The 61,969-nt window shown below is 38.2% G+C and overlaps 3 protein-coding genes across 5 annotated transcripts in view; 1 reads left to right on the forward strand and 2 right to left on the reverse strand.

The window, feature by feature from the left end:
• Positions 1-5,405, forward strand: part of PGRMC2 (progesterone receptor membrane component 2) — an 11,852-nt gene extending 6,447 nt beyond the window's left edge. Inside the window, exons 2-3 of the mRNA XM_088527660.1 lie at positions 3,311-3,466; positions 4,180-5,405. Of these exons, the coding sequence (XP_088383786.1) occupies positions 3,311-3,466; positions 4,180-4,277 (254 nt within the window). The 3' untranslated portion in view covers positions 4,278-5,405. The remainder of the gene's footprint in view (positions 1-3,310; positions 3,467-4,179) is intronic.
• A 5,531-nt stretch (positions 5,406-10,936) lies between these two features.
• On the reverse strand, positions 10,937-39,234 carry LARP1B (La ribonucleoprotein 1B). The gene is made up of 19 exons (XM_088527661.1): positions 38,926-39,234; positions 31,351-31,412; positions 30,801-30,860; positions 29,857-30,025; positions 28,190-28,336; positions 26,578-26,721; positions 26,243-26,411; positions 22,307-22,451; positions 20,191-20,365; positions 19,377-19,549; positions 18,564-18,935; positions 17,017-17,140; positions 16,243-16,454; positions 15,235-15,341; positions 14,535-14,695; positions 13,969-14,113; positions 13,480-13,589; positions 13,122-13,249; positions 10,937-12,324 (listed from the first exon to the last, which is right to left on the reverse strand). Exons 1-19 carry the CDS (start codon positions 39,203-39,205, stop codon positions 12,076-12,078), a joined length of 3,132 nt encoding a protein of 1,043 aa, XP_088383787.1. The 5' UTR covers positions 39,206-39,234; the 3' UTR covers positions 10,937-12,075.
• Positions 39,235-44,733: 5,499 nt separating this feature from the next.
• Positions 44,734-59,658, reverse strand: ABHD18 (abhydrolase domain containing 18). Of its 3 annotated transcripts, XM_088527673.1 has the most exons (13): positions 59,549-59,658; positions 58,651-58,759; positions 56,199-56,283; positions 55,227-55,327; positions 53,321-53,399; positions 53,158-53,244; positions 52,411-52,436; positions 50,454-50,592; positions 48,580-48,669; positions 47,806-47,907; positions 46,922-47,300; positions 45,913-46,075; positions 44,734-45,012 (listed from the first exon to the last, which is right to left on the reverse strand). In XM_088527673.1, exons 2-13 carry the CDS (start codon positions 58,740-58,742, stop codon positions 44,961-44,963), a joined length of 1,395 nt encoding a protein of 464 aa, XP_088383799.1. In that variant the 5' UTR covers positions 58,743-58,759; positions 59,549-59,658; the 3' UTR covers positions 44,734-44,960. The 3 variants fall into 3 exon arrangements, with proteins under 3 accessions (XP_088383799.1, XP_088383797.1, XP_088383800.1); XM_088527671.1 differs by lacking the exon at positions 59,549-59,658 and having other exon boundaries at positions 58,651-58,778; XM_088527674.1 differs by lacking the exons at positions 50,454-50,592; positions 52,411-52,436; positions 53,158-53,244; positions 59,549-59,658 and having other exon boundaries at positions 58,651-58,778.
• Between the last annotated feature and the right edge of the window lie 2,311 nt (positions 59,659-61,969).

A 61,969-nucleotide genomic window follows, 5' to 3' on the forward strand; every position in this document is an offset into this window, starting at 1 on the left:
TTTAAGCTAAAACAAAGGTTCAATAACAGACTTTTAGTATGCAAAATTAGTGATGGATTCTTCACAGAACAAAGTTTTCCTTGATATAAGCACCCAGTAAGGCTCATAACGAATTGTACCCAAGTAACATCTGGCGTAAATGTGTTTTAATATATTTGATGCCTCCCTGACTTCCCTTTTGTTGCTATAAGATGTGAAATAGGAGTAGGAAGACCATTCTCTCCCTCCTCTCCCCCCCCTAATAAATAAGTACCTATCAAATAGCTCATTTGGGAGCATAGCAAAGCCCACTGCAATTTTGTGCTGGAGTCTTGATTCCAGCTGGATTAAAAATGGATTTAATATATATACATACCTGTGGTACTGACATCTCTTTTGACAGTGTCTTTGGTATGTATGCCAGGAGCGTGATCAATTATTTATAACAGGAGTCAGTCTAAAAAGGTAGGTAGACAAAAGGAAATAAAAGAAGGATGAAAGGTGGGACTTTCAGACTAAATTGCATCTGGTTATAAAGTTATAAATGACATTCATGGGAGAGTACTTTAGGATTTTACTGGCATTTGCATGACAGGATAAGTGCAAGAAAATGACACCTGCAAAATATCTTTTAATTAAGACTGTGGCACCACTGTTTATATAAATGCCAGCTTAGTAAACAAGAAATTGGGCTCACAGGAGAAACTGGCCCTGTAAAAACTGACCCTCTAAAACTGAACTGTATGTTCTGTATAAATGCAGAATACTGTATGTAATTTCTGACTAAGTATGGGATCTTTAAATCTTGAAGAAGTGGATTGTTCCTAGAGATCTATGCTGAATTCTGAATTGAATGCCAATCTCAGACTTTATTTCCATTTTAGTAATCCTGTAGCTGAGGTAAAGACAGGTTTGTGTTTTCTTGTTTTCATAATCCTAAATCATGATCTTTCTTTATAGCAAAGGATGAAAGTATGTGTGGCATATCCTTAAATTATGTTTGCAGAGCTGGAGCTTTAGGATGATCATTGCCAAGTCTGAAGGCAGTTTTTCACTAGTTAGAATTCTGTTAAATACCTGGACTTGTCTTGATGGTTTCTCTGTAACTCCTGCATACTTTGGTACTAAGCATGTTAGAATAGTAATATTTAAAATCAATTTTAGAAAAGCCCCAAAATGTTCCAATATATTTGCAGAAATTTTGCATTGTTAATGCAAACTAATAAATTCTAAAGGCAATAATTTATTCTTTCAACTAGGTATGTTATTAAAATGAAAGGGTTTTCAGGGTTTGATACCGATATTGTAATTCTCTTTTTAATAGAAATAATTGGAATCAAGCTGGTGGAACAGAAGGTGGCGTCTCAGCAGTTGCTGTAGAACTACTTGCTAAGTGCAGAGTTGTTGGGGTGGGGGACAATAATGTGATCCACTAGCTCAGATTAGCCAGAAGCTTGAAAGCTCTTTTACTCAAAGAGCTAGTAATGTTTGAGGAAGGAGAAACCTGGGGCAAAACACTATTGGTGTGAAGGGGTAGGTAGCAATTTATTGTTAGGGATTTATTGGTTAATTAAGTGTGGTCTTGGTAAGAAGCGCTCAGGGCTTCCTGATGCTGTGTTCAGGATTCAGACAGGCAGAAGAAGCTGATTTAAATGGGAGTGAGGCTTTGTTTGAAGAAGTGGCACATTTTGATGCAAATGATGGCCACCTCTGTCCCTTACCTGGTTTTAGGAGTGAATGAGCAGGGTAAATGAATAGATTCGGTATCTTGGTAAAAAATCTATCTCAGTCTCTGAATACCCTTTTTTTTTTTCCCCACATAGAAATCCAATTGAGGATACAAATGGGAAAAAGGGCTGTTTGACCTTGATTCTGTTGAGTGCAAGGACATAGCCCCTGACCACTGAGGTAGTTACTGTGCATGTCCTTCCTGGAGCTGAATGTCTGGAAGAATAAGCATGGAGAAGTTGTTAATCACTGCTCTTGTCTCTCCTATGGCCAGATTCATTTGTGTAGTGCAAGCTTGCAGGTGAAAGCTATCTCTCAGATGTGTACTCATGTTAAGTTTTGCCTTTAAATCAGTTGGTTTATTTCCAGAGAGCCATGGGAATTGTTTTTGGCACACAGGACGCCCTTCTGCGCCCAGCTTCGATCGTAGACAGTGCCCAGTGCCAAACGCTTGGGTGGAGGGACAACCTGAGCGCTGGGGAGGACGTAGCGGCTCCTTGTAATCCCTGCGGTGCCCAGGTTCCTTGCCCCAGGAGTGCGGCCGGCTGCCCTTGGCCTCTCGCAGCCCTCACGGTGGGTTCTTCCTTGCCCATGGGTGCTGCCTTATCACCAGGCTCCCAACCACGCTGTCCTAGGAGAGGTAAGAGCCAGAGCCGCATCCCGGACTGTCTGCCTTCATAGCGAAGCCCTTTTGCAAAGCCTTGGGTGCACCTGGCCACTGCAGTTAGTGCAGGCCTTTCTTTTTAATCAAGGTATTTGCTTTTAGGTCAAGAAAATTTAAAATAACAGTACGCTTGGAGCTCTTTAGCTAACAAAATTTGGGAAAGCCAGTTAACAACCTCATCCTGAAATCATTGGTTTGCAAATCATGCTGCTGTCTTTGTAGCAATATTTCTTTGACAGGCATTGCTTAAGATTTCATTAGCACAGTTGTGCTGCTCTGGGCCAGTCTAAGGGCATGAAGTCATTGCTTTGAATTTCTAAACAAACAGATTTGCAGAGTTTTCCAAGAGCAGTGCAGGACAGGTGTATGGGTGAGCTGCTACCCTAAAAAAGTGTGGAAAATCGTTCAGAAGGTAACTCCACAGAAGTAAGAATGAATCAAAGACTTATTGGCTGTCACTTATGTAGAAAGTTATGGTTGCTCTGTAAGTAAAAAGATTTTAACTAATAGTAATGGATAAAATGTAAAGGTTTTCTGATTAAGATACCTATACAATCTGGTTCTATTTGTGCCTGACTTACTTACAAACATTTTATATTTTGTTTAATAGAAGCGGGTTTCTTTTGAACTCCAGCCTCCTCCTGTCTCTTTGGAATTTACTTCAATTGACTTGCATCAAATGACAGGGGTTTTCCAGATACCCCCTTGGGACTATTTCCCTGGTTCTGCTCTCCTCTGCAGACTTGCCTCCTAGTGATATTTAAGATGTAATTGCACTGTTGTTGAATGTTGAACAGCCATGCTTTCGAAACTACTGCTGTTCCTATCACTGCAGATGTGTGGGATTTTTAATGTATGGCTTCCTCAGACGATAAAGAAGTGAGATCAGTCGCCATAAACAAAGACCTGAAGGTATCAATTTTGTCTTTTTGTTTTCAGAGGGTCCATATGGAATATTTGCTGGCAGAGATGCCTCCAGGGGACTAGCAACTTTCTGTCTAGATAAAGATGCACTCAGAGATGAATATGATGACCTATCGGACTTAAATGCTGTACAGATGGAAAGTGTTAGAGAGTGGGAAATGCAATTTAAAGGTAACTTCTTAAATTAGCAGATCATCTGTAGTTTAAGGAAATACTGTTCACAAAAATGACCAATTTGGGTTTGGGGCTTCTTTTAATAGAACATTAACTTTGCTGTGCAATAACTTTAGGAAAAAGCCTGAGATTTGAGACCTTTCTTCTTTGGAAAGGATTTCATTATACTTCACTATGGCTTTTCCATTCTTTCCATGCTCTTCTCAGCCATTTCAGTGCCAATTCCCTACGGCATCTCAGTGTAGTTTAGTCTCTGGAATTCCTGCTCAGCAGTGGTTGGCTTTGGATTCCACTGAAGTAAATTAGGACTCAGAGTTGTTTTGGTGTTAGGTGCTGAATGGGTTCCTCTTGAAGTCATGCCTGGCAGGCACCAAAGTGCCTCTGGAGGGAGGGGGAAAGCTTTTAATTGAAACCAAAACAGGTGAGGGAATTGGTGCTGGGTTTATTAGGAGACGTTTCAGCCTTTGGGTAATAAAGCTTCACTGACTAGCTGTGGGAGAGCTGAAGCAAAGTGGAGAGAGTAGACAAGGTAGTGAGCAGAATGAGGTAGTGAGGGTTGATTTAGGAGGCTGAGCTTGCTGAAAAAAGTTGCCACTGATTTCAGTGATTCAGAACTGTGGTGTGTAGGGAAAGGGCGATTCTCAGCAGTGCAGACTAACTAGCAAATGCAGCTCTATTTGATTGTAATGGAATCGTAAAATCTCTTTCAGAAAAATACGACTACGTAGGTAGACTCCTAAAGCCAGGGGAAGAACCATCAGAATATACAGATGAGGAAGATACCAAGGATCACACTAAACAGGAATGAACTTTGTAAACAACCAAAGTCAGGGGCCTTCGGAACTGCAACCTCTTATTCCCCATCACAGAATGTCCTGCATCTTTGGGTACAGTTCATCTGCTGCGAAAAACATTCAACAGGTTTTGTACAAGAAAATAACATACTCACAAGTGAAGATTTGAATACTAGACATTATTTGTGCTGCCAAACTTTTTTTTGCAGTTTATTTGTAATGTCTGGTAAGGCTTCATTGAAGAAGAGGGGCCAGGGCTTAAAGGCAAAAACGCTATTCCTTTTTATCAGTAACCTGAAGCCTTCAAATAGCATAAACTAAAAGCTCTCTGAAGACATGAGCCTTCCAGCTCAATGAAAGATTTGAATCTGTTTTCATGGGTGTCTTCTCCTTCAGCAGTAAAGAAAGATGTGCTCGCGTGCATCAATATCAGTAGGTTGGGCTACTGAAACTGATGTTAAAATGTGAATTTCTAATATTGTTTTGTATGTGGGCCTTACTAGCCCTATCAGAATACTTCAGTTCTCCAAGAGAGGTCCACGTAGATTAGGATGGGGTTAAAATCCTTTTCTCAAAAGGATTGGATAAAAACATTTTCTCTGCGACAACTATTGTCTGAAGCCTGCCTCCTGCCCCTGCCCCCTCCCGTCCTCTAAATCAAATCAAATATTAATTGTGCCTTATTTCACTTGCATAGACTTGAATTGTTTTAAGGGAAAGCCCCCAAAATGCGGCTTCGCAGTCACTACAAGCAGCATTGAGACTGAAGCTAGAATGTTCTGTTGACTGGAAAACCTTGATATCATTCTGTGTATAGAATGTAAAAGAGGAATACTCAGTGTTACTGCCATATGTTAATACTACATATACTTAAATTAGCATTGTGATGGCCAAACACATACTCCCATGCTTCTTTTTAAGTAATAAAAAAGAAAAAAAAAAACAATAAAAAGGTCACCCTTCCTCCTCTTCCAGAAGCTGCCTAACTTTTGGGAGCACCGCCTCCACAGCCCTGTAGAGCGAAGGGGTGTTCGTGTGTGGGTATGTGTGCGTGTCTGTCTGAATGCAAGACTTGGGAGGGATTGTTTCTGCAGATATTGTAAATATGAATACCATTTTAATAAAGCATGTACAATACCAAATGTGCTGTCAGACTTTATCTAGAAGCTGTTGAGCAGACCTAGAGTATCATGGAATACTAGGTAAAGGAAAAAAAAATTGGATATGAAACGCCCACTGGTTTTTATACACAACTCTCCTGTTAGTGTTTCCTTGAAGTCCCACCTTTTAAGGAACTTTGAAGACATGCTCAGGTAAGCTCTCATTAAAAGAATAAACCTATGCCAGTGTATTTATGGTGAAAAAAATAGAGTGATTGTACCTATGGCAGAAGGTTTTTAGGAGATGATGTAAAGTACAGTAAAAGGAATTTGTGCTGTGTTATCTATGATATTGGAAGTAGTTATTAGGTATTACGTTGCTTAATACTAACTGCATAAGAACTTTGTTCTACAGTCTCTGGCAGTGTGCTGCAGAATTGCAGTCTAGGATAATGACTGCTTTTAACTCTTTTTGACTTACAGATTAAAGCTGTAGCTCCAATACAGTCTCTGCAGAAATGTGTAAGTACAGAAAAGCACTCAGTAATGAAGTACAAATGATTCAGAAAATGGAAAGAGCAGGTAAATACCATTCGTTATAAGGGACTGCCACCATCTCCCACTTCAGTAGGGGTCTTTTCTTTAAAATGCCAGGCCAGCTGAGTGGGAAGGTAAGAGTGAAGAATATTGGCAGAGTTTGTCTGATTGGATATTAAATTCAAATTTCCATTCTTGTGAAAGTACTTATCCCCCTTCATAGATACTAGAAATATGTGAAATTTCCAAATGTGCAAACGCAACTGCCCCAGTTAAAATAACAGGGTCTTATTTGAGAGCTACAAGCAATCTGTGTGGCCTTTTTTGTTTTCTTTTAAAATGGGTTCTGTAGATGGATTTTGACTTCTGTAAGATATTTTGATAGCTTTGCTTTTTTTTAAAAAAAAAGGCTGTTAGGTCTGTAGGGCCATGAGCATATAATAACAAACATTCCTCTTAAAATACATCTGTTGACACAAGAACATCATAGATATATATATATGTCACTAACACTGTAGAAATGTCAGTGCCTAAGTACATGACTCTACCATGAAGTTCCTGGCTTACAGCTTTATGGTTATATTTGTACCTCTGTTTGCAGGTTTCACCTGTGATAAGTCCACAGTAACAGATTTTGGAACATACTTTTGAACTGTAAAATTCCAGGAATCACTTCCTTTTTATTTCTATTTGACTGACACAGCTTTACATCCATACATATGAAACACTTCAAATAATATTCTGAGTGACCTGTGGATCCCCTGCCCTGCCTGTCTGAGCTGGAGCGGAGCTGCTCAAGCAGCAGGAGCAGCTGGCCGGGAGCCCCTTCGGCAGGAGCTCCTTGCATTGGCAGCGTCTTCCAGAGCGAGCGGTGCCGTTAGGTACGGCCGGGGCTTGTGGCTTCCTTGCTGCCGGGACAGCACTCGTTCCTGCTGAGGCCACGTCCTTATTAACTGAGCGCTGACTCAGTGCCCGCACTTCTTCCTGCGCCTCAGTACTGCAATAAGCCCTGGCCAGAAATAGTGGGCATGGCAGCAAAACTGAAGCACAAAGAAGATGGTGTCTTAGATGGGACAGCAAGAGGGACCCTGAGCTACTGAGCAGCTCTCCTACAGGGGTAGGAGCTAGCAGTGCCTAGGCACTACCTCTGTACTTGCACGTTTCACTGGGGCTTTCGTTTTGACAACAACTTTACAAGTTGCTTAAAGGCACCTTTCATTTTTAGCTTTTGATCCAGTTCATCGGGGCCCCAAGATGGGTGCAGCTGTGAGGCAGGAAAAGACGGCTTATGTACCAATCAAATAGGACATCCAGAGAAGTGGGGTTTTTTTTTTCCCCCCCACCTTTCCACCTAAATATATATACATATTTTATATATTTACACACACACAGTTGTGCTCCTAGCGCAGCTGTGCCTGGCACAGGGGTGGGTTTAGCTGTGTGTCTTGCTTCTGTCTCTTCTGTGTAGAAATTTCCTACCCAAGAAAGAAGAGTTTTGCATTCCCTAGCACCCGTTAGTCTAGGGGTTGCTTCTTCCTCCCCCTTGCTGTGAACAATACAGCCAGTTCAATCACAAGTTGTGTAGATTTTTGGTGGATTTTTTTGTACTTTTTTTTTAAAAAAGCAATGCTGAAATATTTATCTTTACCATTTAAGAGGAGTAGAGCATAAAAGCGATCAAAGATGGGTAAAGGTTGATTTTTGCTTTAAAGCAACAGTTAATGGTAACTGTGAAGAATACTGAAGAAAATAAAACTGAGTAGTAGTATGTTGCAAAGTTCATCTTGTTCATCTACTTACCATCTCACCAATGATTTAAGAGATGGCAGTCTAAAACACCCTTTAAAGCACAATGGATGTTTCTTTTTATAAAAAGTGAACCCAAATAATATGGAATACCATGAGACTCATGCATACTTCAGTGCAAGGAATAGAATCAATGGATTAATCTGAAAAGACTCATCCTTTTAACACTTCTGTCAGTCACTTTGTCAAAAATCAGTATTAAATATAATTAAAATGACAGGCTTATACTGACAACGTGTTAAAATTGATCTTTTATGAACACACTTTGCTCAACCAACACACAGGACTTGGGAGTATTTCTCATCTGCATTAGAAGCAGTAAGATGTATTTCCAGTTTCATATACTACATGTTCTCTAGAGCCAGACTCTGTGAGATCAGCTAAGAGTAGCTACTTGTTTTAACACTTCTGCCTAATTTGAATATTGCTTCCAAAAAGGTTTATGGCAGAAAACCTGGTTTTAATCCTTCATTAGAGAAAAAAACAAAAAACAAACAAAAAAACCCCACTGCTTTAATCTGACCCTACTGAATATCTACTAAGGATTACAGACCTTCCCCTGCTTGTGGGTGTACGTATCCTTTCAGCAAGGTACGTCCACTTTCCTTGGTTAAGATTTGCATCGACTCTGCAAGGTCTGACACAGCACATAACAGCAGTTGTTTCTTGGTGCTTGTGTCTTTTCATTTTTAAATAGCTTTTCTTAGTATTTTCTCCTCCTGCCCCCCAAAAAAGTCCTTTTGATTGCAGTATCCTCACTGAAAAGGTCCAGAAGGTCAAAGCTTTTTTATGGTTAGTGCTCGAGTCTCATCTTCTCACCGCTTAGAGTTTTTTTTTTCCAGGAAATAGATGCATTATGAAATGCCAAGAACTAGTGCTTTGAATATAATGGTCTTCCTGGCTCTGTTTTGTTAGGGAAAATTCTTTTCACTTTTTCAAAAAGGTGTGGCTCACAGTCTAAACCTACAACAAAGTACTAAAGTGTTTCTGACTTCAGCTCACACTCTATTTGTGCAGAAGTCCTGTGGCCTTACCTTTCTCCAGGCACTATTAGATCTCTCTGGTTGTAGTGTTATAGATGAGGTGTGTGGGCAGGGGACAGCGAAGTCACCATCCCTGTCATTTTCAGACATGAAACATAACGCCCTAGTAATAATGGAACTCAGCCCTTAAAGGCTTATTTAAATATGGAAACCAAATAATTAATGCATAAATATTCCTAGCAAATCCTTCCACTCACTTCTAATTTATGGTTTAAGGTGAATGTTTACTAATAGGTGTTTACAGATTGGTTTTAAAAGTTGCCATGTTAGTTCACATATAGGTAAGGTTTGTTTGTCTGAAAAGCTATAAACAAAACCACCAAAACAACAAACAGCACAGTCCAGAAAAGCAGCACGAAGGAAGCCCTGCATGTCCCTGCCTGCCCCTTTCCCTTTTGAAATCTTGTACATTTGTGTATTTTTCTGTAACAGAAGGCAGCAATGTTTTACTGACTTGACACATTTTCAAGGTAGCTGGGCAAAATTTATCATGCAAGCAGCTAAGACCAAAGCCCTTGGGAGGGCTAAAGGTCTGGGGGCAAGTCGGCGTCTGTCACGCTTGACCACCAGCCCTCAATTAGCGTTTGAATCAAAATTCATTTCTCTTGACTGACCGTGGCACCAAATTGAAAAACCCAGAAGTGAAATCACTGTTCTCTGGTTTTAGGTGTTTGAAGGCATAATGCCTTCCCCCTCACCCCCCTACCTTTTTCTTTAAATAAAGGGAATAAACAAAGCAAAACACCACTCCCCATCATCAGCTTGGACAATGCAAACCCAAGATGTTCCCTTCAAAGTGGTAACAGGGCTAGGATGCTTAGATTTCTTTTAAGGTGTTAATGGCAGTGCTATTTAACCCGCCCTCTGAAGTTTCTTATTACTTAGGTCATATAGCAATAAGAAGAACAACCCAGGACAATTTCGAGGGATGCCAAAGGGCTGAAGCTTGCTAAATATTTAGTGATAGACTACTCTTAAGAGTGGTGGTACTCTTAAGGGCAACAAAATGAAGGTTGGATTAACAGGACATAAAAGACACCAGAAAGGCTGCTGGAACTTCAATGCACCTTCAAATCAAAGGCAAGAGGTAGGCCAGACCCTGGGAGGGGTGTAGCCGCTTGGAGCTGTGGGCTGAAACCAGCCCATTGCTCAGCAAAACCTCTTTATTTTATTCTAAAATTGCATGTTCTCCTTCTCAGCTCAGTAGCGAAGAGCAGCAAATAACGGTGCCCTCAACCGCCTGCAAGGGCGGCCGGGGGGAGCAGCACCTGGCCCTGGGGAAGCTGCAGGGGATCCTCCTAAGCTAGAGAGACAGCAGGAAAGGTCTTCACTGCCTTTTGCCTACAGCCACATTCATTTGTAGGTTTTGCTTTGAAAATTACAGTCCCCTGTGAAAATCAGTATCCAGCAGAAAGCTGCCCCCCAAACCAAGAACGCACCGCAGCCTTCCAAGCGCCAGCTGCCCGAGGTGCCCAGGGAGCAGGAGTTGCGCGCGGCTCCGACCCGCTATTCCTCTTCACACAGCAAAGGAATTAAGTTCATAACAGAACACTTAGGGTTTGTTTTTGTATTTTTATAAAATTTGTAAAGATATCACAAAATTTCACACACATAAAGCTAAATATGCACGTTTCATTGAAAAAGTGAAAGGAAATATTTTAGATCTATTACTTGTATATACAATTTCAATCCAAATTTACACTTGCATCATTTTCTTGGATAGTAAGAGCATGGATCAAATACAGAATTGAGATGCATGACTTCAGGACCTTTAAAAGATGCTACTTAAAGCATTTGAAGCATTTGTGTGTGTTAGCTCATTTTCTGTTTGAAGAGGCCATTCCTAAAAGGCTTTTTTTTTAAATTGACTCCACACTAACAACAGGGAAGGCCATTGCTAATATATGTTCATTCACAATGCAAACATTCATAATTTGTTCCATTGAGATTCACAAGACAATGAGTGAAAAAAATAATGGACTTGATTTATAACAGCTTCTGAAATGCGATACAAATTTAGAACTCAGAATCTGGACATTCGGTCAGCTAGGACACCTTTGAGGATTAAGGCGTTGGTATTAGAGAGAACTTTAGCAAGTTAACTTCACAGTTAACTGAAGGCCTTTCTGCACACAAAGCTGAAGTTGTTATTCTTACCTACCTTTGGAAGAGATAATTTATGCACTCAGCTCTTTTGAGTTTTCTAAATCAAAGTAGATACAAGATACAAAAATCCCTGTCTTTCAGCTACAGAAATAAATTTGTATTCAAATAACTTACATTCACTGAAATTATTGTTCAGACTTATTTGAAATTGTTTACTCTTAGCTAGAGCAATTTTTAATTAGAACATCATCCAAATATTGCAAAATGAAGCAAAAATACAAGTTTAAAAGGAATAGTTTGTTTCCCTCCAAACTAAATTTTATTAGTTGAAATGGGGAAAAAAATCTTTTAAATTATACCTCTCCTGTTAGAGTACTTACAACCATAAGGAAATTCAAATCAAGAAACCTCTCAAACTGAAATTACTTTAAATATTGTTTGCTGTTTTAATAACCTGCATGAATTGCAGATACTGTATGCTAATTTAAGTGCACACAATTAACAGATCCATTTTCCCCTGTATTTTACTATTGCTTATGGTCATATTAGCCAGTACTGAAGGAAATATCTGTAAAACTATCCCAGTTATATCCATTCAAGCTCCACACTTAATAAAATATTGACTATGGAGGTACTGGAAAAAAAATAGAAATTAGTCTTTAAATAGAATCCAGAAGTGCAGTTTTATGTAGCTGCGCATTCTTGTGTACTTTTACACAGGAGATACAGTCTCTTTAAGGTTACTTATTCAGAAGCAAACCAACACATAAAGCCTTCCTTTACATTTAAAATTATATTTTATATATATATATATCTTTTTGGCTTTGATAAAATACAAATAATGGGAAAATCCGGGTAAAGAAAGCACAGTAAATAACATGGATGTATCCTACCTTTTTTTTAAGAAACATGAGCTGAAATGTAAGGCATCCCCAAGTATTTTTTGCATATGTAAGGAATGCAGTTTTTGTAAACAGAAGCTTGAGGAAAGCAATACTGAAGCCAAAGAATCTTCCCTAGGATCTTTCTGATGATCCCCAAACCAAGAACGACCCTCCCAAGGTAAGCGTTTTGGAATTCAAGCTTGTGAAAGAGGAAAATGCAATCCTTCGTCTTCCCAGATATTTTTAATTGCATATGATATTGGTGCTCCTTGAAGATCTCCACATTAAAATAGTGATGTAAAAGTTGATTTGCAAGGGCACCAGCTCATGTTAAGTCTATTTTTCTGGTATGTCCCTTTCTATTGATTTTCTGGCAAGGTTGTTCTGGCCTAGGCTGGCAATGGGCTCTTGTACAGCATTCCCACAGGTAACATTTCCCAGCGTGTGGGACTGATGGGCAGCCATGGGTTTAGCTGCAAGAAGCATTTTGGAAGAAGAAGAATTAGACTGATGTCTGCGCCGACCCACATCCTCACCTGTTGCAGCAGAGGGTCTCTTTCTACCACATTCTTCACTAATAGGAGGCTGAAAATAAACATTGGCAGCTGGTTAAGATATTTTTGAAAGACTGGGTATTTGCCTTTTCACCTATTTAAACCATCAAAAAAGGTGTTTGTGAATTAGGCCCTTTATCTGGCATGCAGCAAGTAAAGCCTCTGTGAGGACATCAACTGCCACAGTTTAGCAGAAAACAGTCAGCTGAACATTAACTATCTGCCAAGGTCATAAGCAGAGTAGTAGAGAAAGCATCTGTCTCACTAGGTGACAAAGCTGTGTTGTGAATAGAAAAATCCTCCCAAATCCACTTTTATTAGCATTTCATATTATTAAAAAACAAAGACTTTCCTGATTTTTTTTGCCAATTACTGTATTTCATTAGACGATGAAAACGGATCAACATGTTTTATGTTCTTACCACCATACCTCAGTGCCATACTTCAGTTTGCAAAATAATGTCTAGAATAAAACAACACATTTTGATCTGAATTTTTGTTTTGGATTGAGAACTGGCTGAATGGCAGAGCTTAGATGGTGTGATCAGTGGTGCAGGGCCTAGTTGCAGGCCCGTAGCTAGTGGTGAACACCAGGGTCAATGGCGGGTCCAGTGCAGTTCAACTTATTTGAGTATCAGGGACCTCATGAAGTTCAACAGAGGCAAGAATAGACTCCTGCACCTAGGGAGGAATCACACCAAGCACCAGGACTAGACCATCTCCAGAGGTCCTTTCCTTGACCATTCTGTGATCCTGTGGCATACCTGGCCTTGCTGCAATAATATTCACACAGCAAACGGTTCCTTTAAAATAGGCCTTGAAACTTACATCAACTCTGAAGTCCTCCAGTTTCTTGAACTTATTAAGGTATTCTTGTAGTTTGGGGTCAATGGCTGGAATATTGTATTGAGAGTATTTTAAGTAAGCCCAAAATTTTTCCAGTCCATATAGCTGACCTAATAACAGGAAAAAAAAAAAAAAGATTTTTCAAAATTATGAAGTTGGGTTTAATTAAATATGTTACTGTTCTCTGGTAACTACATATTTCAGAGAATTATAAGCTAAAAGAAATGTGAGGATAAAAAAGGCAAACTGACCTTGGGTGATCTTATATAACAAGCCAGTGCCAAAGACCTGTCAACTAAAATTACTATGATGCCAGCAATGACTGGCCTATGATAATTACCAGCTTCATAGTCCTTCTTTGTTTCTTCTTGGAAATCTTTGAAGATTTCTTGCCTGAATTTCTTCTCCAAGCCATAGCTGTAAAATCTAAACAAACATTCCAATCCATACCTGTAGGAACAAATAAGTACGGAAATGTTATGCACACACTTGTAATTCCTCTAGAGCATGCAAATTTTCAGCCTTACTCCTTGCATTTACTGAATGGCACAGTCTCATTCTTCCCCACCCACCCTGCTGTTGCCAGAGCCCCCGCTGGCACCCAACAGCCAAGAGCTTCACAGCTCCAGCACTTCAGCCAGAACAACCACATCTGTCTTGTCCTGCCATCGCCTGGCTCCCGTCAGCTCTCGTAACAGGTAGTAAATGCTTGATTTCAATATATGCTGCTTTCCAGGCTGAGCTATATATGTACATATGTATATATATCAACTGCACAGTCATTAGTAAGAACTCAAATGGTTCTTAGCTCCCAGTAAAAAGTTAATACCTGTAGTGTTCTTTTGCATCATCCAGAGCAAGTTGTCTGAATTCTTCATACATCTTCTTGTTAAAGTGATCTCTGAGAAAAAAGGACCAGAAACGAAAAAGTGTGTTCATTTCTTGGGACTGGCCAATTCCCAACCGTTTCCTCTCTGGAGAAAAAGAAAAAAAAAGGCAAAACAAAACATAAACTAATTTTATAAATAGATTTTTTTAATGCTTTTTCATTAGTAGTACACACACAAAATCTTCAAGTATTGCAAGTTTACAAAAATATTGTAAGAATAATTTCAGGTTTGAAATTAAGATTGATTCTTAATAAAGTAGCTCCTCTTAAGTACACTATTTGTCTAACCACAAATATTAATGAAGAAAAAGTTGTGCAAAGTGTTGAAGATTTTACTGTCAGGGCATTTCAAGTTAAATGGAAAGCAGTATTTGTAAAATATAAATATAAAATAAGTTTTATTAATCTCTCTTAAGAAAAATTAAAAATGAGGACCAATATAGAGAACACTAGTATCAGGTGATAACTTCCAGGTAAAATTTTAGAGAATGCATCTCATGTCTTACCCATTAGACATCTTCGATGATATTTGTGGTACACCTGCTGCGTAAAGCCATTTTCCTTTAACAGTTCATGGGAAGGATGCTGAAACTTTGGAAGAGAATTTGGAGTACACTCATAACCTCCTGCTAATGGAGCTGCTTCAGAAGGTGAAGCACTGGAACTGCTGAAGAGAAAAAAAAAAACATTTCTGTCTTTAAAACACTGGGTTTCTTCAGAATCAGTATTTTCAATAATTCTGCTCTACACAGGAGCTATGAGAAGATATGTGCTTGAGTTCCCAGTTATCCTTTTAAGAATGCACCTTAAGAAAATTGATCTCTACCGTTTGTGTTTCAAAAAAAAGGGCAGTTTGGGCTGTTAAACATTACTGCAATGCATGATTTTAAATGACTACTTAGAAGCAAATGAAGTTGCTAAAGTAAAACAGTAGTAACTCAATATTAATGCTGTTACATCACAGATCAAACAAAGAACGCCCCTGAGTGTCAAGTTAATTTACTTTAAATGGCCTTGTATTCTTTTCATTCTCTTGATATTGTCAGCTTCCTTCTTTGGACAGTTTTTATTTCTTCCATGGCTGTTTCTTGCTTCTGTTGTATTTACAAAACACTCACTTATTATAGTCAATTTCTCCATTAACAGTAAGAACTAACGGCCTTGCCAAAAAAAAAAAAAAACCTCTCAAAAACATTACAACATTACCTCACAGAGGAAGTTCTTGGCCTGTGGTCTCTGGAGTCCATCACCCAACCAACATGACATTCTAATGGGGGGTTTGTACTGTGTCGTGTTTTTCTTTTTCTTGGAGTCTAAGAAAAAGAAAGAAAATTATTTTCCTATCTTGACTTCACTCAATTCTCTCTCTAAAAACAAAGGTCTATATAACACTCCATGAAGTCACAAAACTCCAGCTTCATAACCTAAAGATTAATCTTATCTAACAAACTGAAAAGCTTTAGATATTACACTTTTCATCATGGACTTTTGAGAAATGTTACAGAAAAAACCCAGATACCATTTTGTAGAAATAAACAATAAGAAAGAAAAAACATGGAAAACTGAAGATAAAAAAAAACAGTTTTAAGAAATCAGAGTCATAGAATGCTTAAGGTTGGAAGGGACCTCTAGAGGTCATCTAGTCCAACCCCCCTGCACACGCAGGGTCACCTAGAGCACATGGCACAGGACTGCGTCCAAGCGGGTTTGGAAGATCTCCAGAGAAGGAGACTCCACAACCTCTCTGGGCAGCCTGTTCCAGTGCTCTGTCACCCTCACTGTTAAGAAATTTTTCCTTAAGTTCCTGTGGAACTTTTGGTGCTTCAGTTTCCAGCCGTTTCCTCTAGTTCTGTCGGTGGCCACCAGTGAAAAGAGGCCAGCACCATCCACCTCGCTGCCTCCCTTGAGGTACTTATAGACACTGATTAGATCCCCTCTCAGCCTTCTCTTCTCCAGGCTGAACAGGCCCAGCTCCCTCAGCCTCTCCTCATAGGGCAGATGTTCCAGGCCCCGGATCATCCTTGTGGCCCTGCGCTGGACTCTCTCCAGCAGTTCCACATCCCTCTTGTACCGTGGGGCCCAGAACTGGACACAATACTCCAGAAGGTGTGTTTCTTTTTTGCCTTTCCATGCCTGTCATGTTATCTGAACAGAAGAATTTTACAGGCTTACAATTTCACCCTTTGAAAACAGTTCTTAAGTCTTTTTGTTTACCTTTACATCAATGGATCTTGCCTCTTTAACAACAGGATAGAACCTAGGTGTCTTGGTGGGATCCTGCAGGCGCGGGGTGCGTGGTGTCCGTGGGGTGAATGCAGGGCGGGCACGGGGGGAAGCTGGAACTGCTGTTGGCAGCGACCGAGCCAGGGAGGCTGTGGAGGCTACTTCAACACCTCCTGCTTCGCAAGCCGGCTCAGCCATCAAATCTGTAAGCAGGAAAGGACAAAAAAGCAAGCTGTGGGAATACATAAACACAGCTGAGCCACGCCACGCATCCCCCAGAGCCTTGTCTCACTTTCAATTAATGTTTGTGAAACGCTACATCTCTCAAAGGGATTTGCTGACATTGATAATCTGGTCTATATGTATGAATCAGTATGAATTTGAAAACTTCTCCCTTTCTCTTCTTCCCATTCTTCACAGATAATACTGGTTTCTAGAAAACCATTCCCAAATACTATTTTACACACTGCAATGGCTGCTTACACACAAGACACCTGGTACTGATGCCCAGGAAGGACAAAAGGGAGGACACGCTGCCTACTGAGGCTCAGGCACAGCCTGCGAGCTGCTCAAGGGAACTTGCATCCCCTTTCTTCCAGGGCAGGGGGAACTACTGCACTGACAGAGAAACAATTTTGCAAAGAAAAAGCTCCTCAGCTGGTGACAGAACCTAAATTAAAATGCTATGAAAGGCAAAAAAGTTCAAAGATTTATAAAAGGTTTACTTATTTCTGAGATTCTGGAGATCAAATACACATTATTTACCTTTCTGTAACTTTGAGGGCACTGGAGGAACTTCTTGGTTTGGATCAGCAATTGGCTCAGGTGCAAGATTATCAAATTCTTCCTTACTAATGAGATTTAGTTTCTTAAAGTTTTCAATCTCTTGCTGAATTAGAGAAGACAAATTGTAAACACAAAGCATGATAATATCATCCATCCCGAGGAAAGGCTAATTTTGTGAGAAAGAGAAAAAGCAAGCTAGTATTCACACACAACTAACCAGATACATGGCCAAGATGGATTTCTTTCAACTTTTAAAGAAAATAGGAGGAGATCTTAGCACACAACTTTAAAAAGCTGGCATAAACAATATATTATACAACACTCTAATACAATTATACCATCAAATGGCAAAGTGGAAGCAGATGAGGCCATCTATATGTGGTTTTTTCATAGAAGACTGAGATCATGCCCCTTGCCAAGCCTCAAAACACCTTCCTTCTGCAGTGAGCATGCCACAGAAGATGCTACCAATTTCAGAGAACAGAAGGACATGGCTCATTTCATTCCTCAGCCAACATCAGCAGAAAAGACAGTACATGTAAATAAAGTCCTCTTCCCGCATGCTGTTTTTCTTGGGAAACTTCCTTTGTAGCAAAAACTCCATGTTGTGGATTGTACCTTTACGTTTCTTGTCCCTATTCTCATCATTCCTCTGTTTGCTCCTTTGTGCACTCACACATTCCATTATCCTTCAAGCGACTTTCCCTTTTTTCCCTACAACCTACTGTTGTCCTTGGGCACAAAGTCCCTTCCCCAGAGCACTCGCTGCTTAGTGTTGTGCTTGTATACGCGTAGTACATTCAAGTGATGGAGCTGCTGTCCAAAAAAAATGCCACTCTGAGTTCACTTGCACCGCAGACATTATTTTTACTAAACCAAGAGCACTAAGTGACAGGACTTTAGAATTTGCAGCCCCATACCTACAAAGTGCTGAAGTTTACCAATCTGCTGCCAATTTTACAGCTGCTTGGTATAAAGATCACATAAAGGTGTTAATCTCTTAGAGGCTCGAGAGCCTTAAAGTTACAGGTCTATATACAGTCTAGGAATGAAAAGGATTTCTATAATAAAACAAGATGTGCAATCTGAAATTTCATATACTCACAGAGCTATAATTCTGACAAACTACAAGGTGAACAAAACCTGAAAATAACACAGTGTTTTTAAAGAAATTTATCTTCCTCTCTTTGAATCTTATTCCCAAAATATGGCCCCTTTCTGATGTCAGGGATTTACTGGGATGCCTGACAGGGATGTCAGGCAAACACTATTAAACAAGCTATTCATAGAACATAAATATTCACTAGTTTTGGCCCAAGTCCGTACAGGATGAAATCTTGCTAGTTCTACTTTCAACTGCCTACAATATCAACAATAAAGAAAACTCAACAGACATGTAAATTCAACTACTGCCAACTTTCTTTCAAAAATTTGTAGCAAACAAATACATACAAGATAACTGAAGTTAATTTTAGAATACTTTTGGACATCGTTTTAAAGCATGGTTTAAGGTCAGAAATAATTACCTTCATAGTAGTGTCACTTTCATTTTGCTCCATCCACAGATCCTGTTCATAATAGTATAAACCATCATTAATAACTTTAGCAAGTTCTGATGTAATTTTTGCACGGGATACGTGGTTGCCAGTTCGATCACCACCAGGATGTTTTCTCATATATGGTGGTGTCTGTGTTACAATCAAAATCTTGTTTATGTCCTGATCATCAATTTCATAATCTGAATCACTGTCTGACCAATCAGTAAACTTATTCTTACGACCTTGAATTTGTTCCATCTCTTCGTCAAACAAAAAATCAAGTTCCTCTTGTTCTTGTTCTTCTAAAGGCGGGGGTGGCTGTTGTTGATTTGGTGTTTGACTAGGTACAGGAGCAGATTCCTACATAAGACAAATGGGGATGCATTTTACATTTGATTTGGATAGTGGAATTACCCAAACGGGAGACAAAGAGAATTTTATAGGACATTCCCAATAAATGAAGGTATCATTAAAAATCATATAACCACTTTCAAATGCTTACTTAGCTTATAAAGGAGTAAATTATGGTTCTAAGTAATATGGTTCTAAGAAAAAAGATGTAGTTCCCTTTTCACTTTAGAGAGTCTTGGATCAGGACTTTAAATACACTTAGTTTTCCTAAAACAGGATAGAATGAGGACTGAACTTACATAACATACATGATATTGCATTATCAAGCACTAGAGATATTACGGCGTGAAAGACATTTTACAGTATATCCCAAAAGCAGGCACGCAATAAAAAAAAGCATTTTTTAAAAATTTAAACACGAACACATAATGGAAAGCTGTTTGATTTTACCTTGGTTTTGACCATGGATGGACGATGTCTCTTTTTCACTTCTATCCAAGGTTCAGAGTCCAAATCGGGCAAACTTGCAGACAATCCTTTAGATATTGTCTGAAAATTACTTGTGTCAGTGTTTTCCTTTGGATTTAGCGGGCTTCCCATCCTTGGAGAACTTGGTGCAGACTCTAACATCGGGAAACAGCAGATCAGTTCCTCTTTCTACTGCCCCATTTTTTTCCTATAGGTGAAACTACCATTCTCCTACCTCCATGGTTCAGTGTAACTTTGATCAGCAGATTTTCTTTCTCCACATCATCCTCCAACTCTATGGAAGGAGCCTAAGTAAACCTACATTCTTCCCATCTATTTCTATTTCACACAGATTTTTATTTATTTATTTATTAAGATTCGCTTGCTAAGGATCATCAGCAGGCAAATCCATCTCCCTATTAATAACGTGAATGAAATCCCCATCCAAAACCAGGATGCAGCAAATAGAGGGTTAACTTTCAGCTGCCATCAAAATGAACACAATTTTATGACTAACTTAAACACAACTAACGATATTAACAATAATAATAAAGGATTGTAATCTGTCATATCTTATTCTGGAAAATGCTCACAGCCGTGACACATAAAAGATATTTTTATCTACTGTCATATCAGCCACATGAAACTGGCAATTGCAAGGCTGGCAAGCACTAGAAGGTGCTATCAACTGAATAAACCATAACCAAGTGTACAGCGTGTGCTAGGAAATATGTATCATGAACATAATTTCCTAAGTTAGATACACAGCCTTAAACTTATAAAATAAACCCTTTACCGGTATGTGAACCAAAAATTTGGCCTGGTATGAATTCTGGACAATTGATGAGCTGAGAAAAGTCAGTCCGTGGCAGATTACGTGGAGGAGGACCTGGAATAGGCCACTTTTCTGGATCAACCCTTCTCCTTATCTTCTGATCCACAATTTCAACCTCTGTACTGTCCTGTAGGGCCTGCATGATAAGCAGATTGTAACTTTAAAAGGATACCTATCCAGCACCATTCTTTCCACAGACACAAGATAATAATCTCTTTACACAGTAATTCAGAAAGGAATTTGAATCTCTGTGCTTGTTTCCCCAAATCATTCCCTGTTCTTAATACTACAGGTATAGTATGAAGACATCATCCCAGGACATCACCCATTCAAAAATTCTTCACCGGATCAAGTATCACCTCCCCCTCTCAATTATCAATCTCTTCCTTGTGTCAGGGAACCAAACCCCCTTTCCTTGCCTTCCTATCCATATTGCTGCCTCTCAAATCAAACATCAACCCCTCCTTTTCCTAACTCTGCTTTCTTCTAAAGCAGGCTAGCAGCCTCAGCGTGAGGATTCATCCTGTCTGATCGATACAGAAAGATCCTCAGACACTCCACATTGGGACATGCCAAAGATCATAGGGACAAAGAAGAGTTCATCCTTCCTTGGAGCAAAGCTTTGCTAACTAGACAGCATGCGAGGACTTTTAGTCTAGTAAGGATACCCGCATTTCTGAAGTAGCAAGTGAAGCATTATTTCAAAAAGAAAGATATTTTAGGCTCTTAGATAAGGAGGAAACAATAAGTTTCACTGTCAAAAATGAAAATTGTTTGGCCTTTCTGGAAGACTTCATAGGGATAATTGGGCATAAAACCTAACATGCACTCAGATGTGTCTTAAACATGCACTTATGCCTAGGAGCGGTCCAAGACTTGGGTTTCTCAGAAAGGTGTTTTGGGGGGAGTAGCTCCCCCTTGCCAGGGTGCCACTGCTGACAGAAGCTGCTGCTTCCACTAAGCACAACCTGGGGTACAAGTCCAAAGGGTGGTTACTGCCCTCAGGAGGAACATGACTTCAGCTGAACAACAGAGATTTTTTCTTACAGAACATTAGTGCAAATGCATACAAACATATACTTTTTTTTTTTCTTTCGTTGTCTCATCTAGGCTGCTATAAACAGCTAACTGTATTGCCTATTCCGGGTATTGTTAATCAGTGCTTCCAGTGTTCCTTAACCCAGCATAACTGGGTAACAACAAGGCATCTTAATGAGTCCCTGGTTCCCCCAAATATCTTCAGCTGTATCCAAACGTAACAAATTGTGACCCTATTGTGCCCAAATAGGCCACATACAAAACCAACAGTAAAGGATCAGGGGAGCACACATTAAGTAAGTGAGAAAGCTTTACTGTTTTACAATAGGATATTGCACAGTCATAGAATGCTTAAGGTTGGAAGGGACCTCTAGAGGTCATCTAGTCCAACCCCCCTGCACACACAGGGTCACCTAGAGCACGTGGCACAGGACTGCGTCCAAGCGGACCTTGAAGATCTCCAGAGAAGGAGACTCCACAACCTCTCTGGGCAGCCTGTTCCAGGGCTCTGTCACCCTCACTGTTAAGAAATTTTTCCTTAAGTTCCTGTGGAACTTTTGATGCTTCAGTTTCCAGCCATTTCCTCTAGTTCTGTCAGTGGCCACCACTGAAGAGAGGCCAGCACCATGCACCTCGCTGCCTCCCTTGAGGTACTTATAGACACAGATCAGTTCTCCTCTCAGCCTTCTCTTCTCCAGGCTGAACAGGCCCAGCTCTCTCAGTCTCTCCTCAGTCAAAAACCAGTCAAAGACAGAAAAAAAGCCTAACTGTCTCCCACCCACCACATCAGCCCTCGAGCTCCCTTTTGCAGCCTCAATTGCCAAATGTTTAGGAAAAGTGCTTCCTGTAACGTTCTGCCCACAGCTCCAGTAAAATGGGCAGAAATCCATCAGAAAAAGAAAAAGAAAAACTTCTCAATTTATAATCTATTTACTGGGTTCTTGTCATTGCAAATCTATTTTCTTGACTCATCGATTGAAGTGACAGCACAAAATTATACTAAGCAAATTTCTACCAACATGCTTTTGAATTATTTTACCTCCAAAATGAGTGTAGCATTTGTAGTCAAAGCTTGCACCCGATGGAATCCAGCAATCAATGAAACGGGCAAAAATCCTTGATGGTCCATCTTTCTCCTCAGAAAGAAGTCTCTTTCCAGATTTTCTATGCTGAAATAGTACTCACTGGAGAGAGAAATACACAAACATGAGCCTACTAAAAGTTGGAGAAGATCCTAAAATAGTAATCTACATATTCCTTGTTAAAGCTTTCCATTTAAACTGAACATATTTTGTTATCAACAAACATGTTCTTTCAACAGGTTTGTTATTGCAGAAAAGAGTTACAGAACAGCATGCATGCTCAGCATGTTCTGAGTCATTTATGATCCAGTATCAACATTTGTATATATGAACAAAGAAAATCCACGCTCAGTTTTTCTTTCACCTCTCACCAATTTTCTACTTACATGAGCAGAAGGAAACAATATTCTCTGAGCCTCCATATAAATGGAGGACAACTATTGCTGGCAGTCAGGGTATAAGTTATTTCACACGTAATAGTATCAGTGTATCTTCATCTTCAGCTAAATCCTTCCTTTTCCCAGTTTTCAGTACATTAGAAGGACTGAACATCCTACCTGAGCTTGGCAGCTCGTATGCATTTTGAATCATACTTAAAACATACTTAAGAGAAAATGAGAAAACAAAAATACCTAATTTTATAATCTTCATAAAACTCATCCAAAACAGACAATAGTTCATGGAGAAAGGTAAAGAATAAAAATAAAACAGAACAAAAAAAACAAGATATCTAGCAGTTAAAGAGAAGATGCACAAGGATCACTTCAAGAATGTGAAAATACCACAGAATGACAGAGATGAGGGATAAAGAAGAAACAGCAACTCCAGTCTTCTTAAACAATGAAATTGAAGTTACAGGAAGGCAAATCTCAAACAATGAAGTTGCTGTATGAAATGATTCTGGTGTCAAAATGTTTTGTACTAACTCAAGCAAAACAGAAAGAAATTCAAATCCAGATCTGTCATAAAAAGCAACAAAACCAGAAGACATCCTATGAAAAGGAATGGAAAAACAATTTGATTATGATGACTAAAAATTAGGCCTTTCAAAGTTTGTACATTGTACCATAAGTCTGCATATTAAATCTACGTAATATTACTCCTTGTCAGGTTCAGAGAAACATAGGCAGTAAGGAATTTAATGAAGGTTAATTAAAGTTCCATGGCAAAGAAATAGATGCAGTGCATAAGAGAGCATTTAAATGCTGAGGAAATAAAGACATGCAAATATAAATGAAGTTAAATATAAATTTTAAAGTATAAAAAGCTAAGAGTCTCCACCGAAATTAAGCTCAAGGACAAAGCTATCAAAAGGTGAGCACTGGGATGTCATCATGACCCAAGGGAAAAGCTTGATACTTTTTGTCTCTAAAACTTTCAGTAGCTAAACAAATTTGAAGCAAAAACTCTCTACAAGAAATACTCAGCCCCAAAACAGAACTATTACAAAAGCCTCCAAGCTGGACAATAAGATGTATAACAAATGAAACCGCTCCCTGTAAATTGGAGCAACCAGAGAAGAGAATAAGCCTTTCAGAAAGTTAAATTCCTATTCAGAGCTAAGTAAACTGATCAGTGAAGCGACCATGCACAAAGAGGAGACGGGTTTCTTTCCGGAATACTCTACACACTATTCTGGAATGCTACGTGTCTCTTCCTCTCCCCATCTAGACGACAAACAAGCACAAACGCCACGTACCAGCACTTCACTAATGTGACCTCTACAGTTATTCAGTAAAGGTAAAATCTTGTAATAATTCACTTATTTAAACACTCCACAAACGGGAATGGATAATGACTGAGCTTGACTCAAACAGCCTCACCTGATGTCTGTCACTCTAGAAAAAGGAATTTGAAAGACAATTTATGAAAAATTAAGACAATGCACAAGTTTGTTCCACTTAAAGGGACAGAATGGAAGCCTCTCTGGTTTATTTTCTTTCCCATTTTTCCTTTTTTTTTTTTTAAATAAAATTTTTTTTTTTTAATACTAATTTTTTTTAATACTAATTGATGCAAACTTGAATGCACAACTAGAGTTTTTCTTTGTTTTTTTTTTAAGAAGATGAGTTCCACCGAGTTCTATAGTGTATCTTAGAAACTGCAGAGTTCCTAAGCACTGACACACTTTTCAGGCAACTATTTCAAACTTTAATTAACAGCACTGAAAATATTTTTAAGTGTAATACAAATATTCCTTTTTCCTCACACATCAAGCATGTTCTTGGGACAGTTTGACAGTATCTTGCTTACTGTAATTACAGATCGACTCTGTTGGATGCAGTTTCTGAGATTTTCCCTATTAAGCTGGCAAACAGTTCTAAAATCCATCAATACACCAGGACTCAGCATGATCTTACTCCTCTAACATACCCTCATTTATCTTGAGCTCCGTAAAGAACTCCAAGAGCTAGTAGTGCAGCTTTATTTGGTATATACTTTCTTCTTTGGCGTACTCACTTCAAAAATTCATAACTAAATTATGAAAGACAGACCATGTCCTTCAAAAGCTAGTAATAGACAACTGATGAAAAAAATGGTTTCCCATCACTTTCTAATGTGATAAAAAAAATTAATAGATAACAGAACCATATACTTCTTAAAAGATATCTATAAAAATTTCAAAGTTAGGCCCTAAACCTCCTCAAGAATCTCTCTCATGAAAACCAAACTCCACAATCCAAGTGGTCTTAGGAGTCTCCAGCAGATAAGCAACCAATGACTCTGGTTAACCAGCCATACCAAGTCTTTTATTGACACCTGCCAGCCTCTTGTTGCTAAAATAAAATACAAATATAATGACAAGTCAGATGTGACCAAAGCTGTAACTGACATTTTCTCAGCAGAGGGGGACATCATCATGTCCTACCTTAGAAGCTCTGGATTCTACACTGCATGCCCAGAAATCTGGCCAACAGTGGAGTGGCTGTGCTCCTCCCTCACTTGTCTGAGGACAGTGCAGGCCGAATATCCTGACATGGGAGTACATGTCCACTGTCAGGTCTCATAGGGGCCTGGCAGTAAGAGTAACAAAAAAGACTGCAATAGAAGTTTTGAAGTTGATAGCCACATGCCAGATACTTTCTGCCCTTAAAGAGGCTTTTTTCTTCCTTTTGCGTCAACTGTAACAAAAGAAGCAAGAATAAAATAATCAAGTTGCTTTATGGAATACAAGGGCAATAAAACACCACCACAAAGGCATCACAGAAATGCCACTGCAAGTACAGAAGATGAAACATCTGCCTGTGGTGGAAACTGTCTTTTTAAAATGAGCTAATGGGTTCCAGGACCTTTTTGACATGCCTTGTGGTGACAATCAGTCTTCTAGGTGTTTTCTCATTCCTTAATGGTGTACAAAAGAAAGTAAATATTTCAGATTATTGAAAAAAATCAAGTATCATTGCAAAACTTTTATCTTTCAGTTAGATGTTTCAGGTGAAGCACTCTGAAAACATAAACTAACAAGACTTCTCAAAGTGAAATTGAGATCAAATAAGGGAAGCCTCTAGCTACATTACCATGAGAAGAGCCTTACAGGCAAACAGACTAACAGTACTGAAAAACACAAGCATATGCAAATCTCAGCCACATGACAACAAAAAAAGAGGGCTAGGCACCATAAATAAAGCAGGTATATGAATTAGAGCCGGACTACAGTACAAGATGCAGAACACCCTCCTTAAAATGTCTGCTTCCCAAATATCCAGTTTTTCCATGTCCATAGTGAATAAATTCAAACAGATGTATACTGGTAATGGCTGAATCAAAAAGTTAAATTGAAGTGTCTTAATCTTCATCAGTATATGGGTGATAAGGATTAAACACTCTTTGAAATAAGTTATTTTACCTTAAATGGATCTGTAACATGTACGTACATTAAGCAACCTACTTACATTTGACGTTTAATATATTCTTTGAGAAGTGCTTCATCCACAGAATACATCTGCACTCCTGTCCCATCATCATAGTAATACATCATACTAGTGTTAAGCTCAGGTTGAAATGGTCGGTCAGTTCTTTCACCATATAGTTCCTGATAACCAACTGAATATTCAAAGTTTACTTCAAAATAGAGAAGAAAATAGAAAAAGAATGATGAAACACCTTGAAGTTCAGCATACAAATATTTTAGATACAAAGTACACACTGCTACTAGTGTTGGAGACAACTGTAAACCTTAATATTGAACAGTTGCAAATTTTTGCTAAACATCTACTTCTTTGCATACTTCTAGGGTTTCCTCTGCCTCGTCCTCTTCCTCTTCCTCGACCTCTTCCCCTTCCTCTGGAGGATCCACGCACACTGCCACCCTCACTTCTTACGCTGCACACTTCATCATGATCATCTCTCTTGTCTCTATCACGACGCCAATCTTTTAAGACAAAAAAGCATAATACTTGCAATCATAATTAAATATCACAGTATAACTCATCTCGCATTTATTCCTAGGTATTAACCATAAAACACTGTATAGAAAAGCATACATCTCTACTTTTTTGGATTCTCATAAAGGCTGAAAGAAATTACACTACAGAATATACTATTAGCCTCAAAGAACCCCTCATGGGGAATTCTGCTGTATTTAAGCCTGAAACAAGTTTCTTATTTAAACTATCCATGTTTCCAAGAGGCAGTAGAGGTTTTAGACTCTCTCATGCTGGAACTCATCTTGAAGCAAAACAGCCTTGAGGCAAAGTTCATTCTATGTATTTGCATCCGTTTGACCATGGAGTTCCTGAGAAATATATTCTGGAGAAAAGTGATATACTAGTAAAACACTCAAATTTCCTTTCTCTTTTTCATATGTCCAGATCAAATCCCTGTATGAATATTCCCCAAATAGTATCAAAACAAATCTGATTTCAATAGTGTCTAGCACCAATTCTGCTGAGCAAACACTTAAAATTGTTAATGCATATTATGATGAAATGAAACTGAAATGAAACTGAAACGCAAATATATAAACCAAAGAGTTACACTAAGACTTCTGCCTTCTAACAAACATAATTCGGAACATGCAAGGATGTTATTTTATCATACAGAATTATTCAGTTATTAAGCAGAACCGGCTGTTGCCCATTTCCCCCTCAGCTGTGCTAGTGATTATTTTGGTAGGGCCACACTGGGAAACAAGACCCACAACTGACAGAGTTGGTCTGATTTAGAAGAAAAAACAATCTGTAGAATTTGCCAAAGCAAAATTCTAAGTGAAGTTCCAAAAGCAATTGTGCTGGTAGCAACAAGCTGTGGGAAAAGGTGTAGAGCAGAACAAGACTGACATGTTACAAAGGCTTTACCAGACTTTCTGCACTGCGTAACTGTGGCCCAGGACTCAGTGGGTAGCTATGAGGAGAAAAATACAAAGCTCCAGTTCAGAGCAAGGGCACACACTGTCAAGACAGACCATTCCTGAGCTCAGTTACTCAGCAGAATCAAAGATCAAGATGTTCCAACTCTGATGAATTTGCTAAGAGGTTCAAAAAACTCTAAGCATATAAACAAAGCTTTCTAATGGAACGTTTATTTATTAAATTACAAATCAATTTATTTATTTTAATATGTTGGTCATTGGCAAATCCTGACACCAGCTCTTCTAGTGCTGGCAAAGTCAAGTTCCATCATGAACAGCCAAACTACTGCCTACTCATGTGATACTATCCATGGGGGTGGTGGAACAAGGAGGGAAGAGCATCCTAGCACTTCAAACACATCTGGCCCCTACTGTTGCTTTGTTTGAGCTGATGCTAACGTTCAACCAACAAGTTACCATAAGTAAGAATATTCAACCAACAAGTTGACATTTGCCATAAGAAGAACCAAAGAGACTGGAAGCTACTTACTTCTCACGTCATTACGTCTGTTGTTATGAGATATTATTAATTTGTTTGATTCCAGCTGAGATCGCGAATTAGTTCGAGAGCCTGGTCTTTCTTGACTATCTGGCTTTACATCATCCAAATGAAGCGGCACCCATTTCTGCTTGTTACCTTAAAACATTAGAATATTGTTTTCAACTGTAGTGTTAATTAAGGATTCAACTGCTTACAAGATTCTACAAAATTTACCTTCTAAAACTAGTAAGTTTATATGCAAAAGTTTGGAAACATCAAAAAACCCAAAGTCTTAAAATACCATAATAAACTAAACAATAAATGCAGCAACCAAGAACTTCTCAAAATGAAAGAAACTTTACCTGATCTTTATAGCTTTACACACAATGAACATAAGCTTTTCTTTTTTAATGCATTTTCAAATGCAAGCTCCACTACTTGGCATTTACAGCCAACGTAAGTTTTATACATACATAAATATATGTTTTACATATATATGTTTTATTTATATATTATTGTGTGTATAAACAATACACATATATATCACAGTTTTATATGTATATAGAGTAGCTATATATATATATATATATAGTGAATTGGTTCCTTAAATAATCTCACGTCTTGTATATGAAATGAAAAGGTGAAAACCAATATACCAGGTTAGCCGCTAAAATAAAGATTTCAATCACAGACCATTAATACCATTTAGTGGTACAATATTTTTATCACAGAATAAAATTATTCATGTAATAAATTCATAAATTCAAGGAGTAAATTCATTCACATGTAACTTTTTTTTTCTGCTGTAGGCTTACTAGAAGCTTAATGATACAGCTTGCTGTTCTATACTTGATAACTTGATAATTTTTTGGGGGGGGGTGTCACACTTTTGTAGTAATTGAATATATTTTTAAAAAATGCATAAAATGTGTTAGCAACAGTGTGTAGGAAAAAAAAACATCTTATACTCCTGAACTGTTTTACTTGGAAATTTCAAATCTGATGGAAAAAAAAAAAGTTACATTAAGCAATAAAAGATTTTTCTTAAAAAAGAATATATAAAATAATAATAAATGTAAACAATGAAGATCTTTAGTACCCAAAGAGACATGGGCAGAGAAACATGAACCAAACAGCTAATGACAGCTGTATCTTAAACTATCCAGCCTCAAGTTCACTGATCAAGTAATATATGAAGTTTGAATCTTATTTTTATGACAGATTAAATAAGGAGGAAATGAAAAAAAGTTTAGTTTAAGAGATTTCTTTGATGTGCAAGATATCAGTAAAATATTAAAATAAAAATGATAAAGTAACAAAAATATGCTTAAAAAAAACCAACTTGAATGCAGTGCAATTTCTTCAGCAGAATAGAGAGGCATGAGGCAGTAATGGTTTGAATTATAATGCTAAAATTTTCCCAAGTTTGTCCATCAGAACTCTGCATCATATCAGTATGATGTGGGCTGCTCTTTCCCCTAACTTCCTATTTGAGTAAACAACACTCAAAACCTGAGAAATGAAGCTGGTTTTAAGCTTTCTAATACAGAATAAAATATCCTGTTATCACGTACATAAAAAAAAGGGACCAAAAAGTTCCATCAAGTCTTTCAACTGAAATCACTGCAGCTGGATGGCAACCACAGCACAGCACTGTACACAGCCTCCCAACTCACCTTTTTTCCTTTGGTTATTAGTTTGAGTTTCATCTTCACTAATACTGTCTCCTGGACCATCTGGTTTTGTCTCCAGGTTCTCCTGGATTTCATTATTGCTTTTTTTATCAGATTTCTCCTCCTTTTCTTTTCTGTTTATTGGCTTCTTACTGTGGTTTATGGTCTTACTCTGCAAAAGATGCTGATAATTACTTCTGATTGTATTGCTGATGATGGCAAAAGTTACAAAGTTCCTCTACCTATTAATATGCTTTGCCTTTATTATTGGCTCTGCTCAGAATCTTCAAGAGGCTGAGGTTTCAAAATGGTGCTGCTTTTAAAGTCTCATTTTAAATACCTCTACTTTCTATTTTCTATTGTTCTGCAAGAGTTTGAAAATAATTCTTCAGGTATTGCCTTTATTAAAAAAAAAATAGCATAGAAGAGGTAAAAGATATATTAAGGACTGATCACTTGAGATAAGGTGAAAGAAGAGAATTTGAAGGAGATAAAGATCCAGACGGGGGGAAAGAGGAATTGGGCTGGGGTAAGGATAACTCCTAACATAGCTTTGCACTAAGCACTCCAAACCACAGGAGTGCAGCCTGTTCACAATCCCAAAGGTTCCTGGCCCTGTAGTCTATGCATAAAGTCCCCAAAGAGTGGAAATTGGAAGCACAAGTTCTACAATACTGGAATAAAAACTCCACATTTTTATCTACACATCTGTAAACACCAGTTCTGGTAAACATGTGTGTGTTTGGGGAAAAGAAGAGAGGAGTGTAGAATATTCTCAAATCAATACATAGACCTATATTTTGAGTTACCAGCAGTGTTTCTGCAGAAATCCTAGAGTACCCAGAGTGCACTCCTGGGAGAACTGGACTAAGCAAAAAAGCCAGTGTGATTGGGGGAGATACACACATATATATACTTACGTATATATATGAAGTAAGTATACTTACTTCATTGTTTGCTATTTCACTTGGTGTTGGCCAGTTTGTGATATCATTGAAATCGCCAGCCTGCAAAGATGATTAATAGTGTACATCAGTTACTATATTTAATTATTTTTCAAGTATAGATCATGTCTGTCATGACTTATGGCAAAACTCTGCTTCTTAACAGAACTGCTAGAAATAGCAGTTTAAAAAACTGACAAATACAAGAGAAATCAGATACAGCATCATTCTAAAAAGAAAGTTATCTGTAGAAACAACTATTCATCGTATTTATATCCAAAGTAAGGTCCAATGCAACAATAATAGGTCTGAACACAGACTTACTTCAACTCTCATTAACTTCAAAACAACTTCCTAACTTTTAAAAAATGTCACCTGCTTACCACAGTCAATGTTTACAACCAGAAATATTCCTTTGAAACTCTTTTGTTTTCCTACCACATTATCAGCATAGTTATACAGCCATTCAGATTAACATCTTAGATTAATTTGGGTCTCTAACACAACAGTCTGGTAATTCAGAGCTAGACATCCTTTTCTGGCAAATACAAACCTTGCTGCATTTCCTTGTCTGAGGTTTCCCCGCTTTTATAATGTTAGTAGAATTCTCTAGTTCTGAAAAGGAAGAAAAATATTTTCAGAAAAAAATAATGCCATTGCATTAAAAAAAAAAAAAAAGGAAAGCAGACTAACAGTTCTGTTCAACTAACACATAATACAATGGCACTTTTGTGATCTCTGTATTGAAGCCATTGAACATTAATTAACACTGAAGTCAATTACTGCAAGAATATTTCAACATAATAACTTTATACTACATAAAGTTGAAAACTTCATATTCAACATATGCATGTATCTTCAAAAACAGATATCTAAGACACACTGTATTTAAGTATTTGTTCTGCTGAAAGTGAAAACTATCTCAAAATGCTGGTATTTTAACCTAAAAATTAACAAAAATAATGAGGACCTAAAACATGTACGAAGGAGTTGCCCTATAAAAAACTACATATAGAATTCAGCATTAATTTAGGAAACCTATCAATAAACAACCTGACCTGAACTCTTTATGATCTAGTGTGACCTTCTGAATAACAGACACCATTGCATTTCAACTAGTAATATTTTCAAGGAATTAAAGAAATACTTGAAGAGAACTGCTTCTCTCATATTTAACAATGTTATTTGGTTCAAGCATCTTGGGTCAACTATCCTTATCTTTATAGGGGGAAGAAAAGAGGGAGGAGAAAAAAAAAAAAAAAAAAAAAAAAAAAAAACACCACAACTATTTCAAGTTACTCTTTTCAAGCCATGGGCAATTACTCTTTTGTACAGGAAGCTGAATCCACCTTTTTTTTTTATTTTGTATATTTGTCTAATAGTATTTTAGGTTTTGTAGCAGGACTTCTCCCCAGAAGGCAAACAAACAACTACAACAACAAAGCAAAATACAAGAAAACTACCTAATATCAAGCCTTTTTTTTTTTTCTTCTTCTCTTGAAGACATTAATTTAGATTTGAGAGAGGTTAATCCACCTTTCAATTTCCCCTGGTTGTTCCCCAACTCCTGGAGTTCCCCTGGAGTTTCCCCAATTCCTAGAGCAGCTGTCTTAGTTGTGTTTTGTTAGTGTTGTGTTTTCCATAATGCAGATTTTCACATGGAGAAACAGCCAGAGCTCTTCCTGGAAAACCTCTTATTCCATATCTTATTGAAAGATTAAAATGGTGGACATGACTAAAATCGCTAGTGAATCATTATTATTATTATTTCACACAGGGATAACATCACCTCCTTATCTCCTCCGCATCCAGTGCCTTCAGGATGTCCTTATCACAGCTTCACACTGGGAGCTCCACCCTGGTGCCCTCGAGCCACCCCTGCTGCTTCCCGAATGGCCTGGGCCACGAGCATGAGCTGGTGCACAGATCACATTTTACTGGAAGCTCTGTTAATACAGCTGACACAATCTATGTACAAAATGCGTGCATTCAGTTCACCCGGGTGCCCGGATCTACCTGCCACCTTTGCCGCACCATCAGCCAGCATTATAGGGTTTTTTTCTCCAAATGGATCCCCATAGAATCCTTAAAAAACAAAACTCTTCTTCCTTATTATTCATTCTTCATTGATTTTAGATTGAGAGTTTTCAGTGTGCTTATTTGAATACATATTGACTCTACAATACTGATTTTGGTGTTATTCATTCAACGGTTATCTGTCTTAAGAGAGAAACAGGTGCAGACATGAGGTATCAAACTACTTTTTACCTTTTCCCAACAACAAAAGTGTGCACTGTCTGTTAGGATAAACTACCTATACAATTGGTCTTCCGATATCCTGCAAACAGACATCTCTATTAAGCTATTATTGAGAGCCCCATTTCCATTTCCCAGCAATGGCACTGAAATCGCTACTGAAGGGCTGCTTTACCAAAGCTCCCACGCCACATGGTACTAGGGCACCACAGGGGATGAAAAAATTAACCAACAAAAATCTTAGTCACAGGATATTATTCAAGACAGCAGTACACATTATCTGAATCAAGTGGAATGAAACCTAACGTGTTTTAAAGAATCTCTCCTACCTGTTTACAAATGTCACATGCACTTCTCTAAGCTTAACAGATGCATTTGTATCCTGACATAAAGGAAAACTGTCTGGCTGATGCTGCCCTTTCTCAACTGAAAAGTGAGCGATCTCTTCGTTCTCCGTATTTCGCTAACTGAAACAACTCCACAAAGTTTCTAGTCTTCAGAAAAGCTCTGTTCAAAGCTACATTTACTGGATCTTTCCCAAGTGGCTCTTTGGGGCTTATTATGTAGGAGTTGGATTTTAGTGTCAAGCATGAAAGAGAAGATAAAGGGAAAACTAAAGAGGCTGGGAGAGTGAAAGAACAGCACATCAGAAAACTTAAAGGTTTGACCCATATCAAGTGCGTTACATTGTTATAAACGAAACGGAAGCTAATTGCACACAAACCTTAAGCCAGAGTGCATGTAAAAACCACTTAGTATCATTCCAGGGTTCAGTTCTGGCATCACCATGCAGAATACCTGGAAATGGCATCCCTAGTTTATTGCTACAAAGAATCCAACAATCCACCAAAAATCTGTTCCAACCAAACTACAGTAAAATGACGCAACCTGATTTATCAGGTTACACACTGCTAGATGACCTATTTACTAGCAGCATAATACATTCACGTAAGAACTTAGGTTATCTTCATTTACTTTACTTGCTGAGTTTTGGCTGAGTTTTGAGAGGGTAGAAAAACAGAAAACAAGTTTAAATGCCAAAGCTTGTCTTTCATCACTGAGCTACAGTGAAGATGCTGCTCATATGAAAACGGAAAGCCATAATAATAAAGTTATTCCAAACCTAGCCAAAGACACTTTCTGCAGAAGGATATGGATGTGCGAACATGCCAAGCACAGTATTTCATCCATATGGGACAACAATTCTTAAAAGTGCAAGGTGAATTTTGGAGCAATTAAAACAGCAGCAACCCTCAGGGACAAGGACACCAGAAAAGGGACCACAGGACAGGATGCTGTACCAAGATAGAGAAGGAAAATTTGTATATAAAGGTATATCACAAACGTTTGTATATAAAGGTATATCACAAACATATCACCAAATACCAGCCTAGTAACATTTTCAGTAATCACAGAATATACTATTCAATATTCAATTCAGAAAACATTATTTTAAGTTATGAAAACATCGAGTCAGCAAATCAGTACTTCAAATTTCCTCTGGAAACAATGTCTTTTAATAAAAGAGAGCATATTTTCATTCTGATATGCATGTTTTATGATGCAATAATTTCTTGACAACATTTAAGTTCTATTTTTTACTTAGACAGCACAATTATTTGCTTTGGTAAATAACATGCCACAAACACAATAATACCTCCATGAGGGGAGGGTTGGAGGCATGAAATCAAGGTCAGTGTTCAAAAAAAAAAAAATCCTGGCTACTGGCAAAACATCTTTTCAGATTTTAAGTGGAAAGTGTTTGTTATAGTTGTGGAACTACTTCCACAGTAGTTCCCTTCCACTCCTTAATCCTTAAATTTCATAATATAATCCATTTTTAAACAAGGGGATTGTTTAAAAAAATGTAAAAGTCTCATAAATATGAGAAAATAACCCCTTGGAATATATTAGAATTTAAATGCAGATCAGTTTTATAGCCCAAGCATTCTGGGACACAAAGAGAACAGTAATCTATGCTGACATTACTGGCTATAATGGTTGCAGCAACTTATTGGAAAACTGCACTAAATTGGCCAACTTCTTCACAGCAGCTGAATAACTCAGACAAGGTACTGAGTTATTTCACCTGTAACCTTCCACATGTTTCCATTCTGAAACAGGCAGTTGTTCAATGTTTGAAGCATTGAACAGTAAATAGGACTACATATATATATATATATATATATATATATATATATATATATGATTGATTTATCTTATATATATTTATACTTAATGGAAAGCTGCAACCAGTGACTCAATTTCTGTTGAAGTTTTCATGGCTAAATGGGAGCATGTGCTGGAAAGAGCCAGCAATGTATCTTAGGACACTGAACAGCAGGATGAATTTCTTTCTCGTAACAGATCTTCCATCCAGAAACTATGGGAAAGTACAAAGTGATATATGCTGTAAGGTGATTCGTAAAGTGTGTGTTTTTAAAGCATTCGGGGTTCAGATAACTGTCCATGGTTTTTTTTTTGGTAATTTTTACAAATAAAGCTGCTATTTAAACATTCACCAAATTCATGAGAACCCATTACAACATCTGCATTAAATTCAATGAAGTCAGACAAACTGAACACAATATAAAAGACTGAAGTGAGCTGTAACCTTAATTAACTACATCATTCAAGCACGCTAGGAAACAAACTCATTTTAACCACTTGAGAAGCATCGATATTTTACCTAATTGAATACTTTCATATATTTCATAAACTATTTTTGAATAATAAACTAATGAATCATTAGAGACCAACGTCAGCTATACAAATCACATGAAGATCATGAAAAGGGCAGCATCTTAGATTTCATTAAAGAGGTATGGAGAACTTTTGTCATAAAATTATTTCAATAATTTAATACTGGGCAATTTATTTATATGGGGAGAGAACAACTAACTTGGACTGAGAGTCCAGCAACGACAGCCAGCTAAGGAAAAACAGATTCAAAGGAAGGGGAAGGAACAGAGCAATAACACTGGGAGTCATCATACAGCTTCTGAACGTACGCATCTTGTTGGCTCAGCTAAAAAGAAAAGCTTGCCCTTTACCATACGAAAAGTGATTAGATAGAAGATTATACAGGACACCTTCTTGGCACTCACACCTCTCTGAATTATACAATTTCAACTTGAAAAACTAAAAAATTACTTAATAGATTATGTTAGACACCACTGGGAAAAAGCTGGAAGAGAAACACAAGAACTACCTCTAATCAGCTTTAGCTTCCTGTGTTAACCACTACTGTGATTACAAGAAAAGCCATTAATTTCACGTGCAATTCCACACTACTACAAGTCTTTCTTCAAGGACTAACTGCATATCGGGATGTAAAAGTAGCTGCGTAATTCTAGAGTTACAATATCCTATGTAAAAGAAAGAATTTCTTACTTCAAAATATTAAACTACGTTAACAAACACAAAGCTATATTAACAAATTCATCGTAAACAAATCAGGTGTGTTTACATTACGTGCTTGGTTTACTGTGACATTATCGATGCCTGCTAAGGTAAAAGACAAAAAAAAGTAATATTAACAATGCTAGTGATGGATTTCTTTCTCTAGGAGCAAATGCTGAGCTTTTGATAGTACTTTTTTTCCTTTTGGTGTGACCATTTTCTTTCAAAAACAAGAGTCAGCTTTGACTCAAACACAGATGAAAGTCACATTTAATTAAGAGTCAAAAGATGAGCGAGAGGAAGCAACTTCTCAAGTGCGTTAACTATCACTGAACATACCATGTGTGCATGTGTCAGGAAAGTTTCAACAAGTTAAGCCAAGATCAACAAGTAAAACAGGATTAAGTTACTACTTTGATGTGAGGTTCTTTACATTCTCCCTTCTCCTCTATGGACAATTTTACATTCCACTCCAGCACTATTACTGCTCACCTACTCGTTACTTCATATGACTCATTTTCACACTGCTGCACTGATTTCGCTTTGCCAGTCTGCAATCGCGTCCTTGCAAGTACATCTCTTGTTGCACATGGAGGCACGTGGAAATTCCTTCCTTCAAACAGCCAGGTAAGGTTACCTGCTTTCATTTCACAAGAGCAGGAGTGGTGGCTCATCCCTGATGCTTTCAGTGGTGGACAAAGCAAAATATATCCCTTGAAGACCTTTCTTCACCTTCAGTGAAGAGCACACCATCAGTATCTTTACAGAAAAAAAAAGTATCTTTCATTTGCTCTACTGGACACTTGCCACCAACACTTGCAACTCAACTGGTGCTAACTTGACCAGCAGTACGAACAAACACTATAAATGTGAAAAACCACTTAAGGTTCTCTGAAAACATCAAATTAAGCATATAGCATAGGCAGTGTATGAACTCACTGTTTTTTCCTTCTTTCAAATGCTATTTTCGTGCTTTAGATGTTTTCTCTTAGGTCAGGATTTTTAGCTGGGCCTGACTAGGACCCTTCAATATCCTCATGTATTAAAGCAACAAAACCAAGTTTTCCCGATCCTTCTGACGTAGCAGTATTGTTAGTGCCAAAGCAAGGAAGCAACCCAAATGAACAAAAAGTTTTCTTCTGGGCATGGACAAGATGACAAGCTGCTGCCCAGCAAGCCAGGTTGTAGCAGCCCCGCACTAATTAATAAATACGAGAGTGCACCCGAACAAAACAGACAAAGCTACTCATAGCACATTGCAAACGAAATCTGATCTTCAGCTTAGTCTCTTCTTGAGTCAGTTTTCTGCTTTTTCTGCTTGCAAAATCCTTTTACTTGAAACTATAAATATGCATAACTTGCTTTGTAAGGAAGTGCACATTTAACTCAAGGATAAAAGTAACTGCCAGATCACAAGTAGGTCTGTCAGTGCTTTCAGGAGCAAGCACTGAATTTGAAGTCCTCAGAAAACACAGCTGAACTATATATTCTGAGGGCAGCAGTTTGCTTCTAGCAAAGAACAATATGCTGAACATTTGCTAACTTCTAGGAAATCTTTATTAGTCTAAATTACATGGTTTGGTAGCTACAAGCACGGTCTTCAACGACCCCTTTTGCAAAGCAATCTACGCAGGCACACTGCGTGCATCCACAAAGATGAAGGACCAGAAAACTCCACTGTGGTGTCCACCCCTCACAGCACCCACTTCCATGGGGCCTGCGACACGAGGGATTTCATAAATGCCAAAACCATCTGACACGTGAATTTTTTGAGGAGCAAAGTCAAAGCAAGCAGCAGATTTTACAGCAGGCTTATCATGGGACAACAGAGAAAAAGAAAAAGAAAAAGAAAAAGAAAAAGAAAAAGAAAAAGAAAAAGAAAAAGAAAAAGAAAAAGAAAAAGAAAAAGAAAAAGAAAAAGAAAATCAGTGGTGTTGCTAAACTGAAAGAAAGAAATAATTAAAAAAGCTGCTTAGCAGCCTTATTTCGGCAGTACCTCCGAGTGGAGCGGGCCGCGCTGGCAACCAGTGGCCAAGAGCCGCTCCCGGGGTACCGCAGCCCGGCGACCCCCCTAATTAACGGCTGCCCCGCTCATTACGTAACGGCCGCACACGCGGCGAGGCCGAAGCCCAGCGGCCTCCGGCGCCCGTTAGTCGCCCCTCGGCAGCGGCCGAACCAGGCCAGGCCCCACCTCCCGCGCTCCTCTTCCTCCTCTGCCCATGTATGTGGAAAAGCCGGCGTGCTCCCGGCGCGCCTGCCGGGAATAAACGCGGCGCCCCGGACGGGCACCCTCCTCCTCCTCCTCCTCTTTGCACGGGCAACGGCAGCGCCGCGTGTGTGCGCGCGCGCGTGTGTGTGTGTGTGGGAGGGGGGGGGGAGAGAATAACGGGAGCGCTCTCCCCCAGACACGCGCTTCGAAATTAAATAATAAACAAAACGGGAGCCCGCCCGCCTCGCTGCGCGCCCGCACCTGGCTCCTGCGGGATGAGCTCGCCGTCGGCCGCGGGCGGGGAGGGCTCGTCGCGAGCGGCTCTGCGCCGCGTCCAAGGGTTTTCCTTGGGCGGCGGCGCCTCCAGCACCAGCCACCGCCGCCTCTCGTCCGCCGCCGCCTCCGCGCCGCGGGGCGAGCCGGCCTCTCGCCGCCGGGGACCCTCCGCGTCACGGGGCCGCGCGGGGGCCGCGCCGCCGCCGCTTTGCGCGCCCCAGCCTCGCTGCTCGGCGGGCGCCGCCGACACCTGCGCGGCGGACATGCCGCGGCGCCCCCGGGCCGGCGCTGCGGGGACGGCGCGGGACCAGCAGCGCGGAGGCCAAGGCGGGGCGGGTAGGACGGGGGACGAGCCGCCTCCGCCCTTCGCCGCCGCCCCGCCTCCCGAGGTGCCCAAGGATCCCCTGGCAGCTGCCCCGGCGGCCGCCGCACCGCCCTCCTCCTCTGCCTCCCTCAGCCGCTCATCCACCGAGCGCCTCCCTCCCCCGGGGGCGCCCGCTGCCCCGAGCGGCCGCGGCGCAGAGGCTGCAGCGGGGAGAAGCGAGCGAACCGCTCCCGCCGCCGGCGGCAGCGAGGCAGGACGGAGGCGCTGCCCTCCCCGCGCCGCCCCGGCCCGGCCCGCGGGGACGGAGGGAGGGGGCGCGGGCGGCGGCGGCGGCCCGAGGAGCGAGGCGGAGGAAGCGGCGGGGCGGGGCCGCCGCGCGCTCCTGCGTTATGACCTCACAGCGGCGCGGCCGCCGCGCGAGACGTTCCTTGGCGCCCGCCCGCCCGCCGGCCGTTAGAGCCCCCCGTGAACGGTCCCCGCGCGGCCCCGGGCAACGGCCGCGCGCGCAGGGAGCGACGGGCGGCAGCGAGGCAGGGCCGCGGCTGGAGAAGTCGTGGTGGTTTATGGCTTCCTCGAGAGGGGAAGCATGCTTGCTCTTCCCACCCCCACCTGCCAAGTCATTTTATTCTTTTTCTAGCGTCATTCATTTCATAAGGTAGTCACAGGAAAAAAAAAAAAAAAGAACACACACACACACATGCCAGGACATGCCAGTAACATAGATTCATCACTGCACTACTTAAAATGGAGGAAAGTTCTCAATGGATAGCTTTGATGAGGAAAAGGGCTAGTGTAAATGCATACAAATGTTAAACCATCCCCACTCCTGAAAACAAACGCAAGTATCACACTTACATGTTCAAAACAACTTTCATATCCTTTTGCTCACTTTCCCAAGGAAGCCAAGGCTTCAAAAAACACATATGCATGCATGCAATGGCAGCATCTTAATGCCATTAACTAATTTTATTTAGTAAATCTGAAAGGGGAACAAGGCTTCAAAAACGAGTGCATTCATACAAGTTGTCTGAAGATAGGCAAATTACAGTGGCTAAATAAGGAAAAATCAGTTCCTAAACAAGGAAACTAGTGAGAGCTATTTTACTAGAAACAAGAGACTCCAGAATGCAAAAGGGCTTCCTGTTGAGGCACTTCCAACACGAGAGAGTTAAAAAAAAAAAAAAAAAAAAAAAAAAAAAAAAAAAAACACCAAAACACTGGCCCAAAAGCACTGCAGTCTCACTGTTGTGGGGCCGAAGGGAGGGATAAGCTCAGCAAATAAAGCTCGGGAGACTCAGAGCTCAGAGGCTAAGTCAAGAGCAGCATAAAGGACAGTGGAGAGGCCCCACCTAGCCCCTGGTAAGAAGGGGATTAACCTGTTTCCTCCAGAACCGTTTGAAGATAAGGAAAGCTGCTGCAGCCAGCCAGAGTTTTAGAAATGCTGCAATACAAGATCCCAGAAGAGACCAGAGAAAGAGCTGGAAACCAAGGAAAGGTTAACTACACAGGACCACAGCGATTAAAGGTGACCAATAACACAGCAGCCCAGAAGTTTTTGTTACTTTTGCTAACTTTGCAGCAACAGCACTGCAAGGCAGACTGTACCATTTGGAACTCATAGTGCTCATTTCTCTTCTAGGAGCACAACATTTAAAATCGACTCAATATTTGAAAGAGCGGCCAGTTTACACTGCGCAAAAGCAGGAGAATACCATTAGTTGTTACTTAGCTTTTAAACAGTTTCATCTTGTGTTGAAGTGTCCAATGCTGCAAATTACTAGTTTGTGTAATATAGTAGCAGTTTACCCATACAACAGCTTTGCACAAGCAATTCCATGCCTACAGACTATGAAAACCTCCTTTCCATATTGAATAACTTATCATTACAGCCAAGCTGACAGAGAACCTGACAGTTCAAGATAAAGTAACTTCTCTGCCCACCCAACTGTAAGATCACCATTAAAAAGGCATATAAAACAGAATTTACAAAATTAACTGCCTCAAACTGTTAGCAAAAATAACATTCTGGAGATATTTACTTTCTAATCTACCATTTAAATATATGACTTTGTACTGGGGAAAAAAATAGTAAGGCCTCATTACTTTATACAAAGGTATCTTTTTGCAATTTAAAGGTGCAACTAACTCTCCCAGATTAATGCAACACAAATGAGTCATTGTTAAAGAATATAAATAAATGAGCTTTGTGGCCAAAGTGGCCACCTTTGGAGGAGAAAAAAATAGAAAAACGCCCTTTCGGTATTAAGAGATACTCCATTCTAAATGGTGATCAACACAGATGTGTCAGGACAGAAAAGTTAAAACAAAGCAGTAAAGACGCCCTGGCTCATTCTTAGATAACATGCCAGACCTAACTGCATTCTGTCCTGATCCTTCTCTTCCAGCTTTAGGAAGAACCCACTAGCCACTCCATTCATTCCTACTTATGCCTTGTCAAACCTTAGCACCAGTCCACAGATGCATTGCCACAGTCTTTACTTTTCAGGTTGCAGAACTAGAGCAGCGGCACCACAGGGATCACTGTTTGTTTCCTAGATACAATTGGAAGCTGCAATTCCATAGGGCAAACCACAGTCTTGGCGCCTTTTTTTTTTTTTTTTTTTTTAAATACATAAGCACCATGAAGACTCATAGATGCATATGCCAGTAACACAGCTATTTGTTCCAGTGTCCAGCACATGTGACACTCACAGCCATATGACAGACAGCTGCAGGCAATGAATTAACCTCCTTTTCTCCCCATAGCAACACTTCAAAACCACACCACTGAGTCCCTGAAAAAGGACATGGAAGAAATGAGTAAGCGTGGTTTTCTCCATCACTGCTGGACAATTCTACAATATGCATTTTATTATGGTACTACACACTCCTGTTTGTAGCACAGCAGCAACAGATTTTAAACCTTTTAAATAGAATAGATTTCAAATAAGAAATTCTATCCTACTAATGAAGCTACTGAATCTAAAATTGTAATCATAACTGTATCTTAATTAGCTAATTCAAGCTTATTTTCTTTACTAGGTACTGTGTTTAGAAAAACATGAAAGCAGTATCAGTGTTTGTTATGTGAAGCTTTTATCTCATACAGTAGATTAGCTACTCTCTGTGCTACAATACTAGTAGGGAAAAAAAGGATTACAGCATAACCGTGAGAAGCATTTTGAATTCTTCCTGACAAAAGAGAACACACACCCCTAGCTATTTTATTTTATTTTTATTGAAAAACATTAAAAAGTGATCAATGCCAATTTGACAATAAATTTAAGACAGAGGATGGTTTATCTGCTATTTGGATTCCAGTATTTTTGTCATGCAATTGTTATTTCAAAATGACATTCTACTTTAACATTACAATGGTTTATTAAATAATGCTATTAGTTTCTAACATAAGAATTGGTTAAAAATCAATTTTCCAAAGGTTAAAACTTTTAAACAGCAGGAGTCCACATAGCCTTGACAAACCATCCAATACCTTCCTGTGTATGGTAACTGACACACACAAACCATGGTTTTCCCTCCAGCCTCTTTTCCTCTTTAATACTGATCTCAGAAACGTACAAAATGCTTCCTAGTGGATTCTTCTACTTGACGTTATTTCAGTTACATAATGGAGTGTGATTTCTCATTCTTGTTAGAAGCCAGTCTTTTGCTATGTATCCCCAGAGACCTCCTCACAAGGAGGAGCTATATTCATATATATACACACACAAACAGCAGACCCTTTTGGCAAGTTAAATCTTTTAATAAACTTGTCAGAAAACCAGCCTTGGGATGTCAAGTTCTGTAATTTTATCAGTTCTGTTATTTCTATTATTGTGCACACAAATAGATTTAAAATGTGTCCATCCACACAGATCTAAAGTGGTCAACAGGAGACAATATCTTGAACCACATTCTTAGTGATGAGGTTGTAACAAGGTAAAAGCTCTAACAGTTTTAGTATAGTAAACAATTCCTTATTTAAAGAAGTTGTAAGCTCACAAATATTTGGTTTCAAACCTTCCAACATGGTTTTTAATAATTATGCTGCCTGAAGAAATGATGGAAAAACTCAAGTAATTTGCCTTCCATATAATTTTTTCTCTGTTTTCAATAAATGGATGCTAAATAACTCAGGCCACTACAAACTATTTCACTTTTGCCTGGACTTATCCAACTTTCTAGCAAACCATGATTCAGTCACAATTACTAATTCTGTACTCAGGCTAAAATTTTAAATAGCCTATATAAACTGAGCTTCATTTGTTCCATATTCTACATACTAAAAATATTAAAATATGCATGAAGGTTAATGAAGCGTTTGGTTTGGAAGGTATGCTAGTCACATATCCTGTACTTACAAATTGCTGGATTTTGCTGATTCTGTTTAACATCAATCACTGTACCAAAGCTAATATTCAAAGTGTTCCAGCTTTCAACCTCTCTCTGCAATCTTGCCTTAAATAAATAATAAAAAGTTACAGGAGATTACCACAAACTAAGAAGCAGACACTTCATAGTATATAGCAGTAGGGCTATGGACAACTACTGTATACAGCTCTAATTTGTTGGTATTTTTGAGCCCAAGTGTAAGTTACAGACCTAATATTTTCTTAAATGAGTTAAAAATCCCAAGCTTCTCCCTTCCACCCATTTTTTTTTTTAAATGAGACAAATGAGCAAGCTTTTAACCACTTTGATAACCCCTAGTTTCATGTATTTTTGATATCATACAGTACAACTGTATGTTGCACATTAGTGCTGAGTGCACTTTAGAAAGGACCTCCACTGAAATATTTCAAAGAGGTCTTATAGCACCATATATTCTCCTGTTGATTTAACTGCTTAGAAATACACTCTTTGTGCTGTTGTTTCTGAAAAAAGCATGATTTTTTAAAAATTCCCTTTAGCAATCAAAAAAAAAAAACAGTATAAAATGTTTATGTTATTCAAGTGATGGCACCTAAGAAGTGACTTACTGGACACCAGTTCCAGTTTCTCAAAACCAATCAGTGAACAGCTACATGATTCTGTTTGAATGGCATACTTGAAAAGGCTGAAAAATCTTGTATATGTATTAAGTATGTCTTTCTTTCACCCCTCATTTTATTTTCAAAGCTTCATCTTGCAAGATTTGATTCTGCCCGCTCCATGAGACCTCTTTTCAAGTCATAATAGTGAAAAATCAGCAACAATTGACTGCTGCAACTGAGACAACTGAGAGCTGACTGCTGGAAAAGCCATTGTAAAACACAACAGCAACTTGACAAGGAAGCAAGAAAACAGCAAGGTACTTGCAATAAACTAGAAATACACTAAACACAAGACAGCGTTCAGCCCTGCAGCAAATTTTACATTCTAGCAATATTTAAATTTGTCCATTTTCAAGTGATACAAAATTCAGAATTGAAATATAACATGAATAAATATGAAGTACATGAATCATTCATGCACTAACAAATGTTGCATTTCCCCCCCCCCCTCATACACAGGTAAAGCTGAAGCAAGCATGTCAGAACATCATTTAGTTTAAATGAAACCAATATTGGTACTTTACCATTTTTGATACTTGTTAGCTACAACATTCAGAGTCAGTGACCATCCATTTAACTTTACAAGAGCCTTATTTTTCAAACACAAAATTCCAATACAGGGAAGTACAAGCGAGATCAGTTTGAATACTTCATAAAGACCGCTAAACAGCATATTTCTGAAGAAAACGGTCAAATGCATCATAAATAGCTTGCCTAAAACAAGAAAAAGAAAGATAATTATAGATCACTTCTATGATTTGGGAAAGTGTTAAGTGACCTACTCCCATATATTAACAAAATAAAGCTATTTAATGATTTCAAGCAATGCTAAATGAAAAATGTGATATTAAGTATTTTATCTCCCTCACTTATTTCCTGGATCTTTTTCACCTCATTGTAGTAACACATTTATGTCTCAGGAGCAAATGGGGCTACTTATCCTGTAATAGAAGTACAAATGTTAATGTATTAGGAGTTTTCTTTTCAACCATATCAGAAGATGGGTCAAAGAGATATACAGTTTCATACTTTTGAACAACCATCTTAACATAAAATAAAGCTGAATTTTGAAACACCAATAAGCTAATGGTTAACATAACTCCAATCTGTACATTATTACTTTTTGTTGTTGCTTACACTTCCTAAATGGGATGGCCATTCTTACTAATTCTTTCTATTTTGTTATTAATAAGCTTTCACAATTAGTAAACTGTACTGCTATTTCAGCAAGTCCACCAGTCAAGAAATCCTATGAGTATTACACAAATGAAGACAGGTTTGTATTTTAAATTCTGGTCTAGAAAACTTTAGTCAATACAACACAAGCAAACCATGCCTAAAGAGTATTTTTCCATTGTCTAATGAACCAATTAACTTGAGGCTTTTACAGGAAAAGAGAGCCAAAAGGAACACTCTCTTGTCACTGGCTTACTGAATGATCCAAGTCATACTGCTGCACCTCATCCTCGCTTACAAGATGGAAATGCTGTCATCTGCTGTAAATTTTTTGAAGTCTGTTGATTTCTTCTACCAAGTACCTGATAATTGTTGCTTTACAGTAATAAAAGTGGTATTAAGATCTCAGTTATTTTAAAACCTGTCTCTCTAACTTACCTAAAGAGTCCTTGTTTGAAGAGATAGGCACTGACATGACCTCCCTCCAGATACCTGATTTCACATCCAGGCCAGATTTCTTGAAGACTGCGCACCCCAGTTCGAGGAATATATGCATCCTCCTTCGCTTGCACAACTATGATTAAACTTGGGTCAACTGGAACTAAAGAAAAACAAATTGAAATGTTTCCTCAACAATCGAAAGGCAATTCACCCACAGTACGCAGTACAAGTACTTTAGCTACCCAAGATTTCTGTTAAGTGCAGAGCACCTTTACTATATTCACAGAATCACAGAATGCTGAAGGTTGGAAGGGACCTCTAGAGGACATCTAGTCCAACCGCCCTGCACACGCAGGGTCACCTAGAGCACGTGGCACAGGACTGCGTCCAAGCGGGTTTTGAAGATCTCCAGAGAAGGAGACTCCACAATCTCTCTGGGCAGCCTGTTCCAGGGCTCTGTCACCCTCACTGCTAATAATTTTTTCCTTAAGTTCCAGCGGAACTTTTGATGCTTCAGTTTCTGGCCGTTTCCTCTTTCCCGTGGTTCCCCGTGCTATTGCACAGAGCCATCCACAAATATATAATAATACATACATATTAAATTACACACACACAATGTGTATCACTACCTAAAATGAATTCTAGTTTTCTACTCAGCTTTCCATGAAATTTGAACATGGATTTATTGAAGTTCTTCTCTAGGCACTCTCCAACAGTATCCTAGCAAGGGATTAGTGTTTCTGCCTCAAAAGACAAAGCATCAACAAAGATATCGAAAGGTGGGTCTTGATTGCACTTTCTCAATGACTCTTATGGAGAAAGAAAACAATTACTGCAAGATAAAGGAACTGATGTAGCAAATATTATATTGGACAACATTCAGGATACTTTTGTATTTTAACCAAGGCGCCAGGTTGAGACAATGGGAGAATGAAGAGAATACCCATTGTGTCAAGGCATGCTCTTTAGTTTTCCAAACTACACCTTACAACAAGCAAACACATACCTGAAAAGTTGGCTACATGGGTACATTCATCCATAACTCCTTTCATGAAGCGGAGCGATTCCCTCTGTAAAGTGTCACTCTTTCTTCTTTCATTTATCTTGTGTCCTTGCTGACAGGTTAAGTTTTTATTGCTATTGCTACTGGTTGAAAATGTTTGATTTATACATTGCATTTTAGAAGCATCTTGTATTAAGAGTCTTTCTGATGAGGCACTTAGAGTACTTTTATTTGTGGTAAAGCAGTGACCAGCTTCATTAGATACAGTTTTGTTTGATTCCTCAAAGTTGAACATTCCAGAAGTCAGGTCTATGTCCCCTAGACTACCTACACTGTCAGGGAAGTTTTTAACAAAATCTTGTCCCATTTTGAAGGAATCTGTCTAAACAAAAGGAGTTAGTTGACATCAATCATCTTGGTATGGAAAAAAAAGGAGAAAAAACAGAAAGTTTAAGTACCTTAAACTAAAAGAATAACTCAACATTCCTATGTGTTTCTACAGTATTGGGAGCAATTGCTCTGAAGGACAATAAATAATTTTTTGATATTTACACTTCAGGCTACTGGCTACTCCACACTGTAAAGCCAATTACTGAGAAGTATCATCCACAGTTTCAGTGTTTGACTGAATTCATTTTATGCTGCAGATTACACCAACCTGCTATCTGTGGCCATAGATGAAAGTTTGCACTGAGTGCTACACTCAAGACACTACACAACCAAAATATTAACTTGTTTCCCTTTGAAGGTTTTTTTCCAAAGATTAATCAAAAACATAAGGGCACAAGAGACAAAAATCTTTATCATATGATTTGCTACCTAAAAGTGAAAATAAGTTGTTGAATTTTAACAAATACTAGCAAACAATAAAAACAAAATATACTCACTCCACAATATTCAAGCATTTGAATGATTTCTTCTTCATAAACAGTCTGTGTAAAATACTGTTTTTCTAGCTCTCTCCAGTTCACGGCCTTGCTCAACACACCCTGAAATTATAAACACAAGTGCCCAATACACGACATAAAAACAATACAGGTGATTCTGAAATAATGACAGGCATAGAAAATTGACCTGCCCCTCTGCAATGTGATCCTTCCAGTGGAGTTTTAGCTAGATTTTTAGATAGCCTTTGGAGCAACTGCAATCAAAGCATAATCATATAATGTCACAACAACACGGAAATTCATTTTTTAAAAATTAGTAGACAACAACCCCATTTGAGATTTATGCATATCTAGATTGTGCTAGGCCAAAGGTTGGTGTCGAGACTACTCACTCATTCAGTAGTAATGAAAACAGGTACCAATACCAGTGGTAGCAGCATTATTACTCATATTTTAAGACAGATTTTGAGCAAAAGAAAACATGCTTTCACAGTTCTCTTCCTCATCTTCCTACATTCAACTCTATGTAATCCCAGTCTTGCAAAGCAGGACCAGCCCCATCTCCCAGCCTAGGACATGACCCACTGAAGTAGCCTGGGGCTTCATTCCTCATCACGTGCTGTATCCTGAGCAGGAAGGGCAGGTTTTGCCACTAGTCTATTAATGAAGGTAAAATGGTGATGAAATATCCCTACTAAAAAGGTGAACATGGCCAGCTCATAGTTTTGCATCTGATTATGCTCTAGCACATTAACAAAAATATGGATTAATTACCGTGGTGAAGACAGCAGAAGCTGTTGACCAGGAAAGACATGGAATCAATGGCAACGGTTTAGGCCAATTTGTCACTGCCAGTGAAGCCATCTATTAGATAGAACAACCAAATGCACTTATTACATACTCACATACATGCACTTCAACACTGAGTTCATGATATTCCAAAATCAATTTTAAGAGCTCTCATCTTTTGATTTTTTTTTAATTATTATTATTACAAAAGCTGTTACCAAAAATAATAAGCAGTAACAAAGCAGTTAAGGACTGGAGTCATCAGATACCCTTCCTCCTCTTTAAAACTTCCAGGAAAAAAATGGATTTCTGGTTATAACTACAAGAATACCTAACAGCATATTTACTTAGAATACCTAGCAGTATATTTATAAATAAAGAGCCTTTAGCTGTTTCAAATCATGAACAACTTGAACGGGCTCTTACAAGCACTTTTGTACTTCTGATGCTGGAAAAAAAAAAAAAGTGAAAGAAGTAATCTGGCATATTGAATAAACTTTTTTTTTTTTCTTTTTAAACCCGAGTTATTCCTTTTGCATTGGCTTTCAAAATATTTTTGAGTATTCTACGTATACAAAAACAAGTAAAAAACCTTACACAGACGTAAAACAAATATTTCCTTATATGGCATGTTCTGGCCAAGTTTTATTTTATTGTCCTAAACTAAAAATCAATGTACATCCTGTAAAGCCCTTATTACAAAGTCATCTATGTCTGCGTAGGAGAATTGAATAAATACATACATAACTCAATTGTTTTGTTTTGGTTAATAAAAAGAACATACACACATATTTATCTGGACAGTCAGTAATTCTGACTTCCTTCTTCACAGATCCCAGTCTTTCCCTACTTTTATTACAGAATTAATTCTTTGCTGTAAAACACATTCTCAAGATGACGATCATCAAATACAATTTAAAACTATGAAAGTAAATTGTATTGTTAGTTTTAGAAGTCAGGACTACCTAAAATTATATCTTTATGGAATAAGATCCTTCTCAGATCTTGCCTCCCTCTAAGCACATGCCATATATGGCTATGTTGTATAGGGCTGTATGTGTGGGATGCAGATCAGACACTCCCATAGCATCCATGTACCATACGAAGCAGCACAGTTAGTGATGCGCATGGGAGAATGAAAATTTCAACCTAACTTATTTATAACAAAGGATAGACATATTTAACATATATTGCTGTTTCAACAAGGGTGATGTTTAAGTTTTTTTTTTTTTTTTAAATGACATTCGGAGTCATATAATTACACCTCAGAGAAAGTATGCTAGCTAAATAAGCCTCACTGACCAGTGAGCACCTGTGCAGAGAGGTGATGCTCTGAGAGCACATCAGGATTTCAAGCGTTTCAGAACACATTGTTTTAGTTGAACATGCAGTCATGTACAAAACATTCTCTACCTGTCCCCTGAAATCTTCTCTTGTCAGTACCAATGACCATAGAGAAAGACAAGAACTGAAGTAGTGAAAACTGACACCAAAGTCACCTCAGTTATGTTATGCCATGAGATGCATTTCACAGAGTGGATTCAAACACAAAAGTCTGAGATGGAAGAGAGGAGGGAGCAAAGGGATGAGGGAAAAAAAACATGCAAGAAGCTAATATTTGTATTAAGCCTATAGGGAGACAATCAACTATGGGTTCTACCACTTTGGCATTTATTGGGGATTACACTAATACAACACCACAAAACAACATGAGAATTGTCACCAACTTGTTTCTCATTACTTTTAAGCATTTAAGGCAATTCAGAGAGGAACACTATAAAACAAGCTATCACCATAAACAAATTCATCAGAAGAGAAGTTAAAAGAAAAATTACTAAACAGGAAATATAAAAGCTTACATGTCCTCCCATGGATATTCCAGTCATCCCTAGTGGTCCATAGCCTTCTCTTTCTAGCCAGTGCAAAAGAGCTGCCGATTCTAGAACAAGAGCTCCTCCCATCACAAACAGGTCCGAGACATTTTTTAAACACGACCGCCTTTTCTCCCCAGAAAAGGAAAATATAGGATTTATTTTCTAAGATTGTGTGTTAACAGTTCTCATTATTCCATATGTATTTTTAATAAGAAACTTGAGTATACTCTTGGAGGAAGTTAGGAGCTGCACTCCTATTGATTCAACAGGACACGGAGTCCAGATTCTCCGGCGCTTTTCTGTTTTCCAACATAAGCAGCTAAATACTTTTTCATAATCCAGACCTAAAGAAGGACTAGAAACAGGCATCTGCTAAACAATATTAATCACTGATCATCTGATTTTCTAGAAACAGAGACATTAAACATAGTCTCTCATAGTATTCAATACTGTAACATTATAATAGACCCTTAAAAATAAAACCAAAATGATACAGTGCTAAACAAACACTATCTCATTTGTAGAAACAATCCTTTATATTTTCTTATTATTTACTTGTTTAGTGTCATTGAAAAATTGCACACAACATTTGAAGAGCAATTAGCATGTCATCTTTGGAAGTATTCATCAGTGTCACTGTAAGACTGAAATTGTAAAGTGTGAAGTTTGCCACTGTAGTGTACTGTAAGGCATTAAAACACAGAAAAAAGAGGTAGCAAGCTATTCGGCTAAACCAAAGCTGCTCCGAGTCTAAAGTCACTTGGCATAAGGTACAAGTATGAAATTTAAAGCATGGAAAAAGGAACCTAAGGTGTTTTACAGAGCCATCAGTACATTTCAAATTTGGGAGGGAGGGTTGCATTTTTATTGTCAAGTTATAAAAGTCTATGGCCTCTTCTGCCAACACACAAGTCCCACTTAAGATACTTGGAAGCACAAGGACAAAGCTCACTCTGCAAGTCACAGGAGAAATGATTATATGCAGTAGCTGCTAAGGTTCAAAATCTACAGGTTAATGTAACTGCTCCCGGCAGCTTGCACTTCTGCAGCCCTCTACAGCTGCTATGTATAAAATAGCTACTAGCGGGTTAACTAAAACCACTGCTGCTGCTTTGTAACAAGGAGTGACAGTTGCTGGTTAGGCACTAGACTGAGTACTCGCTGTTTTAGAGAACACAGGACCACCTCACACATTAAAATGTCAAGTCAGGCAACAGTGACAAGAGACAGGAGTTTTAAATACCTTCTCCAAATTACTTCATCTCTTTCAGTCTGCGCTCCAACAAATAATCTTTCATATGTCTCTTACAAATATCCAAGCCAGGAGTAAAAACCCTACTTGTATTTGGACTACCAGAAGTATTGTCTGATTAAAAACCCCTTGTCTCTTGAACACATCTTGCTGAACTCTGCTTATAAATCAGCCCTTCTGAATATGTTAAAAGCAAAACCACAGGAATATTTAATTTGGTTTCTACATTTTAATTTAAGAAACTGAATAAGAGAGCAAGTCTTCTAAAACACTGGGAATTGCATAGAGCCCAATTACTGCCAAATAAACATCCAATTTATTTAAATGTCCTAATGTGACAACTCTTAAACACTTTAGAAAAATTAAGTCTTAACAATTTTAACAGGAAAGTATCCTCTTTGAACAAAGAAAAACTCTAGTTTACTGAAACAAAATTGCAAGGTGAGAATCAAGAAAATGAACTGGCATTTCCCTGCATACATGCCAATCTCAACGTGAAACTGCAAACCTACCTTATGAAACCTTCCTGACCACTTTGACGTCTTCACACAAAAAGACACAAAGCAGTCAAGTAAAGGATCCACAATTTCACATAAATAGATTACAGGTGATCCATTTTTTTTCCCCATAATAATAAGCTATCAAAGTGTGGGGTTTTTTTTTTGTTTAGTTTGCAGATTTAATACTTACAATTGATCCTTAGGTTTTCTACAGCCATGTAGGAGACACAAGTTAAAGAAAGTAAATATTTTTATATAAAAACCAGCAAGATAAATAAAAACACATATATAAATAGTACAGCGATTAATTTAAATCGGAACCTAATCTCCAAAAAGTTTATCTGAAACTAAATTATGTAAAATGTCATTCAACAATGTTACTTATTAACTTAAAATATCACGTTTGTGAGATATGGGCAGGGGAAAAAGCATAACTATAAATTATTGCAATAAAACGAGGTGACAGCATTATGTAAGTCACTGATAACTGGAACTTATCACGTTTTTGTTTCTTTTTCTGTTGTTTTTAAACAAATGGAAAATTTGACTAAGTTTCTTAGAAGGGTTGCAGTTGAAAAAGAAAGGCAGGAGAAATAACTTTTTTTCCACCATTAATATGGTGGAATATTAACAAAATATAAAGTCACAAAGTATAATGCAGAATGAATGAAGTTTTCTAAAAGGACATCATCTAAGGAATCATCTCAGTACTTTGATTATGGCTAGGAAAACAGATTCGTATTAGAACTCTTACTCTAATGGCTAAAATAAGTAGCAGAACACATTTCCCAAAAAAATAGCAAAAAACTACTTAGTGTAGAAAAAGCATAGTATATTGTGTTTCACAGCATTTAATTCTATGGTGCTCCAAGTCTGTGCTTGTATAAAATTTCTATGCTCTGAAGAGCGTAAATGTCTTGCTTTCTACAAAAAGGATATAATAAGGATTTTCTAGCAGTAGAGAAGCCATACAAGCTTCTTTAATCATTGGGCGGGCCATTAATGTGCGTCTCCTCCAGAAGTGCTAAGATATATAAGCATATATTAAGATAAAATATTCATATTTAATTTCTCAATAACAGTAGATTTTATAAACATACATGGTCTCCAGTGCCCGCTAAATGAATGCACACTGGTCTGTGTTTGCTGTTCCATCTTCTGGGTATAATGAACTGAAATCTAAGAGGGGAAAAAAAGCACTTATTAAAACAAGTTAAGTATATCTATTTAGGTGTGTTTTTTTGTTTGTTTTGTTTTTTTTTTGTTTTGTTTTGTTTTCTTTCCAGAGAAACTAATGACAGTAATAAAAATAGCTAAAATATTCTGTAATGCACGCTGGCAAGCTGCCATCGGTACAATGATATCATACTTCATGAATGCATCCAACAAAGAAATGAATCCAGAAGCAGGGCAGAATAAATGCCAAACGAGAAGGAGCTGAGCTGAAAGATCACGTTCCCAAAAAAGGCCACTACCTCATCATCACGATTTAAGTTTTGCAGAGTGGAGAAATGGAACTTCAGATGAACAGCCTAAACAAGTATAACTAGCTGTCACAGGCAGCATTATTTTTCTCTGAGGTTACAAACCACGAAACTATTCTATACACTCAGCGACTATAATTCAGTATCCTCTGCTGCTACTCCTAAGCCTTTTACAATCTAACTACAGCAGGGAAATCACTTCTGCTGAGCTGTCAGCACTTCCCCACAAGATGGAGCACTGCTACATCCAACAGCACTACATTTTTTAAATGGGTGCAAAGTGACTGGGGAGTTTAAACAGCACAACGGTTACAAGCAAGTGAAATTTGCAGAGCACATCAAAGCTGTAACAATATTGTCCAACATAAAAGATTAACATAAAGTAACTTCAAACTATAAGACTGTATAAGGAAACAAGCAGTATACCATATTTTCAGCTATGATGCTAATTAGGTTCAGTAATGCCAAGAGAAAAAGGAGGTAAAACAGAACAGGTATTTTGACTATTGAACTTTTGGAACTACATTCTTTAGCTTTATGCATGTAAGTACCCATGAAATTGGATAATGCCAGTATCAACTTGTGCTGACAGACTAGTATGTCTAGTTTAAATATATAAGAAAAACATGAAAATTATCTAGCCTAAACCTAGAGCAACAGGAATTACGCTTTTCTTCCAAGCCCATGCTTGAAAGCAATGTTAGCATCACACCAGCATAAACATGACTAGGTACTTTCTGACTATTATGGATTGAGCAGCTTTTACATAAAACATTCTCTTGTTCCATGTCTAAACAAGCAACTGCAGTCCTGGCCATATTACACTCCTTTCCAGCCTCCTGTTCTTTGGCAGTGGAGAAGGCACTCCGTACCTTCGTGCGGTAAGGTGTCCACACTCAAAAACAAAAAGCAACCCTTCAGAATCTGCCAAAGCTTCATCTGAAATGCCTGCTACTAATAGCGCCAGATAATTTAAGATTTTTTTTTCATGTAGCTGAAGCATTTCAGGAAGTGTTACATTTTCCACATCTACTACAAATAAAATTTTAAGCTTTCCACACTATCACTACTAATAATTATGACTGAAAAAGAGCTTTTGTTAAGTTAGTACATTATCACACTATCCAGTTAAGTTTTCATAACTCTCCTCCCCCCCCCCCATCTTCAGAATATTATCACCCTTTACTAAAAAACCTATGTGGTAGAATAGGCATTTAAGACATTTATTTCCATTTTAGAATAAACTCCCCTAGCAAAGTGTGTTATTGCAGATAGATGAAATTAGCCATAAGTAAGAACTAATTTCGCTTCTGAGGTAAAAATTTAAGTATGACAACACACACACACACCCACCCAAAAAAAAAAAAAAAAAAAAAAAAAAAAAACACATTTGAAATTTTACAGGTATTACAATTAGGCTCTTAGTAAAACTCCCTTCTAATTACAGACTACTTTTACTTAATTTTTATTTTTTTATTACTTTCTACTTTGTAGAAATGAGGTGCAACTTGATTTCTCCTACCTTGCTATAAGAGATTCAACTGGCAGGATACCTGGAACATAGTGAGCCAAAGGGGAAATAAAGTGACCCTCAAGGATTTTACAGTCTGACTGCTCCTCAACCTGTGGAGGGAATGACACAGTAACAGCATATTTCACAACAGTGTTTAGCTTTTTGATTTGACTATTCTTTGAGGGTTAGCATTCCTTTAATATTTGCTATACCTATCTCCCACAGCTGTCCGATCAGAGTGGGAAATTAAAATAGCATCTACACAACACTTTAATTCTTTCGAATCCTTCCATCAGACCATAACCAGTATGACTTTAAAATGGTTCCTTTTCCACACTTTACAACTACGTCATGTATTTTTGCCTCTTATTTCTAGCAACAGAGGCCAAAAATGCAAATTAAGAAAACATTTAATTTGCTATAGAAAAGAGCATCTGCACATCTACTCAACTATGCAACTACTTTTCCTTCCTGATCCTTTTTTCACACTTTCTGAATTAAGAGTTCTCACAGTGAGAAATATTTCCATCTTTGCATTTTATTTGAAAACACAGGGCCCTCTTTCCTCCCCCTATCTGGGCATCTCAGAACTCCCATTATGCTATTTTTTTCAACTAGAGCTTTACCTCTACTCTCACAGGAAAACAATCTGATGCTCTTTCTTACAGAGCAATTGAGAACATCTGTGAAGTTAGTTAATGCACTCATTAGAAAAGCACGTATCAGCAGGAGTGACTGCACACTGCTGCAGATGTTTCACCACCCTGTCTCAACAGTTACCAACTGCAGTCTCCAGCTTGCCAGCCTTGAAGCAAAAGACACAGCAAGACCAGCTGCACCATGAAATACAGGTTCACAGGAGAACAAAATTCAACTCATCTATCCTCTAAAAGCAGCTATTTAAGGACTTGATTTCATCTTTATATATACACCATTAGGCATGTAAATTCGGTTAAACTGGCTCTTTTGTTTTTAAAGTACCTTGTCGATGAATACTGGGTAATCTTTCGAAACCAGCCTCTGGCATTTTTCCCTGTTTCCAATAATCTTTCTGAATTCAAATATTCTGTTAAAAAGAAACAAATACAGAAGATTCATTTTTTTTTAATAAAAAAATAGAGCATGGTCAAAATTCTGAACCTAATGTTCACTGAATATTTCAGAAGCTAATATAAAAATCATAAAAAAAATGAAATTATGAAGCCAGCTTCATCTTTATAAGCTAATCACACTACCTAAAGGTAACACACAAGAACATTTTTTTCAGCTAAAAAGGGGAGGGGAGAGCCTCAGTTACATTGCTAGAGTACCATTTTTAAACAGCACTTTATATACATGTTATTCTTATAACTAATGCTATTTTTCATGGATTAATGAAGACAGAAGAACCTCCTATAATCCTCTGTAACCAAAATGATATGAATTGAATGGGAAGAAAACAAGCTGGGCTGCTGGGCTCCAAGTATGGTTTGTCAATGAAGCTTAACTGGCCACGGGTTCAGGCAATTCATAGGGGCAATGGTTGATATTTCAAAAAGATCCAGATAAACGAGATGAACAGGTCAAACACCCTAAAGCTGAGCAATACAACTCCAAAATCTTGCCTCGGAACATAAGACCCCATACAATAACATAGCCTGAGAAGTGCAGAGCTGGGTAGCAGCTCTACAGAAGAGGATATGGGAATTCTGGTGGATAACAAACCGGATGCAAGATAGCAGCATTCCCTTGCAGCTGTAAGGAACAATGGCATATACAGAAAGGTGTTACCTGACCAGTTAATAAAGCAGATTTCAGTATAAAGGCTAGATTGGAGATGTGATGAATATTCAAATGTATCAGGGGTACTAGCTCCAAAACATTTATTTGGAAAGTTTCAGTCAAAACTACAGGAGTATTCTGGGCAGAAGAATGATATAGCATGTTGCTCAGCCACCTTTCAAACAGCAAAGGAAACCAGCATGCAAACAAAAGAGAAGAAAATCCAGGTTACCACTGCAACAAAATTAGTCCTGGTACATAACCTTTTTTTTTTTTTTTTTTCCCCCCCTCTTACAGAGGATAGCAACTACAGTAACCATTTCTGAAAGAGTAGGGTTAGGTACAAGATGTCTGCATGCAGTGAGTTAAATGAAAAGCTGTTTTGTTTTTGTTGACTAATTTTTTTTAATGGATTTATACAATCCCTCTTTAGTTAGGCAGAAGAGGCTTCTCTATAGGACAGTCATAAAATTGACATCTCCAAAGAACCATATGTATCATATTCCAAAATGATACTTACTTTATGATGCGATTTTATCATTATCCCCTTTCTTTTCCATGCTAAATCTTCCTCATGCAGAGAAATTTCTCAACTCTTAAGCACGAGTTGAGGATAAAACATTATGATAGTGACAGCCATCACATCAAGGGTTTGCTCAGTAAATATTCAGACAACATGTAGGCAAGACACTCATTCAGTTCAATTAATGCTTGAAGTTTAATCGTTTATGCTAATGAATTTTCAGTTACATCCTCCTCCCCAACATTAAAAAAAAAAAAAAAAAAAAAAAACACCACCCACTGACACTGTTTCCCAGCATGATGTGCATAGCAGGAAGTGATAGTAGGAGTTGTCCCACTAACTAGGGGGAGGAGGCTTCATACAAGGGAAGCTGGGCTGCTAGGGAGCAGCTCATCTTCCTACCACTCAGGGGCAATACACAGAGCAATATGTTTTCTTCTCCTTTCAGAAAAGGAGATCAGCAAGCTTGCTTCTTCCATTTCCCCTATAGCTTCTGATCTAATTTAATTTATTTTTGTTGTTGTTTTTAAAGAAATAGCCCAAGCTCATACCAGTATTTAAAAAAAAAAAAGTAATGCTACTTATCTCTTATTTTCAAAACATCTAAAAAGAATGAGTTTGCCACCCTGAAAACAAATGGAAAAGTTTAAGATGGAACCAAAAGTTTCATACTCTGAAGTCTGTTATTATTAGGCACATCTTTTATTACTAGAAGGATCTCTTCTAGAATGTTAGTGAGAACGTTAGTGAGAATGAGAAAAGATTGTCAAGTATTGCTCAGAGATAGAATATTGGCAGTATGCTATCCTACATGCATATTTGAAAGGTGTTAAGTTTTTCACATACACATATACACTCTCAAACATTGCCTGTTTAAACACAAAACACATTTGGCAAATTCATTCCTTTTTTTTTTCTCTCTCAAATCCATTCCCTCCTTTGGCATGGAAAAAAATGATTTGTCTGAACAAAATCTTTAATGCATTTTTTTAAACAAAGAATGCACAACTGCTGGGTTTTTTGTTGTTGGAAATTGCTGTGTTTTTGTTGTTTTAAACAATGAATGCACAATTGCTGTTTTTTGTTGTTGTTTGTTTTTAAAGATAACATACAGCTCATGCTCTTATTTTGCATCAAGTAGGAAGTCACCTTTTCAGATCTTCTGGCTTTCCCCATCCTCTGATGAAGAGTTTAGTGAGGAGAAGCTTTCTATATAATACATCCAATTTACTCACACCCATTAGCAGCAAACTGACATCTAGAAGTGGGGGGAAAAAAAAAAAGAGCAAAAAAAAGATTTTATTTCAAGTGCAAAGTCAGTTCTTTCATACCCCAGTCTACTATTTTAAATCAAGAAAGTTAATCTTGACCTCCAGTTTAAGTCAATTCCTTTAGTTCTAAACAAAATACGGAGATAGTTAAAATACAAAGGAACTTAAGACTAGGAAGAGAGAAATGCCTAATATAGCTTGGAAGGTATTACATCATTGATGACAGACTCATTGAAGATGCACATGAGGTCACTGAACTACACTTTCAAACAGAGCTGAACAGGACTGATAAGTGAGCAGTGGTTTGGATCTCTGTCATGTAAACATAGCTATGATGACAACAGTTTTCCAAACTAAATGAGCTTTTATAAGCCTTCTTCAAAATGGAAGCCTGAGGTAAAAAACACACTTCAAAATGGACGCCTATTCTAGTCTGGAAGAATAGATTTGTTCAACTACGTAATTATACATTCATAAGAATTTGAAGGGAAAAGGAAGTAATTTCAGGTACTCATGCAGAAAAAGCATTTTTTGTCAATTTGTCTTCACTTGTATCTTAAGAACATATCCATTCTATTTTATCGCTTTCTTTCCAATACTTTCTAAAACATTTACTGAGTTTTTGAAAAAAAAAAAAAATCAAGCTCCCACTTCTTTCAGGGAAGAAAATGCCACCAAAATCCTCAACAGTATTTAAACAAAGATACTTAGCTCGAACATGGCCAAAGTACCAACAAGATATTAGGCAAACTCATTATTTTCAAAGCAATACTTACTGAAGTAAATGGGAAGCCACTACTGTGCTTTTCCAATGAGGAGCAAGAACTCAAATCTGGTTTCTCTGTCAGTAGGATATAGGATTTTCCAATTAAAAAATATTCTAGGATCTGTCCATACATAAAGAAACAAGAGATTTAATATCAAACATCTTGTTAGCAGGTTATTTTCAACATTTCCAATCCTTTCCACACTAAGTGACCTAAATAAATTATATTATTTTGTGTTGTTATAAAGTTAATTCACACTACCATTGTTTATTTACTCAACCACAGTTTAAATATGGTCATTCTTAAAGTAAATCTGACTGAACATTACAAGTTAAAGTTGTGGTCTAATACATCTATGAACTTGTAAAAAGACAATACTAAAGTATATCATTTATAAACATTAAGAATCAAGATACAGAGAAACACCCTATGTTCTCAGAGTGACAAGCATAGTAACTACCTAAATATTAGAACAAGTATTTTAGAAAGCACAATCATTCTAAGTTTCATCATTATAGAACAGAAGCAAACAATTGAAGTCACCAGAAGGTCAAAGCACAGAGCTTTAACACTGTAGATTGTATTAGCTATCATTTTATGAATCTTCAGGTGTTGGTCATTTAATCCAATTATTCCTATCCATACCTGCTTAGTCTAATAGAATAAACTACTCTGGCATTTAAATTTGCCTACAAGGAATATTCCAATAACGCTATGTGATGCAACATAACCAAGCTGTGACACAATAGAAGTACAATCAAAACAGTAAGCATGATGCAAGTTCTCACTATGCAAGATATATATGTTTTGCTTCTTAACTCAAAATGGCCAGTGAAAATTGCTGCTTAAAATTCCAGGTACCTTTCAATGGCAAAGGAATAAGAAAATCTTGCAAATCTTCTTATTTCCTATGAGCACTCCTTTATATTTAGTAAGTGTTTTCTGATATCATTTGTCTTTTCTTTCTTTATCACTGTGGATAGCAGAAAATATACAATGCTAACTGTCTGCCTCTGTATGGAGATTTTCTACCTAAAGACTTAAGCATGCCTGGGAAAAGCTGTATTGATTTCAAACAGCCCACCTTACGCTCTCCTCCCTTTAAATAAAAATAAACAAGCAAACAAAACAACTGTGCTCATTATGCCAGAGCATAGTATAGCATAACAAATCTACAATGAGAAGCATGGAAAAACCAGAATCAATACAATTTACTTTTGACATATTCATCAGCAAATTGCAAGGAATGGGCTGATGTTTCACAGGGAAGGTGTGAACCTCAGAGAGGAGCGTGAACAACTGGAGGTAAGGAGTTGCTGGATCCCTTTCCAAAGAAAGCCACAGCAAGACAGCACTGACCCAAACGAGATGCAAAGCACAGTCAGGTAAGCAGGAAAAAAAAAAAACAAAACAAACCCCAGTGTAATAGTCAATCTTATGGCTATCAGCCATTAACAACTATTACTCCTAAACTTTCTACAGTTTACACTGCTTGTCAAACAGCATTTAAATCTTTCACAGTAACATACAAATAAAGAAAAAATGCAGTTTCACTAAGTGTTCTGATACATGGAACAAAACAGTAAATACAGGTGAGGGACTAATCCACTTTAGCCTGTGAAAAGGAAACCAAAAGCTCAATCTCACAGCAAAGGGGAGGCAACAGGCAAAAGCTGCCCATGGGAGAAGACTCTTGCAGCAGAATCTGTAACATCATTGCTTTGTTCCTTCCTCCATTCCGTCCTCCTGAGAAATAGGACACATTACATCAATGAAGTCCTCTCCCTTGCCCAGTATGTAAATCCCTTGACTTCACATCAGCTGGAACATTTTACTGACACGTCAGAGAAAAACACCAGCCTCCACAAGACTGTTCTGCTTTTGCATGCAGGGAGATGGTTCAGCTACAAGTACAGGGGGCTGGACAGAGGCACAGCAATACAGAGTGAACCTTCTCTGGGCTGGAAAGGTCAGCTCAGAGGGAGCACGCACAAGACTAAGTCCATGACTGAAGCCAAACATGGGAGAAGACACGAAGATGCTACCTTTTACAGCGAGTTCAGAATCTAGACCGATGAGCTTCCCATGTTGTACTAGAGAGATGCTAAAACAGCTTCTAGATAAATACATTATATTTAAATGCTACATTGACTGAGATTAAAGAGTTGCCTCATTTCTTATTCTGTTTCATTGATTGAATAAAGATTCTGCTGCAATCTAGAGCATGTCAATTAATAAGGTCTGAAGTTAAAACGCCACTGGAAGGAGAAAAGAAAACAATAGAAGAATCTTTCCAAGTTGTAAATAGAAATGCTAGCTCATATAGAGGAATATTAAGTAATGAGGCAGTGAAACCCACAATACCGAGACAAAAAGCATGGCCACAACATTGCTTTCCAGAAGATCAGGGAGTGAAACTTAGGATTGTAA

The sequence above is a fragment of the Tinamus guttatus genome, unplaced genomic scaffold (genome assembly GCF_059628265.1).
Source record: "Tinamus guttatus ecotype Peru unplaced genomic scaffold, ASM5962826v1 Tinamus_guttatus_pri_ptg000288l, whole genome shotgun sequence".
NCBI lineage: Eukaryota > Metazoa > Chordata > Aves > Tinamiformes > Tinamidae > Tinamus > Tinamus guttatus.

Excerpts from the sequence above, each read along its gene's own strand:
- LARP1B (XM_088527661.1), bottom strand. The coding sequence starts at position 39,205 with ATGTCCGCCGCGCAGGTGTCGGCGGCGCCCGCCGAGCAGCGAGGCTGG. Across the intron at positions 16,455-17,016 it reads GCCCTCAAAGTTACAGAAAG|ATTTGATGGCTGAGCCGGCT; the intron begins GTAAATAATGTG and ends TCCTGCTTACAG. Across the intron at positions 12,325-13,121 it reads TGGAGGACTTCAGAGTTGAT|CCTCCTATTAGTGAAGAATG; the intron begins GTAAGTTTCAAG and ends GTTTATTTTCAG.
- ABHD18 (XM_088527673.1), bottom strand. The coding sequence starts at position 58,742 with ATGGGTGTGAGTAAATTGGATGTATTATATAGAAAGCTTCTCCTCACT. Across the intron at positions 48,670-50,453 it reads GAATATCCATGGGAGGACAT|ATGGCTTCACTGGCAGTGAC; the intron begins GTAAGCTTTTAT and ends TCTATCTAATAG. Across the intron at positions 46,076-46,921 it reads CCATGTAGCCAACTTTTCAG|TTCCAGTTGACCCAAGTTTA; the intron begins GTATGTGTTTGC and ends GTTTTTCTTTAG.